Source organism: Leptinotarsa decemlineata, unplaced genomic scaffold (genome assembly GCF_025532065.1).
Source record: "Leptinotarsa decemlineata unplaced genomic scaffold, Ldec_3_MD MMD2_tig00001393_RagTag_RagTag, whole genome shotgun sequence".
Classification (NCBI taxonomy): Eukaryota; Metazoa; Arthropoda; class Insecta; order Coleoptera; family Chrysomelidae; genus Leptinotarsa; species Leptinotarsa decemlineata.
The window spans coordinates 9,660,612-9,732,700 of NW_027412562.1; positions in this window are offsets into that span (position 1 = coordinate 9,660,612).

Sequence of the window (72,089 nt, forward strand, 5' to 3'; positions counted from 1 at the left end):
TGATCCCAAAATATTTTTTTGTAAATTCCAGGTTCAGAAACTTCGACATAGAAAAGACAAATCACTGATACTGTACTGTAAAAAATATCTTTTTCCCATTTTTGTCGGTATGCGAAAGGGATTTTGGCAGTTCTATTGTGTGTTTGGTTAAACTTTATACTGAATGTTCCTACTGACACTGATCCCAAATTTTTTTTTTTGTAAATTCCAGTTTCAAAAACTTTGACAAAAAAAAGACAAATCACTGATGCTCAATATGTTTTTCCCATTTTTGTCAAGTAAAGAATAACTGGCGTTGTGATTTCTTTTCAACTCTACTGAAATATTCGAAAATTTTCATTTAAAAATAGTGGCAAAATACTACGGCATATTACAGTTATTTTTCATGCTTTACCTTATATAACATGTTCTTCTCGTCATTGTCAAGTAAGAGGATTATTGGCGTGGTTTTTTTTTTATTCCACTGGCATTTTCGAAAAATTTGATTTGTTCAAAGTGAATAATCACAACGGATATTACCATTTACTTTTGACACTGTACCATATATATGTTCTTCTCATTATTGTCAAGCGAGAGGGTAATTAGCATGGTGACTTTTTTTATTCCACTGCCAGTATCGAAAATTTGGATTTGTTGGAAGTGAAAGTAAAATCACAACTGTATATATTTTGTTGTTGACTCTGTTCCATAAATAATATATTCCTCTCATAATTGTCAACTAGGACGATATTCGCTGTGGTGTTTTATATTTCTTATCAGAAGAAAAAACGGAAATTAGTGGGGGCTTTTTTCTACACTATTTTTAACATATTTTGATTTCATTGTAGTTTAGTTTCATATAACGTTTCATATAAGTTAATGTTCAAAAAACTTTGATGCTGAGCCCACTAAGTGTCAAATTAAGCATATGACTCACCGGCATTTTCCAGTAGTAAATTTGGAATTAATTGTGATTCATATTTATACAACATGATTCATGGGTGATCTAATCTTCTGTTTTGTATCTAACAATTGAAATCGATTATTTGAACACAAAAATGTGGTGAATCCTATAATTGGTAGATCTTAATTGTTGATAACAAAGAATTCGGCTTATAAATGAACGTGGTTGAATTATTAACATACAATACATTAGCGAAAAACATATGTAAATAAAACAAAATTATCGTGACCCGAAATGGATATAAAATGATGCTTGTTTGAAGGTGGTTGACAATGTTTCGTGGTGCATTTCATTATTTAGAACTCCCATTATCTGATATGATATAATATGATTTGAAATCTAACAAATAATATCCAATATTAAAATCAATAGCTGAAAATGACAATTATATTGAGCAAATTACAAAAAAATAAAATAAACATTGAGCAAGAAACTGAAAATTGAACAATCAAAAATGAACTAAAAATTAAAAGATTTCAAGTTAATTTACTTTACGACGTTTCAGTTGTTAGTATCCACAATCGTCCTCGGGTGATGACTCAGCTATTCATTTTAATTTTCAGTTTTATTTTTTCTTTAGGGATTTCAAATGATATTAAATCATAGTAGACAATGGAAGTTCGAACTACTTAAATTCAATAAAATGATGCGTTGAACAATAAGTAAAATGTTGATAATATACAGACAAAAAATAATAAAAAAAATTGAAACCATCAAGCAATTGCACGACGCGACGTTTACATTATTAGTACCTTTTCAAAATTGACTTCATGTGATGAAAAAATAGGTCGATTCCATTTATATTTGTATCAGACTGGAAATGTCTCTACTCCAAAATGTTTCTCTGAGTTCTGTTATATGCCGAAAGAATACTATTATTTTGCTAGAAATTCGAAATTTGCGTTTTCCTTATCTGTCATATAAGGCAGTTACTAATAACGAGAGGAAATTCTGGAACCCCGAAACTTTGATGTTATGTGGTTCAAAATAATATCACAAATCACCAAATTCATATGATGCGTTTATCGACCATCTACCGATACACCACATATGGTACAATTCTCTTTACTTGCAAACACCATTGACTTTCTCAAAATCAATCATCCCAGTGCCGAAATTTCTATATTCGGCGACTTCAATGTCCACAATATCGAATGACTCAAACTTTCAAATATCAATGAAGAACAAGGTCGCAAAGCTGAGGCTTTTGCATTAAACAGCGGACTTACTTGGAATATAAATGAGCAAACCAGGATTCCTGACCGTGATGCAGAATATGTTCATCTTCTGGATCTATATCTAACCACCAATTCAGAAACTTACATATTCACAGTAAGGTCTCCATTGGGATCTTGTGACCAGAAACTCATTTCAGTGTTGAGTAAATTACCGATAAATGTTTGGGAACAATGTAAGCCGCGCAAAGTTTGGCATTATAGATCAGCTGAATGGGAGGATCTTCAAGACCATTTCCGAAATTTCCCCTGGCTAGATGTTTGTTTCAGCTCTAAAGATCCATCAACTTGTGCTTCTGAAGTCACGAAGGTTATTCTATCATCCATGGATGCATATATTCATTTTTCAATGAAACGACCTTCCAACGGCAAACCTTGATTCAACAAAAGTTGCGATCATACTGTCGCTTCCAAAAATCTCGCCTAGTCGCAGTGACGCAAAAATCCCACTACCGAAAACCGAACTAGGTTTGTTAATGCTCGCAACAGCTGCAAACTTAGGATAAATGAAAGCAAAGAACTTCACAATCAGAGAATTAGGGATAAACTGCTTGCCAATCCCAACGGGTCTAGATCCTTCTGGTCGGTAGCTGAAGCTGCTAATCAGAACTTAACAGAATCCACATTACCACCATTAATACAAGCGGATGGTTCAATTGCAATAACAGCTAGCTTGCTGAACAATTTGGGATTATCTGGGAAAGGCACCACCACCACACAAAAGTGCGCAAATGAACTCACACCAGTACTTTGCAGACTTCTTGACCTGCCTTATAAGGAAGGGATTTGTTGGCTAACAATGATATAAAAAATCATGGAGTAAGTCGTAAACTACCATATCCTCAAATATTTGGGAGGCTTCAATATCTTGAGCGATCATCAATTTGGCTTTCGGAAACAAAGATCCACAGGCGATCTTCTATCGTATGTTACCCATATTTGAATTAACATAATCGAGAAACATGGAGAATAAAGAGCTATTGCGCTTGATATTTCTAAGGCCTTTGACCATGTATGGCATAAGGGTTTGCTGGCCAAACTTCGATGCTATGCCTTGTTGGATCATTTCTGTGTATAGCTCTTCAGCTTCCTGAAAGAACGTTCCCTGCAAGTGGCCGTCGATTGACATCTCTCGAATACTTTCACCATCAACGCTGGTGTTCCCCAGGAATCCATGTCAGGTCGGACAATTTCGCTTTCTGCTTCGATAAGTTTGTTGGGGTTAAAATGGACATCAATATGCGTTGGCATAGTCCTGACGCTGGCATTGCAAAGGCTGCTTCTCAAATGCTTGGAATACTGTTCCGAACCAGAAAACTGTACCAACTTTAGTAACTTTTGATGCTTTATGAAGCTCAGATCAGACCTTCTTTGGAGTATTGTTCTCATGTATGGAGCTCTGCCTCCAAACATACCCTGAAGTTGCTGGATTCCATCCTGAAAAGAGCCATCCGCCTGATTGGAAACGCGAACATCACGTGCAACCTTGATAGCATGGAACATCGAACAGTTGGAGATTTGTTTTTCTTCTATAGATACTTTCACGGGAAGTGTTCAAGTTACTTGGCACATTTAATTCCACCAAGAGCGATACATATCAGAAATACGCCACGGATTGTGGCTGCAATGTTTAAGAACACTTTTATCTGAAGGGAAATAAACTTCCTGAGAACGTTTTTCCAAATAGATTTAATCTTCAATGATTCAAATCCAATATGAATCGCTACTTTTGCACAGGCACCGCTCTAAGAGCGCCTTAAGGATTTGTAGTGATTGTGTTCTATTCAATATTTCAATATTACTTTGTTTTATTTTTGTTGTTGGATGATGTAAATTTTTTTAATAAAGTGTATTGATGTAAGTATTAACAAAAGTTCTTTTTTAAAATATACAGGGTGATTCAAAAGTACTTTGACAAAGTTCAGGAGGTGATTCCTCATAATATTCTAATATGAATTGTCCAAATAAATAAATGTTCGGAAACGCTTCGTTTCCAAGATACAGGATGTTGAAATTTTATTTTTATTTTCGTTTTTTTCAAATAACTTTTGAAATACTGAACTTAATTAAACGAAACTTGGTAATAGGAGGTTTTTGAGGTGTCGAATTCGAACCTGATGTTCTTATTGCTCTTACTCGTAGGGGGCGCCACCTACACGTCTTTTTCTTTTTTAAAGATTCATAACTTTTTTAGGCGTACTTCTAGCACATTTTTCAGTAAAAAAATCGATTCCTCTATCATATCTACGTAAATAAGCTACCCTTGTTACTAGTCGCTGTAAGCAACCGTTTTCTAAATATTTGGACTTGAAAACTTCAAGTCGATTCTTTGATAATCGATGCATGTTGAAGTTATTACGAATATTTTGCATTTTTCACAAGAATGCTTTGGAAATAAATTTGACGTTTGTGAGTAGTTTTGGTAATTACATATTTTGTGACAGTTAGACGTTTTGTTGAAGTTTCCGTAAGTAGAAGTAGAAAACACTTATTTTGAAAAAATGGATTATTTAAACAATAATGCTCATTTAGCCGATATGCATTTCGTTTATGGCCTTGCGGATGGCAATGCGCGCGGAGCAAGACGTATTTCCCAGGAGCGATTTCCTAATCGAATACTGCCTTCAGCTCCAACATTTGCTAGTCTCCACCGTCGTTTGGCAGAAACAGCTAGCTTTAAGAGGGCAGCTGATATTATTGGAAGACCACGAGCAGTCCGAACCCCAGAATTGGAAGAAGCTGTTTTATACGCTCTCGAGGAGAATCCAGAAACAAGCACAAGAGTAATTGCTGAATCTGTCAATTCTATTCAATCCACAGTTTGGAGAATTATCCACGATCAACAGTTTTATCCATACCATATTCAAAGAGTACAAGCCCTTTTGCCACGAGACTTCCCCCAACGCATTACTATGTGTCAATGGTTTTTGAGAAAATTGGCTGGAAATCCTCAATATTTAAGATATGTACTCTTCACGGACGAGGAAAACTTGTCCCGAAATGCTATCACAAACTTTGATAACAACCATGTCTGGGCTCTCGAAAATCCGCACGCAGTTGTGAAAGTCATTATCAGTATCAATTTTCTGTAAATGTATGGGCGGCAATAATTGATAATTACTTGATAGGTCCTTTCTTTCTTCCGCTCCGACTGAATGGCGCAACTTACAAACACTTTTTAGAAAATGAATTGCCGGGACCACTTCAGAATGTACCATTAGAAATTCGTATCTGCATGTGGTTTATGCATGATGGGGCTCCGGCCCATTTTAGCGTTGTAGCCAGGGAATTCCTTAACACAGTCTATCCAAATCGATGGATCGGTAGGGGTGTAGAAGAACCTAACCAGTCGTGGGCACCAAGGTCCCCAGATCTAAACCCGATAGATTTTTTTTGGGGATATTTGAAGTCACTAGTTTATAAGCCTCCAGTAGTGAACGAGGAAGATCTAAGAAACCGAATAGTAGACGCCTGTGAAACAATAAGAAACACACCAATAATTTTTGAGCGGGTACGAGATTCAATGACTAGACGACTGACTGCCTGTATCTTCGCTGAAGGTGGACACTTCCAACAATTTATTCGAATACAATTTAGTTTCGTTTATTTTAGTTTATTCTACATATTCAAAATTTCCTGAAATAAAATGTTGACATTTCTTGCAAATTTTATTAAAACAAATACTGATTATGCACCTTTGATACAAAAATAACTATTTTGCTTAAGGATGTCATAAAGGAACGTACCCAACAGTAATGACCTCTTCAAACGAGTAAAACGTCAAATTCATTTCCAAAGCATTCTTGTGAAAAAAGCAAAATATTCGTAATAACTTCAACATGCATCGATTATTAAATAATCGACTTGAAGTTTTCAAGTCCAAATATTTAGAAAATGGTTGCTTACAGCGACTAGTAAGAAGGGTAGCTTATTTACGTAGATATGATAGAGGAATCGATTTTTTTACTGAAAAATGTGCTAGAAGTACGCCCAAAAAAGTTATGAATCTTTAAAAAAGAAAAAGACGTGTAGGTGGCGCCCCCTACGAGTAAGAGCAATAAGCACATCAGGTTCGAATTCGACACCTCAAAAACCTCCTATTACCAAGTTTCGTTTAATTAAGTTCAGTATTTCAAAAGTTATTTGAAAAAAAACGAAAATAAAAATAAAACTTCAACATCCTATATCTTGGAAACGAAGCGTTTCCGGACATTTATTTATTTGGACAATTCATATTAGAATATTGTGAAGAATCACCTCCTGAAGTTTGTCAAAGTACTTTTGAATCACCCTGTATAGATGATTCACAGGCGTTTCTTCAGATAAAAATCGAAAAAGAACGAACGTACTTTTAACAAAAATTTGTACCTATATGGAATATAATGGAATGTGAATTATAATATATCTTCAAAAACTACATTGTTTGATTTTGATGAAATGTGCATCATAGTATGATACATTGCTACCGGGTTGCGAAAAAAATAGGCCAAATTGGCAATCGTCCGGGAAGTACCCAGTTTCCGAGTACTTCCCGAACTTTGAGAAAATCAGATCGTTGTTAAAGTAGAAAATTTTGGTAGGTATAGTTTTGATCATTACCATTGCAGCGAAGTAACAACTGACAGTTATTTGATTTGATTTATTTTCACAAGTATCGCAATAAACTATGGAAAGCAGTAGCGATAGTGAGTTTGAAATTGTGGCTTACGAAATTTCCAATGCGGCAACTGCTGCATTGGAAATGCAGTAAATTATTATTGTCTGAAAAATCAAATCCAATGCAATATTCGAAGTTTTGTTGAACAAAGAATTACAATAAAGGAATGTGCCTCATTGATTTGTTGTTCTACATGTTTGCTGAAAAAATAGTATACGCAACACTTCCAAAAACAGTTTTTTGGACTCGAACCTATGGCTCGTAATTTTGGCTACTCGTCCAAATAAACAATATTTCCCGGACTTGTTGAGTAAATTCATTATTAGATTTCTGAATGAAGTAGTCATGAGGTTAACTCTTATTCACTAACAATAACATACCTTTTTTCATCAAGTAACGGATCAGTGTATACATAGCCTTTCTGTTTGTTGCATTGGACAAACCGATGGTTATGGTGGGCTGAGGGTTGATAACCATTATTTTTATACTTTCACTATCGTTAGTTTCCAAATGACATTGGCTCTACTATTTTAACATATACCTGCACCGAAGAGTGTTGCACAAGATTCAATTATTGGTAATTGCAGCTAACTATCTCGTCATCAATATACAGTGCATTTCTTTAATGCCCCCCCTTATATTTTTTGAACGGGCCAACTCAAAAAATTGAAATTTGGGAAAATAAATTAATGCACGAATATTTTATTTCGAAGTGAAATTAACGGATGAAACTTTTGAAATGGCGACTGGGCGCCATCTGGGAAAAAATTAAACGGAAAGGGACGTTTTGTGACACATCTTTTTGAAGCTCCTGACGAATACTTCACAATCCTACAATATAATGTCAATATTTTCAACTACTACAAAATGGCGGAACTTTCAATAATTGCCTGAATACATTGACATTTATAGTTATTTATGTATCAAGGGAATTAGGAGGGCCTTAATTACCGATGGCAAAGTTTGCCTGAGGTTATTAAGGCTCATTAATTCCCGTGGTACATAGATAATTTTATTTCTGACCGATTTCAATAAAATTTTGTTCATTTTTGAAACGGAAAAACGTACCAATTCATTACCTTTCCGGTATATTTGAATCAGGTACCGTTGATTATAGTAGTTTTCTTGTTGCTAGGTTGTTGCTATGTTACTTGTTTATAAACAGAACTTTGTTATCAAGCTGTGTTTGCGGTGAAAACGTGTTTTCTACCCCAAATATAATGGAGGATATTTTGAAAAAAGCTGAACAAGCAAGAGAATCATTAATTCCATCGAAAAGTGAAGCCGTATACCAAAAAGAATACAAGATATATCTGGACTGGCTGACACGGAAAATGTTATGCCAAAAGATGTCACTGAAACTGTCACTGGCATATTTTCAAGAACTGGTAAGGAATTTTCTATGTTTTTCGGTAGATTTGGTAGTAATTGTGTTTATTCGTTTCAGTCAGAAACGTATAGTGAACAGAAGCTCCAGCCATACAAAAGAAGAAATTGTTTCCAGTGGCGGAAGTAATTTTCGGGGAACATTTCAAAATTGTACATTTATTATTTGTAATGACGTGAATGAATAAAATATGGTTCAGTTTTCATTTCTATTTATTTTTACTTGTGAAAGGTAGAGGGAATTATAAAATCTATAATGTCCCAAGGGAGTTATGATAGCGTAACTATGACGATATAAGCTTATAATTTCCCGGTCAGAAATAAACTACATAATATGAGGTAATAAGCTTGAGGTCAGTTCAGAAGATGCTCGAAATGGTTGCCTTGAACTTCTTGACATATGAAGAGCCTATCCGATATTTCACGCCGAATCTTTTCGAACACAGTAATGTCAATATCTCTACAAATATTTATTATTCTCTGACGTATATCTAATATTGAAGCAGGTTCAGTTTCGTACATCTTTTGCTACAAATAGCTCCATAAAAAAGTCGAAAGGTGTCAAATTTGGCGAGCAAGCTGGCCATTTTGTAGGACCTCGACGGCCAATTCAACGACCCGTAAAAGTAGTATCCAAATAGTTTCTTACTTATCTGGAGTAATGCGGTGGTGCTCCATATCATTGAAATACAATATCCATATCGAATTCATTAGGATTCGCTTCAACGATTTCAATGATGAGAGGGTCAACATTAGTTTCCAGCATATTCAAATACAGTTCTCCTGTTAAATTTTGATCAATAAATAGAGGTCCCACAATATGGTTTACTAATATTTCTGTCCAAACGTTAATTTTTTCTGAATACTGGGAATGTGTTTCCCGGAAAATGTGAGGGTTGGTGTCACTCCAATAACGGCAATTTTGTCTGTGAACATTTCCGTTCAAAAAATGTATATTCGTTACTAAAACAAATATTGTGTTTTTCGATCAGGATCATCTTCAGTTAACTGGTGTACCATTTTAATTTTATATGGATGATACCTACTCCTCTTCAAAAGTCTCCACACAGTAGAAGGAAACACCTCACAAGCATTCGCGACGAAGTAAGTAAACTGTTCAGGATTTACTACCATCTCACCAATTATTTGCACTTGCTGTTCTTCCGGAATGGACGGATGACCTGGGGGCTTTTTGTTATGTACACTACCGGTAGTTGTGAATTTGGATACAAGTTCCCTCAAATATTTTTTACAGATAGGACAATTCGGAAAACGTTCATTGAAAATCATTTCGGTCTCGTGAAAGTTACGCGTCGCACCGTAAATAAAAATCGCTTCAATTTTTTCTTCCAACGGACGAGAATGAACTATTTTAGAGATTGTTGACGTGGTACCTTTCTACTGGTAAAACCAAAAACTAAATGAGAATATTCTAACTGAACAGTAATATGTTCATTGTCGTATTGACATTTTTTAACGGTTTTATAAACAAAAAATAACTTAACAAACCTTATCGGGGTGTTGGAATTGCCATATGGCAGATTAAAAGTAATATTTTTAGAAATATCTATATTAATGAGTTTATCTTCAGGAAAGTATTAATTGTTCCGCCATTTTGTAGTAATCTGTTTAATATGTTTTTTCGTTAATCAGCTGTCGCCCCCATACGAAGGTGGTTAAGTAGATGAAGATATTGACTTCATATTCTAGGATTGTGAAGTATTCGCCAGGAACTTCAAAATTTTGTGTCACAAGACCCCTCTTTCATCTGTCAATTTCACTTCAAAATAAAGTATTCATGCATTAATTTCATTATCCCAAATTTCAATTTTTAGAGTTACCCGTTCAAAAAATAGAAGGGGGGAGGACATTAAAGAAATGCACTGTATTACATTTATTGTTCCAAAAAATATATGCAGAAATAAGCCTTCTGATGTCGAATCGGAATGAATCATTTATTTTCCACAGACTTTCGAGGATAAGAGTAATCAAATGGCGAAACATTGTTTGGATAATTTTAATTAAACTAAAGGAATCCATTCAATCCCTTTTCGGAGTTTAAAAAAGAATCGTCAATAATAGCGCTTTTCTGAAGAGGTGATGTACTGAAATACAAAAGTTTGTGTATTAAACATCGACGAATGTTGTACAACAAGAAATACGATATCTTCTTGGAGAAATCTCAAATTACTAAATAGTTATAATTTTTCGGAGGATCATTTTTATTGATGCCCATACAGTCGGCAAGTAAAAGGATTTTAGGTAGCTATTTTGCACAAATGGTTTCCCTAACCCTATATACTTATAATCATCGCATCCTCTGGGTCCATTGTGAAAAAAAAAAACATAGTGGTTGTCAAAGAACCCGCGTTTTTATTCTGATTCAGAAAATTTAATCGGAGTAGATTATTTTCAAACATCCTCAGTGGAGCTAAAATATTTTAATGAAATGAATGAATACTTTTGTCTAATTAACTATCGTTGATTTTATTTATACGACCGGTTTCGGGTTTGACCACATTATCCATGGAAATTAACAAGTCAATTGAAAACCAGAAATATATACCCCTAAATGAGCAACTCGATTTATGTAGGTATTGAATTTATGAGTTTTACAACCCCTAGAATTCTCAGTGGTGAATTTTAAAGTTGGCATCCTGGTTCGCCCAACTACCTGTCTGTCAAATATCTGTCTTTACTCCTGATAGATCCGAGTGTTCAAACTCCACACGGCAGAACATGTCATCCTGAAAATATTAAAGGACCAAACCAACGAACTAGGAATTCTACCACAGGAACAGTTCGGTATCAGATCAGAACACTCGACAGAGTTACAAGTCCTGAGGGTAGTAGACTTTACCACGGAAGGCTTCAACCTCGGTAAAGGATACAACACCAGAGCTATTTTCTTAGACGTCTCCAAAGCGATTGAGAGAGTCTGACATGATGGACTTCTGGCCAAAATGATCAACTTTGGCTACACGAATCCAATGGTAAGATTAATCGAGTCTTTTCTAGCTAACAGGCGATGCCGCTGCAGAGTAGGATGCGACGCGATTACTGCAAGCTGGGGTCCCACAAGGTGCAGTCCTTTCGCTACACCTCTTCTCGATATACACAGCAGACGTGCCCGAGCCGGAGAATAATTTTAACAGTTCTGCTGGCGAGATCAACAAGCCAAGCGCACGTCACCAGATACTTGCAGCAACAGGCAGATAGATAAGAGGAATGGGCCAACCTGTGGAAGATCAGTATAAACCCCGACAAGAGTCAGGCAATACTTTTCACCAGGAGAGTGGTACACCCGGGAGGAAACGTCATCTTCAACGGACAAGAGATTCCTTGGACCAACGAAGCTAGAAGATTAATGTTCAGGTCTTACGTTCGGCAGAGAATAGGAATGGCAAGATCTGCCCGACAAAACCTATAACCAATAATAGGTCGAAGAAGCAACATGGAATTGAAATTCAAGCTGCTGATGATAAAGACAGTAATATTACCGATAATCCTGTATGCCTGCACTTCCTGGGGCCAGTGCGCAGCGATATACAGAAGACAGATCCACTCGTTTATGAACGCGTGCGTAAGGGCCGCTGTAAACGCTCCAAGATATGTACCGAATAGGTACATATTTTGGGATCTAGACCTGAACTACGTAGACGCATACATGAGAAAACACGCATAGGACACGTTTGACAGAATTCCAGCGCATTACAATCCAGCGCTAAGCGATCTACATAACGCACTGAACAGGGATGACCCCAGATTCCGAGAGAGGGATAAACACAGGAGGCCAACGAAGCAGAACCAAGGACAATCCCGAGAGTCGCTGTCAGACGGCTCAGATAAGTATAAAAATTTCTTAACCAGACTTCACATTGATCTCATTTTCAGATTCACTGAGAACAAACACTTGCTCACGACTGAAGACACTCGTCTCCGATTAGTTTTTGGGGACCCCATGCAAAAATTCAGTTAGGAAAGTCATGATAAAACAATACTATAGATTAAAAAGTAAAAGCAACTAGAAGCTGACTTTCGACCAAAGAAGGTCAGAAGTCAATCTTGCTGAAGTGCCCTTCAGTAAGTAGAAGACCGCTCTGGAGGAGCGGGTGTGGCTGGACGAGATGGGATGTTCTGTACACATTGACCGTGTGGAGAAGATTTCAACCCAGAGCACTCAACCCGGGAGGGGACATGAGATGGGATAAATCCGAGTGTTCAACCTTCACATCTCAGTTTCATACTTGATAATGGGATCAAACAGGAAACCGGTCAACTAGTGGTACTTTAGACAATTCATCAATCACACACATAGAAGCTAAAACATTGTTGATTCAAGAAATATATATTTGGCTGATGTTTGTGTTTGGGAATTTCGATTAATAGATTTTCAGTGACTTGGTAAGGTCACAATGAGTAATATACAACAAGGCCGTGCCTATAATTTTGTTTCGGGGGTCTCAGTAAAAAATACCTGCTAATTCAAATTTGAGTAATTACCATTACATTGGTACAGGAAAAGCCCTCCACTGAAAAAACTGTATTAACATGTTCGTTTTCAACTAAAAACTTCAAATTTCCAGTTCAGAGAATTCACAATACAGAATGAAGCCTTCTAGAGTTTTTATGGGTAAATTTTGTTATAACATCATCAGTTGAGATGATGACATCTCTGTGAATTGCCATTAGGGCCAACCTGGTTAGAGTCTCTTGCCCACGAAAATTCCGTAGGTTGGGTTTGAGGCACCTAATCGTGGAAAATTACCTTTCCGGGGGGCACGTGGTTACTGGTAAGGTCGACAAGATGTTCAACAACATCTCCAACAGCCTCAATGGCGCAAGAAGGCCAGTCCGAAGGACTTTTGCCCTGCCACAAAAATTCCCATAGTTGAAATTGTGCCTTGTCTACATTTCATGTAATTTATTGTTTATATTAAAGTAGGCTTTTTCTTCCAGTTTGTATCTGAAAGTTACTTCTTTGCATAATCTACAATCTTTATGAGTTTTTTGATTAATGGATTTCTTCCTCTCTCTAGAAGATTCCCACATTTTTTGTAAAAAGATGAAGGAATAGAAAGGCAATATTTTTCTTTCCCAAAAATTACACTTTAAAAAATATATACTTTTCATTTCAAACAAGATTCCTACGGCTGGGATTGAATCAAATGAGCCAATGTATGTCATTACGTAGTGTCATCTACGACATGAGTGGATTTCACTCATTCGTGACATGAAGTCGTAATTTTATGAATTCATTGAGTGCTTCATGTTGTAATGTTATTCATATTGTTGCTGAAGAGGCAATTAGACAAGTGTGTTATTCCGTAACATCGGATATCCGCCATTGTACTTACATTGTAAGTGACATTTTTCATCTTTCAAATACTATTGTGTAGCAATCCTGTGAATGATATCTGATTCAATTCCATAACGAATGTTTGGAGTACAAACTGAATATAATAGTTGTTATTTCGAAAGTATGTTTTCTTTCGTGCAACTCAATGTTTACATAAAAGTAGTTGTTTCGAGAGGGATTTTTCTTCCAGTTTGTGTCTGATAGTTACTTTTTCACATGATCCTTAAATTTTTTTATATAAAATGGAAGTAGAAAGCCAAAACTAATTGTGACATATATTCCAAAGTACGTTTTTTATACTATTTAGGCTGACTAAAATAAATAATTTTTATTTCAGCTGGACCTATATCTATTGACACAGTTCAGAATCTTATACTTGTGAAATAACTTCTATCAACTTTAGTGAATGAAAAATATTGGAAAACTATGGAATCGACTCCTAATTAAAATTTTTTATATGTTTTGCTCAGCTAAAATTGATAATTTCTATTTTATGTGACATTATATCTATTGATACCAATCGATAATCTTTAGGTCTTTTTACTTGTGAAATATATGTTTCTATCAACTTTAGTGAATACAAATATTAGAAAACTATAGAATCGACTTCTAATTTTAATATCATGAATATTATTGAGATATAATGAAGTAAAATAGCATTCGATACATGTCCGTTAGGGGTTAAACCCGAATCGGTTGTATAAATAAAATCAACTAGTGTTAATTAAACCAAAGTCTTTTCATTCATCTCATTGAAGTGATCATGAATTACCACAAAATAAACAAGTCATCAATCACGCATATAATAATGTTTTCCTAATTATTTACTACTACAACATATATCATTATACTACTTATACTTATAAAAAAATTCATCATCTTAACAGCTATATCAGGTGACTTCACAAAAAAAGCAAAACCACCTCGAGAATAAAGAACGAAGAATCTCACAAGAATCAGCAAGTCGAGACCTGTGACTCATCTTCGAGGAGCAGCTGCCGATTTAAAAAGTTAATAGATCGTGAAGAATTTTAAGAAATTACGGGTCGACGCATGAAAACACGGCAAATATTAGATTTGAGATTTAGCATTATCGGCGCGTTAAATATTTCTGTAGATGGTTAGGCACGTATGTTTACTGAAGATTAGATAAAATACTGAATTTGGATGGTGTTTATGTACGATTTTAGAGGATCAGCTTTTGGAGGTGAAAAGAACTACCTGACAATGTTTGTGTCAAGCATATTAACATGATTCAGTTTATGTGACATGATAATGATGGAGCAGATTCGATGAAAAGTTGTTTCCGATATTATGATAAAAATAACAATATAATAATATAATTTTATTCAACAGAATAAAGTCTATTACAATACTAATGCAAGAATACAATTATACCTTTTTTGAAAAGAAATTTTTTGGGCTTTCTCATTCTTCATCTATATACAAACATTTAGGAAACTTCCGGAAGAAGGAAGAAAGTGATTAGGTTCCAATAAAGCCTTTACTAAGATGTGTATATCATGCGTTTATCATGCAATTGAATCAGATATCATTCATAGAAACGCTACACAGTATAATATATGAAAGAGTCACGATATAAAATTAGATGGAACACTATCATCCTCAAGGGTGGACTTCGAAGTTTCGGAATAAGACTTATCACCTTTCTGGATAACATGAAGATGAAACGCTCACTTCAGAACATTACGACTTCATATCACAAAAGAGACAAGTGTTAGGAATCACACGTTAAAAGGTAAGACCTCGTTAGTCCTTAGCTCGCACAAGTTTCTCAACTTCTGAGAGTTGTCGTTCGTATGGGGACGACAGCTGATTAACGGAAAAACAGATTTTAAACAGTTTCTTTTACAGATAAATCTACCCATGTCATGATGATGTCTGTCATTCATACGCTTATAATTTTATCCCAGCCATAGCAATCAAATCATACATTGAGTGGGATATATTTTTAGGAGAGATTCGTTTTTCGGGAAAGGACGCACCTACACAGTAGATTCTGGTAAACGCCTGCCGGAAAACAACTATTTTCTCAGAAAACTCGTTTGTTTTTGTAAATATGAATAATTATATGACACATAAATAACTCCCTCAGATCTGTAATACCATTTGTTCGAAATGCAGTTGAATTGCACCACCCCAATTAAAAATAACGTTCTATAAGAATATGGAATATTATTTTTTTGTGAGTTGTATCTGTTTATGTTACTTCAAGATATGTCAGGAGAGTTCGTATCACTTCCGTACTTCCATCAAGTTCTACTCTACCTAAATGTATTTCAATTCTTTTAAGTACCCTGCTGAAAAATTTGAACCTTAATTTTTTGGTGTAAGAGGTAAGCTGGGACAAAATATATCCCGCTTTGTAATGAGCTTATACTTCGTGGTACGTCGGTTCATTTTCTTTCCCGCATCAAATAACTCACTCCTATTGGTCTTCTTCATCATCTGTTCAAGGCTGAATCACAGTAAACGAAGTTTACTGTAGTAGTTGTGAATAGCAAACAATCGAAACTGGTAAAGTACGTTGTATTTCTCCATTTGAATTTCGGTTGAAAAGCATATCCATTTATTGTAATAGCCCTATCTGTTGCATGAAATATAATTCAGACAAGATAGGTGAGCTACCTGTTTCATTATTTCAATTTATAAGTTTATTTTTCATTCATAATCTGTGAAAATAAACCCTGTGCAAAATTTGTCCCACCATACAACAACACATATTTTCTTACAGAAATGACCAAGAGATTTTTCAAGGAACCCTTGCCATTTCCGCTGATTGGGATGACAGAACAGGAACTGTACAATGAAATAAACCTGGAAGTCGATGCTACGGAGAAATATACAGATACCTTCTGATATTGGGTCTGAAAATGATAGTGATGGGGATAATGACTGCGAAATTACCAATGCAGAAGCTGAATTCAATTTTGATGTTGATAACATAATGCTGTCGGATAAAGAAGATGGAGACACCGTTACCCATGGATACATGAGACCCAGAAGATTTGCTACCCCTATCACAGTTGAAGGCAATGGGGAAGATACAATGGTGCGAAATGCTCCTCAAGATATCAAGGATTTGAGTAATCCATCACCTTACACTCTTTTCTGCCAGTTTATCTCGGATGAATTATTGAATAATATAGTTTTCCAGACTAATCTATATGTTGAGCAGAATTATCAGATAACTGGGAAACCATATAAACTAACAGACATACCTGAAATGTAAACATTTTTGGGAATAAATGTGTTGATGGGCATGAAAAAGTTACCAACGTACAGAGATCACTGGAGTCAAAATCCCGACTTTCATGACCCTATTATAAGTAAATTGATGGATGGATGTTGAGTAATATTCATCTGAATGACAACACTAGAATGCCTGAAAGAAATACCAACCAATTTGATAAACTGTATAAAATACGCCCTTTAATAAAAATCATCAGAGAGATTTACCCACATGAACATATATCAATAGATGAGTCAATGATTAAATTTAAAGGTCGATGTTCTCTGAAGCAATATCTTACAAAAAACCTATCAAAAGGGGATATGAAGTCTGGATGATTTGTGATGGAACAGAATATTGTATGGACTTTGAAATCTACACAGGCAAAGTAGCTGGAGAAGTGGAAAAGGCTTTGGGTTCTAGGGTTGTGAAAAGATCATCTTCAATGATTGAAGGTAAATCTCACAAACTATACTTTGACAAGTTTTTTTCGAGTGCTAGTCTGATGAAAGATAGTCTGATGATAGATAATCATATATATGCGTGTGCTACTGTCAATACTAATGGAAAACATTTACCAATTTTCGCACCAGATAGGACCGTGAAAAGAGGTGATTATGAATGGTTTTGCAGTAACACGGGAGTTTGTGCTTATAAGTGGCGAGACAAAAAAACAGTTCATCTCCTCTCGAATTTTCACAGTCCTCATCACGTAACTGAGGTGAGACGAAAAAGAGGTTATGGCTTGTAGATTATAATAAATACATGAATGTAGTTGATAAATTTGATCAGATGCGGGCCGTTTATGGCATTGATCGTAAAAGTAAAAAGTGGTGGCACAGAATAATGACCAATTACTTGGTCTTCCGAAGTTATCAACGAAAGACTTCCTCAGAAGTATCATAGATCATTTAGTCGCTGATAAGCACAACATCTGAATTGACGATACCAATGAAGAAAATGAAACCTTGTCAAAGTCTGGCTTTGAGGCTTACACAGAGTGCACATCAGCCTGAACGAACTAGTAGAAGGAGATGCGCTCTTTGCAGTTCAGGAGAGTTTGAGATTAGAACAAACTGGTTGTATTCAGTTTGTAAAGTTCCACTTTGTCTTGGGAAAACAAAACATGTTTCCAGACATATCACAGCAATTTCAAATGAGGGAAATTTCATGAAAAATTTCAACCAATGGAATCGTGGGTTAAATTTTGAACCTCTATTTTTCTGGAAAAATTGGGTAATTTCAAATTTTTGTTTGTTTGTTTTCCTTTCTTGAATGATTTCCATTGGGTTTGTTGATAAATTTCTCAAAAAATAGGCGAAAAAATAAAGCTGTACATCTAGGGGGTGTTAAATCTTGAATTTCCTGTACCTAAAAGAGTTAAGTAGAGTAGATTTATTATCGGTGAATGACAAAAAAATTTTGTCAAAGTTCATCGTTAATAGTCTGTGATTAAACCACCTGAAAATATTTCGTGTTTTTCAGTCCCTCATGGCAATCCATATCTAACTACTTCCTCTTGACTTAGTTTGCCATAGATTTTAACAACCTGGGCTCTTCCAGCTATTGAACAAGTTATTGAGTTGTACTCGTATCCCCATATCTCTCAAAGTCTCTAAAAAGAGGTAGTTTTCACAGGAATTGATTTATAAAATTGAACAAAAATGCCCAATTTTCGAAGTGATTAAATTATTTTATGACAGCTGAATGAAAATATGATGTAAAATCAGAGAACGTCGTTCTAAATTTTATTCGATGGATTTGATAGTTCCTCAGGGATCAGTTTTGGGTCCGCATATATATTTGTTGTTCATAAAACGTGGATCTTTGCAGATTTAGGCTACCTAATCATAATCACTTCCAAGGAAGTTTGAACCTTGAGTTGTCACCCTGTTCTTTATGATGGTGGTGAAAGAGTTTTTAACAAAAATTCAATGATATGAAGGTAACTAAAGTGAGATTCGACAGGACAGAACGTACTTGAATAATGAATGAATAACTAAAAAATGAAATCCAGTTGATTTTTGGATTTCTAATTGAATACTCAATTGAGTTTAAATTCAATGAAAGATCATTATCCAGCAAAATTATACCAATTTGAAGTTGTACCTTATATTTTATACAGCAATTTAACTATTCTGATGTCATCCTACAGTAGTTCTCGAAAATTTTTCTGAAAAATATGCATGCTGATTATTCATTTTTCAAAAGACAGTTATAATATACTTTTTCTTAGTCAATATTTTGATTTTGAAAAATTCTGAACTGAAAAAACAGTTTTTGAAATGAAAAAATATCGTCTCTTTATGACTGCTAGACATATTATTTGTTATCAATATCAACATATCAATATCAACAATAAAAAATGATAAATACTTTACACTAACGTCCCTAAGTTATGTGAAAAAATGCAATAAAATTTCAGACCCAAATGATTTTACTGTGAAATTATTTCGGTTGGATATTAAATTGTTTTTTTTGATTGCATGGTAACACTTGTCCCAATATTCTACCTGCTAGTCAAAGTGTCTTTCATTTCTCTTGAAAATAATTTGTCGAAAGTCAGAACAGATTATAAACCTTTTTTGTCAGTGACAACGCCAAACATACCTTCTTTTGCTTGAATGAAAACGCTTTTGTTCGCAAAAGCAATCTCCATTTTTGTTATCTGCCTGAATAATGGTCTTGAATAATGCATAATTAAGTAATTTTTAAAATTCCATACACCATTCAACAGTCAATCCTCATCAGCATTAACTCGACAGCTTTATAAATTATTCAGGGCAATCTGTCAGGAAAGTTCTTTCCAGCATAAGAACATTAACATAACTATCCCAAACAAATTGACACAAATAAAAAATTCAACCCTAATAATTAAAAATATTTGTGTCCGTTTTGTTACCACCTACTGATCCGACCTATTATAGCCCGACATTAAAATGTAAAATAATGCTTTTTTTACCGCTATCCGTTCATCATCGAAAATTTAGAAAAGCAATTTGAACACGTGCAAAACGGCAGGTACAGTCTGTTTCGAAGAGGGTGAGAAGAGGCCATTTTTTTTAAGTTGGTTGATAATACATCATGAAGGATCTGGTTAATTTTTGATATTTTCACGGTTTTCATTCCGATGTATAGGAAACAAAAACAATATATTGAATATTTAAGAATTACCCCAGAAATTGTTTTTCGAAATCACCCTTTTTGTAGTTGTCAGAATTACCTACTAATAATTCATCTCATTTTGAGTTAGGTAAAGTTTATTTGCATCCTTTTCTTTTCTGGAAGTGATATTCCCAACTGGATCAAACTCAAAAACTTAATTGCTAATTATATGAAACAATTGCTTGTGGTTTATTTTTTGATATAAACCAAGTATTCAATATTTTTTATTCTGGAATTTTTATTCCATTTGTTAACCAATTCAGGTGCCAAAAATTAGAAAATTGGCCCATTTTGACAAATACCTTAAAAAATCAAGAAATTCTTGTTTAATTATAGCATCTGTTTTGAATTGAAAGGGTAAATTTCTGGGAGAGATTAGTTTTAAAAAAACTATGAACCCTCACGGGACGCCTGGCAGATGTGAAAAATCAATAATAATATTTTGTTACCTCTGCGATGACTGTGGGTGCTGAAATATTCATAAAAATATATAAATAAAATTCACACCGAAAAAATTGTATATGGCTTCAATAGACTAGTAAACTCGAGAATCTTAACTAGTTATTGCAATATATTACTGATGATCCCAAATTATAAATATCAATAATAAACGTTTCGATATGAATTCCACCATCATTGGAAAATCAATCAATCAAATTAACTTTGTGATGTTCCTGTTAATAACGAATAAGACAAACATTCGTGCCCTACTCGCTATCAGCTGATTTTGAAATACAATTTTGTCAGTCTTAGTGCATTATTTTTTATAAGAATGATTTTGAAATTAATTGTCAATTAATTTAAAAAAAGTATATGTTAAGAAAATTGTGAAAATTTCAATCTACCAAGAGAGTAGATTTTACATTTACTGACCCTTGAGACAGACCAAATATACGTAGGCCTAATGATATATGCATACTTTAATTATAAAATATAGGAATATAATTAACTTATTGATGACCTGATAGTATGATTTTGTTTTCTTTGCACAGCTGTATACACTATAGATACCCGAGATAAGTGTAGCGAGAGAGACAGCGTAACTTCGAACCTGTGGGAAGAGAATCGCACAGTTGCTTGCGCATGGCGACCCATGCTTGCGCATGACGACCCATGCTGGCGCATGGCGACCCATCGCCAAGGCATGCGTCGCCACGCCAGCAATCGGTTTCACGTGCGGCTATAGATGTTTCACAACAAAAAGCTTCTGGCTTTACCTTCTCCGTCTTTATACAAATATTTGAATCAGTAATTTCTATGCATGGTTTACACCATGCCTTATTTTGAACTCAATTGCTTTCTTTCTTCCTTTGGAAGTGAGAGCCAAAAGCTTTTTTCTCAGCGTCTGTTTATTCCAGGAACTCAGAATAGAATAGAATATGAATTTGTACCTATATTTGTGTTCCATACATAATGGCTATTGATTTCATTTAAACGGGGTACAGGGTTTTTTTTGCTATGTGAGTAGTATCAATTCGTTCTTAAAACGGCTAATCTTCTAATTTTGTCTAGAACTTTCTGTGAAAAACTAAGAATTTTCAGAATTTTGATTTCTTCAACAAATAATGATACTTATGAATAATGAATACTCTGATCCTTCATTTGATGAAAATTAATTACACAATCCATTATAATAATTATAGAATTTCCATGATGAATTTTATTCAAAAGGAATTTTAATGCATAGTAGCTGAACTATCGGACCAGACTATACGTAGCGAGAACAAATATGCGGGTGACTCAGGTAGATGAGAACTTGAAACCTTTATTTAGGGGCAGTTGTTGTTGAGATTGTTATAGTATTCTTGACAGGTAGATTTTTGGATGGGTTTATGCCTCACTTGTTCTGCGGACTTATTATTAGATAATAGATGGGGAGAATGTGAACTTTTGGTCATTTCAACATAGAGGGTGAGGTCTACCATTGGAGGGCTGTAGGGGGTGGAATTTGATTTTCGTTTCTTTTATGTAACACGTACGGCCTTTGTCATGAGAAGATTATTTGGTATTCAATTGAATTGATGGATGTGACTCATAATGTCGTCGGGATATCTATAAATTAGAATGAGTATTCAGAGGTATAATGAGTTTTGGACTTGTTGAGTGAATTATTTAATTGGATGCCTTTAATGGGGTTCTAATTTGAATTGATATGTAGTTATAGTCATAATCCTTTGGTGTTATATTTATTATCAAAGTCACCCGCACCTGGATGCTGACGAATTTTACTTTTGTTACTATAGTGTTTTTGATTTACACTAGCCTGACAATGGGATCTTTGTTGAATTCCAGGCAAGGTGGATGTAGAGAAAATTGAGTATTTGGCGGGTTGAATAATAATGTATAATGAGGATATATTTTGAAATGAATTTCATCTTTATCCTTCTTTCTCTATTCCTCTTTAGAAAAGTTTAGAAATTGTTATTAAATACACAGTGTAGTGATGATAAACTCAATATATTAGGAAACGAAAATAACATTTGTCAACGTAATATAAAAGTTAGTTTCGGGTTAACAATAACTCAGAGTACATAATTATTTGAAAGATCTGAAAGAACAACTTAACACCTAATTCTCCAAGACAGAGAGAGAGAGAGAGAACTCCTAAAATTTTCCAAAAATTTGAATATGGTAATTCACAAGTTGAAATAAGTTAAGGAAGTGGAGATGAATCCTCAAATCCTAAACATTTCATTGCAAAAGATCGTTCAGTTACCATTGCGAATGTACTACTAACTTACTAATTTAAATGCTTAGTTGAAAAATTCATATAAATACTCTCATCAAGTCAAGATAATGTATTGAAGTATTGAATAGGAGTAAATATTTTATTTCATCAAATGTTGAACGTTACTCCGATGAAAATAATCTGGAGGTGTTAAATCAGGCAATCCTGTTAGCCGTCCAATCCATCTACCATTGAATCTATTTGTTATCTTACTGGAAGAAAGTAATGTGGTAGGGAATCATCTCGTTGCAAATTGTAAAGGTATATTTGCAAAATATTGTTTCAGCTGATCTAAGTTTGTTGTTTTCAGAAGGTTGATTATGTCATCGAAAAATGTGATGTAATTGGCCGATACTTGATGTAAGTCCATAACTTTTCAAGTATGAATACGCTTGAAGACGTTATTGTATAGTGAAACAAGTTTTTTAGTTTTGAAAACTGTTTGGTGAAAAGTTCACAATAAACTGTTACTTGAATGTCTCATCAAGAAGTCGTAAATAGGATTGCTTAAGAAACTCAGGTTCAATAACAGCATTTTCAAGAAAACCAGCTTGAATATTAACATATTGCGGAGTTTATTTGAGGTCTTCCAAAAAGGTAGGGGATTATTTCTTGAGTAAAGTCAAATATTTCCATCGTGATTCATTAAATTCGTCATCGTTTCGGAAACAGGTTCTATTATAATTTCAATCATGAACGCATTTGACAAATTTTTAAGTCAACAATGAAGGAATTATTATTGTTGTGTCTATAATGAAAAAATAATTGATTGTACTCATTTCCACTAAATACGTAGCTGAGTCACGAGTATTTATTTATTTATTCAATACATCCAGCAGGCCAAAAAGCCCATTTACAGGTGTATACAATTAGAAATATGATAATTTGAATTAAACGAAGAATCTCTTTTTTGAATTGTTTGAACGTTGAAAAAAATATATCTACACTAGGAACAGTTCTAGATATAGTAGTTATGGGAGAATGAAAATGATGCAGTGTATTGGAAACCGGAATATGAAATGTGCTCAGAATGTAGATGAAATACGCGGTACACTAAATAGCATTTTAGACAATAGAGGCGAGCAATCTATCTGTCAATGTATGATTTTATATGGCAAACACATATCTCAGCTTCGCCTGAATTTTTTTAGAGATATCATTTGGAACTCGTTCAACAATGAGTCATTGCTATAACCCCTCTCGGGATAAGCACCATGTTATTTCAAATTTTGAACATTTTCTAAAACAGATATATGTTTCATGTGGGACGGATTCCAAACGACACTGCAGTCCTCTAATTTACTCCTGATCAGTGTTAAGTACACTGTTTTCAAAGAATGAAAGGTCTTAAATTCCTTGCAGTTACATATCTGCAGTTGCCTATCAAGAAACCCAGATTCCTCATTGAAGTTGATATTACAATCTAAAAATGATTGGGAAACGTGAGTTTTTGATCAAAAAAAATCCCCAGTTTGGAGAATTATCCACGATCAACAGTTTTATCCATACCATATTCAAAGGGTACCAGCTCTTTTGCCACGAGACTTTCCCCAACGCATTACTATGTGTCGATGGTTTTTGAGAAAATTGGCTGGAAATCCTCAATATTTAAGATATGTACTCTTCACGGACGAGGCAAACTTCTTCCGAAATGCTATCACAAACTTTCATAACAACCATGTTTGGGCTCTCGAAAATCCGCACGCAGTTAGTGAAAGGCATTATCAGTATCAATTTTCTGTAAATGTATGGGCGGCAATAATTGATAATTACTTGATAGGCCCTTTCTTTCTTCCGCTCCGACTGAATGGCGCAACTTACAGACACCTTTTAGAAAATGAATTGCCGGGACTACTTCAGAATGTACCATAAGAAATTCGTATTCGCATGTGGTTTATGCATGATGGGGCTTCGGCCCATTTTAGCGTTGTAGCCAGGGAATTCCTCAACACAGTCTATCCAAATCGATGGATCGGTAGGGGTGTAGAAGAACCTAACCAGGCGTGGGCACCAAGGTCCCCAGATCTAAACCCGATAGATTTTTATTTTTGGGGACATTTGAAGTCACTAGTTTATGAGACTCCAGTAGTGAACGAGGAAGATCCAAGAAACCGAATAGTAGACGCCTGTGAAACAATAAGAAACACACCAATAATTTTTGAGCGGGTACGAGATTCAATGACTAGACGACTGACTGCCTGTATCTTCGCTGAAGGTGGACACTTCATACAATATATTTGAATACAATTTAGTTTCGTTTATTTTAGTTTATTCTACATATTCAAAATTTCCTGAAATAAAAAAAAAAAGTTCTTGAAAATTTTATTAAAACAAATACTGATTATGCATCCTTGATACAAAAATAACTATTGATGTCATAAAGGAACGTACCCAACAGTAATGACCTCTTCAAACGAGTAAAACGTCAAATTCATTTCCAAAGCATTCTTGTGAAAAAAGCAAAATATTCGTAATAACTTCAACATGCATCGATTATCAAATAATCGACTTGAAGTTTTCAAGTCCAAATATTTAGAAAACGGTTGCTTACAGCGACTAGTAACAAGGGTAGCTTATTTACGTAGATATGATAGAGGAATCGATTTTTTTAGTGAAAAATGTGCTAGAAGTACGCCCAAAAAAGTTATGAATCTTTAAAAAAGAAAAAGACGTGTAGGTGGCGCCCTCTACGAGTAAGAGCAATAAGAACATCAGGTTCGAATTCGACACCTCAAAAACCTCCTATTACCAAGTTTCGTTTGATTAAGTTCAGTATTTCAAAAGTTATTTGAGAAAAAGGAAAATAAAAATAAAACTTCAACATCCTGTATCTTGGAAACGAAGCGTTTTCGGACATTTATTTATTTGGACAATTCATATTAGAATATTGTGAGGAATCACCTCCTGAAGTTTGTCAAAGTACTTTTAAATCACCCTGTATTTTCATGTCATCTGCCAATAGCAATACATGGGAAGTTATATCATGGGCAATGTCATTTGTAAATAGTATGAATAATAACGGTCCAAGATTAGACCCTTGTGGGACACCCGAAGTCGCTACAAAGCAGGAGGATTTTATACCATCACATTCAACATAACTACGTCGGTAGGATAAATATGATTTCAGCAGCAACTGAATATTAGATGATATGCCAAAATTTGACAGTTTCTTTAACAGCTCTTTTTGTGACACTCGATCAAACGCCTTGCTGAAATCTGTATAGATGACGTCAACTTGACGCTTAATATCAAGTACATCAGAGACAAATTGAGTGAAAATACAGAGATTAGTTTCAGTACTACAAGCCTTGATAAAGCCGTATTGAAAAATTAATAGCGAGGAACGGACATGGTTATAAATTATGTCTGATAGTATAATTTCCAGTATTTTGGAAAAAACTGATATTAATGTAATTGACCTCTAATTTTCAACATTTGTTACTTTTCCAGATTTGAATACAGAGCAAATTTTTGACAATTTCCATATTTTAGGGATATGGCGGTTTTTTATAATGGAGTTATATATAATCTCTAGCACCGAATGCGATTTACATCACTTACAAAAAATAAAAAACAATCGCATTCGTCTTTCTTTTGGTGTGAGAAAATTCGACCATCATATATCCCCCAAGTTCGAGGAGTCAAGTTGGTTACCGATTGCTTAAACCTGGCAGCTCCACCTACTCGTCAATACACATAAATATATGAACCTATATAATATATAACCTATATATATAACCTATAATCAGTTGTTATTCTGGATTTGATAACTTTTATTACATTTTTCATGCGCCTTAAATGAAATAAGTATTTCGTTTTGTTATACGTGTTGTTATTTCAAATAGTGATTTTTTTATTTTATCTGTCTAATTAAATCTGTACTATACCAAATTGGGTACGAATTTGATATAGAGATTCTTTTGTAAAATGCTGGTAAAACAGAATGTTATAATTAATATCAGAGAACCATGTCATGAGAACTTTATACAAGACCTTGTAAAGAATTCTAATCATTGCAGAGAATTGGAAGAATTATCTTAAAAATATAAATTCATCTTTTATAAAAATCTACCGGTTCAATCAATATTGGCAATGGATTCAGGAGCACTATTTTTTGTTCTGGAACTTCCTAATATTGCAAAGAACAATTGATAAACCGGCATCACTGGTCAGAAGAAAATCTTTCTTCAATACATCCAATTCCTGAGGTAAGTTTCAACCGCGGAATGATTGGGTCAAGAATTGATGGTCCAGTTTTTTTGGCTCCTTGAATGGAGAATATATGTTGATTTAGTTTTGTCTGTCATTCTGAAAACATTCTTGGTTGAATGTGATGTCATAAGTAGGGGGAAGTCGCCAGCAGAATGAAGAACCCCCCTATAACTGCAGAGAATATAGAGGTAGTATATTTCAATGATGAATGTTAATGATAAATGGCAATTTTGGAACGAACTTTGCTGCCGCAGGCGTTTGGCATGAGCAATTGATATACCGACATCCTCAGCAACTTCTCTAATAGTGATTCGACAATTCTCCAAAATAATTTTCTCCACTATTTCAACATTTTCATCGGTAGTTGATTTGCTGGGGCGTTCAAAACGAGCGTAACGTCGACTCAAAAAAGGCGTGTCACACAAAAACCTTGTTGAAAATTGAATTGCGAATTTGAAAATAGTTTTCATCTGAGAACAAACATTTAACATTCCGGTAAAAAATACTGAAGTTATTGGACCATAGCATATAGCAACATATCACTTTTTTTTTCATGAAGATTCACAACTTTGAATATTCGCGTATAATTAAAAAACATCATATCCAATGATAAACTGAACAACATTTTTTGTTTCAAGCACAAAAAAGTTTATCAATATATTATTGTCAGGAGTGAAACAAAACTCGAGGATAAGAAATAATCAACTGACAACTCAACAAATATTAACCCATAAATTTTGACAAGCCTTCATAAACTTGCAGACACCCACCAAACATCATATCACTCTCTAGTCATCATGGTTGAAAAAAATTAAAATAACTTAACCACCTGTTAGTGCCTGTATGGGTAAGTCTCCAGACGTGAATGCATTTCTTCCCTATAGAAAGTTATAAAAAAGATCGTAATAACTAACGGGCATAGACATTGAAATAAAAATAAAAGTAGAATGCCGTATAAGGCAGCCATTTTTAAAGAGCCTAGCACCTGCTCTCCGGAGATTTAAACTTTCAGATCACACGCTTTCGTGATGCTGGATGATAAAAAACGTTGCCTTAATCAGTGAGTCATCTTTTTTGGTTTTTTTTATCAGTCTTTCTGACAAGTACTGCGTAATTATATGTATGATATTGGGCGGTTACATGAGATATTCGTCGATTTTACTTCAGTTCATTAATTACTCATGCATTATTAACAGCTTCGAATAACGGAAAATTTGTTTGAAGGTGGTTGACAATATTTCGTGGTGTATTTCATCAGTTCGGACTTCCATTGTCTAATATAATATAAATTGATTTGAAATCCCTGAAAGAAATTGAAAAGATAAACCAAAAAAATAACAATTTTATTAAACAGAAAAGTGAAATTACAAAAAAATAACATATGAGCAAAAACCAAAAAATTGAAAATTGAAAAGTTAATACAAGCTGAAAATTAAAAATTAAAAAATTATTAACAAGAAATGAAACGAGAAATTCAAAGATTCCAAATCAAGTTACGTCACGACGTATCGATTGTTACTATCCACAATCGTCTTCGGGTGGTAACAATAATCACCGGAAGACGATTGTGGAGGATGCACGAAAAACTTTCAAAATTAGTAGTAGTAAAACTTTATCATCTGCTGGGGATGATAACTTGGTAAACGAAACGTGCGTCGGGAGACAGTATTGTTGTTCTGGTGTGGGAAAATAGTTTTCAACAGATTCTTTGTGGAAATCGTTTCCTCACTCAGATTGAATATATCCTTTTAACAGTGTTTTCAACTCAACTCTGGTTTTGAGAATATGGTAGGTTTGATGTTGTCTAATGCATACACAAACAGTTTCAAAAAGTTTGCACCATATGGGAAACTTTTTTATTACCCATTTGTCAGAATGTTATTCCTAATAAAAATTGGTGCATTGTGGGATACTTGGGTTTGAGCTGTCAAAATTCAGAATTTACAAACGGTGTACAAGAGAAAACATAAAATTTTGATCATAAATAAACTACCCTTATTTTCGACATTATCAAAAAATTCATTCAGAAAAGTTGTTTGGATTTTAAAACAATATTCAGATTCGATATCACACCCACCTACGTAACAAAAAAAAATATTTTTTTATGGTTCTAGCCTCAAAAGAGTACCAGTACCTATTTCATATACACCTTAGGAGCCTTCCTCATATCACTATATTACTATTATATTACTATAATACTATCATAATACTATCATTCGTACTAGTATAGGGATGTTTGTTGGAAATGGTCTAAATTTTCACTAGCTTTTTGGTGTAAAATTGATATTTCACTATGTGTGTATGTCCATAATAACTATCAGCATGATTTAATGATAAGAAATAATTGACCTAATTAATTAATGCTAAACAATTTTGACTCCACATATCGAATTTCAATCCAAAATTCGAAATTTGAATTTTTTTTGTAATTTTCATATTCATGTCCGATTTTCAATTAATGGTTCCGAATAAGAAGCTACAGGAATGATAAAATAGTCAAAATCAATTAAATACATATATCCATAATAAATAATAGGTTATTCATTCTTATTCCTACATCATAACAAATTTATTATTTTTGTAGCTTATTATTTAGAACCATTATTCAAAAATCGGACTTGAAAATTAAATTGGAATTTTCCGTTGAAAATCGGTATAAAGGTTCAAAATCGATTTCTAAGCAACTTTTTCAGATAACTTATTTCAGCTGTCATTCGTGCTAAGTATTGCCAAAAATGCGGCCCACGTAGGTCTATGCCTGTACCAAAAATCAAATATTTGTTTTCGAATATGACTAGAATACAGGAATATCTTCAACAACTACATTTACCAAAATCGAAAATTGAACATTGTCGGAAAGTATTATCAGCAATAGGGGCCCAAGAATATTGATTATTATGAACATTATTTAATGTTTGTCCATAATGAATGTATCACAATATGGTAATTAAAGCTAAACAATTAAGTAATACAAATCTGTAAGTTTACGATCACTTTAATCATAGTGTTATTCTCAAAGGGTAGTCCTAATTCACATATGTATTAAACATAAATAAAAACCAAATTCCACATGTCTTCCTCCCATCGATAAACATTTTATTGTTCGTGCATTTTGTAAAATAGATTTCGGTACAACACTACCTAATAACATTTTCTAATCCATTGATACACGAAGAACTTTGGAAATATTTTTAAGGAACTAGGTATGAAAGTGGTTTTTAAAACAAGTCATACAATAGAGAGCCTTTTGGGAAGTTCAAAAGACAAAGTCGAGAATTCTGAAAAGTCTGGAATTTACAAAATTGAATGTAAGGACTGCGATGCAAAATATTGTGGACAGACGGAAAGATCGATCAAAATAAGATATAAGGAACACTTAGCACATTTAAATATAAAAGACCTGAAAAATCAGCAGTCGCCCGTCATATTTTGCAACAAAACCATTCCAGTTATGAATGACGATGGTGGACCAATACCTGATAGTATACTATATAGCTTGTTAAAATAATATTTTATTTATTAGATTTACCTGTCTATTACATAAGGACACATTGTAAAATTAATTTAAGACTAGTAGATAAGGCAATATGTGAAATTAATTTTATGAAGCTTAGAATATTTCAATAATTAGATTTACTTGACATTTACATAGGGACATATTGTGAAATTAATTTAAGACAAGTAGATAAGGCAAATTATAAAATTAATTTAAGACACTCAAGACGCAGGTAACTAGGTAGATACCTGTATCTGTGTATGGTGTACCATACACCACTGTGTATACCTGTATGGTATAAATAAGGATAGCTTTGTAAGTATGGTTAGTTTGAGGTTCGTCTTGAAGATGATCACTTGGTGATCGAAAGACGTGCCAAGGTGTTGGGAAACAACTCCAGTAATATTCATTACTACACCAAAGGTTCCAAACAGTGCATTACAAGTAATCCATTGATATTTTGAAATGGTCTTTCAACATACACTTTCGCCTTAAAAAAGTATTTTTTCCAAACGTATATGAATTAGGAATAATGTTATATTTCACATTGAAAATTCGTCTATGAATTACTAAAATTACATTACCTTTGACTTTTTGACATTTTAAGAAGTAAATAATTTTGCGTTTCTCAACTGTGTTAAGTGTTAGCATCGTGTAATTGATTACCTAATTAAAGATTTGTCCGTATGAATCTATTCACAATGCTGGGTGCAAATGACAAAATTGAAATAATTCTAAGTCATGGGGAAAATAGAATAAACCGCAAAAATATTTAATCTGCTTCATCCCAAAAATCCGGTATATCACACAATTGTAGGACGGATTTATCAAAAATTTTTGGCTATGAGACCTATGAAAAACAAATTTACCACAAAACATACTAAATGGGTTACTGGGAAAAATGAATTACAACAAATTGTATCATTAGCAGTAATTGAGAATCCATATCATCCATAACAGGAGTGAGTAAAATATCAGCACAGAGAATATTATTAACGTGTTAGGAATCACACGTTAAAAGGAAAGACCTCATTAGTTTTTAGCTCGCACAAGTTTCTCAACTTCTGAGAGTTGTTGTTCGTATGGGGGCGACAGCTGAATAACGGAAAAACAGATTTTAAACAGAAATGACAGACAGATAAATATAACTCCCTATGCGCCCAAATTTATACATACGTTGAAAGAAGAAGATTACGATCGAAGATTTGAATTCTGCGCCTGGGTGCAAGGAGAGATTGAAGAATATAGACAGTTTGCCAAATACCTATGTGTTGTTTTCTAATGAGGCATGTTTCGCCTCAAATGGAGTGGTAAGTTCTCAAAATTGCCGGTGGTGGGCCGACGAAAACCCAAATTTCAAAACAGAATGCAAGGACCAATATTCCTTTAAAACAAACGTCCTGTGTGACATTTTCAATAATTAATTAATTGGTCCATTTTTTTTCCGTGACGATATGAACAGTGAAATGTTCTTACATTTTTTGGTGTTTGAGATAGAGTCAATTATTAATCAATTCTCACAGCAACACAGAGACAAAAATGACAAATTCGACAGTAAATGGATTGGTAAATACTCAATAAATCCATAGCCAACAAGGTCTCCCGATCTCACTCCTTTGGATTTTTTTCTACGGGTGAACCTTGAAGAGAAGGTGTATGCTCGAAGACCATTTCAAAATATCGATGGATTGGAAAATTTTATTGGGCACTGTTGTACCAGTATACCGAAATCTTTTTTAGAAAATGTCAATAAAGAATTTTGTGCACGAACAATAAAACGTTTAGCGATGGAAGAAAGGCATGTGGAAATTAAAGGATTCAGTGATTTATTATTCAGGTTTCTGAACGTTTTTCTAATTTGGTTTTTATTTATGTTTAATACATATCAATTTCAATTCGGTTTATTGTCCCACGAAACAATGAATGCTTATAATTAGGGACTATAACTAACTACAAAGTATAATATAATAATAGAAATAACAGACTTTACAATGAACACATATTATATCTAGAAAAAAAATACCAATGAAATGCAGTCAAATAATGAAATTGGTTACAGAAACTATATGTTGAAAACTGGAATTGAATTATATATAATGATCCCATCGTGATATATCGATTTTTTTTCAAAATTTGTTTGTATCTTAATTTGTGACAAAAATTTGGTTTGTGGAATGTGAATATGTCCAATTGGAATAAAATTTAAGTTTGATTTCTATGTGTTATTTTTTACAGAATGAATGAAGCAGCTAATTTTGAGTTTATTGAGTGAATTCAAGTCCAATAAGGTTTGGCTTATATAAGTTCAATGTTGGTTCCAAATATGGTAATTTATAAATGCTTCTTATTATTTTGTTTTTTGTAGATTTACCTGCTGTTCCCCAAATAGAAATGAGATGTGAATGAATGAGACTGAAATATATTTTTTTTTTAAATTTCAAAGGTATACAGTTTCTAACTTTGTGAAAAATTCCAATAAGAGGAGATATTCCTTCCTAATTTTTTCAATATGTTCATTCCATGACAATTTCTCATCAATGTATAAACCTAAAAATTTTGTTGTTCTTGTATACTTAATAGAATTCTCATCAAACAAAATCGAATTATTTGAAGTATCAGTTAGTCTCAGGGAAATATTCATATATGAACATTTATTGAAATTAAGCCTCAACTAATGTTCAATAAGCCAAATGAGAATTTCATCCAAATCATTCTTCATATAATTTTTAATTTTTCCCTAACTGTCTGCGAAATATATAATGGTAGTATCATCAGCAAATAGTTTAATTATATCATTCAATTTCAAATTGGCTGGTGAATTAATATAAATAAGGAAAAAAACAAGGCCAAGGATGGTCCTTGTGGTACACCACAAGTTATATTTTGAAGAGAGCTTCTATCATACGAATAATTTTGAAACCATTCTAGAAGATTTCCTCTGATTCCAATATTGAATAATTTTTTCAACAATATATTATGGTCAACTGAATCAAAAGCTTTCCACAAATCGAGGGATACGAGACAACATTTCTTATTTTTATCAATTTCCATTTGGATTTGCAACACTACATCCATTACCGCTGTCTCTGTGTCGCTAGATCTGCGAAAACCGTATTGACTTTAATATAAAAGGTTATTGTTTTCCAGATAGTTCATAAGCCTCATATATATCAGTTTCTCTAAGATTTTTGCATATGTGAATTAGGAGTACCCTTATAGGTAACACTATGATTGAAGTGATCGTGAAATTTCAGATTTGTATTACTTAATTGTTTAACTTTAATTACCATATACATTCATTACGGACAAACAGTAAATAATGTTCATAATAATCAATATTCTTGGGCCCCTATTGCTGATAATATTTTCCGACAATGTTCAATTTTCGATTTTGGTAAATGTAGTTGTTGAAGATATTCCTGTATTTCAGTCATATTCGAAAGCAAATATTTGAATTTTGGTACAGGCATAGACCTACATGGGCCGCATTTTTGGCAATACTTAGCCCGAATGACAGCTGAAATATGTTATCTGAAAAAGTTGCTTAGAAATCGATTTTGGACCTCTATACCGATTTTCAACGCAAAATTCGAATTTAATTTTCAAGTCCGATTTTCGATTAATGGTTCTAAATAATAAGCTACAAAAATAATAAATTTGTTATGATATTATAGGAATAAGAATGAATAACCTATTATTCATTATGGATATATTTATTTAATTGATTTTGACTACTTTATCATTCCTGTAGCTTCTTATTCGGAACTCTTAATTGAAAATCGGACATGAATATGAAAATTACAAAAAAAATTCAAATTTCGAATTTTGGATTGAAATTCGATATGTGGAGTCAAAATCAATTTCTACGCAACTTCTTCCAACGTCAAGCAAAATATCGAGAATTGTATCTTTTATCGGGATCGAATTATGCTGGATTTAAGGCTGTCACTCGGGCTAAGTATTGCGAAAAGTGTGGTCCATGTAGGTCTTTGCTTTCAAAAAAGACCAAAATACAGGGGTGTCTTCATCTTAGTTGTGTCACATTGTAGGTACAAATTTCTGTTAAAATCAAAGTTCGTAGGAGGAAAGTAGTTAAATTTCACTGGTTCGGACTTTCATTGTCTACTCTATAAAATGATTTGAAATCCCTGAAACAACTAAAGAAGAATAATTAAATGAATAGCTGGAAATAACAATTATATCAAGCAAAATAAACCTGAAATGAAATAATGGTGAAATAAACTACAAGTAAAAATATAACAATTGAATAAATAAAAATAAAGGAATGAAAAAAGAAAATAATAAAAAAAAGTGTAGAGATTCCAAGTCACGTTAGTTCACGACGTTTCGATTGTTAGTATCTAGAATCGTCTTTGGGTGATAATCTCTACCCCTTTTTTATTATTATTATTATTTTATTATTTTCTTTTTTTATTCCTTTATTTTTATTTATTCAATTGTTATATTTTTACTTGTTTTATTTCTCCATTATTTCATTTCAGGTTTATTTTGCTTAATATAATTGTTATTTTCAGCTATTCATTTAATTATTCTTTTTTAGTTGTTTCAGCGATTTCGAATCATTTTATATAGTAGACAATGGAAGTCCGAACCAGTGAAATTCATCAGGAAAGTAGTTGTTTTAGACGGTTGATTCTTTTTCGGTTTTTATCTAAAGAAACACCTGTGAGTCATCTATATATTTTAAAAAAGAACTGTTGTTAATACTTGTGTCAATACGCTTTATATGACGAAAAATAATACTGAGTGATATTGAAAAAACTATTCTTTTATCATTCAATAGAATTCAGATGAAACATTTCGAAGTAGTGACAATTCCAGTTTGATACAAATGTAAATGGATCTAACCTATTTTTTTATCACATTTATTACTCTTTATCATAGTTTTTACATGAAGTCGATTGTGAATAAGCAATATTAATATGAATATATGTTATGAAATCGGCGGATATTCGATGATAATGATTTTAATAATTTTATTCAATTAAAGTAGTCCACTCTTCTCATATAACTTCCTCGGAGCCTATCGATTTGTTACATTGTTCCACTTCTGCTTACCACTCTGAATTTCTTAGGGTTCATTCAAGAGACACGAAAGGTGCAATCTGTTTCCAGATAATAACAAACACAAATAACCTCCAATATGTATTCAGCCATCCTCAAGAATCCATTTACTTATCACTCGGTCCAATCGAGTGTTTGCACAATATTTCTGCAATTATCCCTCGAGATATCCTCATCCGCACACAATCTGAATAAAATCTTTATTTTCCTCCACTTTTGAAAAAATATTTGGACTAACTATATAACAAAATATAATCCGTTTCTACCTGACTGAAGGAATATTTCGGATATGTTCAGAAAAGATCAAGAACGCTCGAGTGGTCCTTATCTTAAAATTTTTTGACAATTTCAAAATAAAGATGACACATGTTTATCTTGAATATACAAAGATCGCAGTAACATAATATTTTGTGTAATATTATGGCAGACAGGGGTGGTATTCAGAGGACGCACAAACCCTAAGAGATTACCCGATATGTTTGTAGTGGCATTATTTTTTAAAATGTTCATCTATGCGCAAGGAATTGGATCTGATATTTCGTCCTCCGTTATAATAGAAATATTTTCGAGTTTTTATTGTTGTCTGTATTTTCGGGAGCTCCAGATATTTTAGGGGTATACAAATGCAGATCATAATATTGTATTACAAAGCAGCTCGGAAAACGACAAATGCAAAAACAAATTCAAAAAGATCGAGATGGAAAAATATTTTGTTTCTGTGTTAGTATTTTTGACACTATTATCTGAAACATTGTATTGTTAGGTTTGGTACTGCAACACTACTTAATATCAACGAAACCAGAGTTCAGTTACCAAAACGGTCTATTCTTAATCATGTGAATGATACTGTGGATAGATGGATCGGTTTTCTGAATCTAATAAAAACAAATGAACTCATTTGTTTGATTCGTTTGAATCATGAGTGTTTTCCATTTGGAGAAAATTGATAAAATACTGGTTAGCAAGTAACACTTTCCAGGTGACAAGTTTAAAAATGAAGAGTATTGGTTGAGCAACTAACACAAAAATGGAACGAAGAATGGGACGCCGTTTTTGAGCACCTGAACTTGAAGTTCATTCCTTCTATTAATTCCTTATAACGTTTAATACAGTTATGCAACAATTTTTGGATGATATAAGGGTTTCAAAATGTTTACTCAAAAACAGTATGTTTCACAAAAAAATGGGGGATTCAAAGATTTCAAAAATGGTTTAACGCACCGTCAGAAAATATCGAAGTGAATTTTGTTTCATGTAGATTCACAACTTTGAATATTCGTATAAAATCAAGGAATACCATATCCAATAATGAACTAAGAAACATTTTTTGTTTCAAGCACAACAGAGGTCATCAAAATATTATTGTCACGAAAGAAACAAAACTTGAGGATACCAAATTAACAATTGACAACATGACAAATTTTAACCCATAAATTTTATGCAATAATAAAATTGCAGACACCCAGGAAGCATTATATAACTCTCTAGTCATCATGGTTAAAAAAAAAAATAAAAAACAAGTCAACCACCTGTTAGTGCCTGTGTGTGTGTGAGTACCCAGTTTGTTTACTTTCCGTGATAGCTATTAAATGACTAGAAATAGTGCAAATTACCTTATATTTTTCACTTTTTTTGTATCAGTATTCTGTTTTTATGGCACAAAATCTATTACTAAGAGTAAAAATGACCTGACAACACTTGGCGTTTTAGTATGGCCCGACTGCGTGCTTCACAACTCCAATGCGACCTATTTCCAGACATTTGTAGCACCTCAAAAGTTCGTGTAAATAACTGAATTTTATTGTTTTGGTAGTATCTTCTTTAGTTCCACGTTTAGGTTTGAAATTTTCTATTTCATAATTCACCTGTGTTTTGCGCGTAAATGTTTTAAATTCGTCTTTTTCTTTATGTCCATTCTCAATTTAGATTTGCCTTTCAGGAAGGAATCAAATGCTGAGAATAACAGGAATTTCAGAAAAAAAGGGAAATTTTGGGTGGTGTTCCACAAGGATAAGTTTTAGGACACATCTCATTCTTACTATATGTCAATGACATTGCAAATGTCATTGACATATAGTAAGAATGAGATGTAAGACATATAGTAAGTATAGTAAGAATGACATTGCAAATGTCATTGACATATAGTAAGTATGAGATATCGTATAGTATATATATATATATATATATATATATATATATATATATATATATATATATATATATATATATATATATATATATATATATATATCGTATAGTATATATCGCTGATGACATAACGATATTGTTGAACAACAAAACCCTCAAATGATTTACACAATGCAATATCTACTGATATGAAAAAAATCAAGGAGTGGTGTGATCCTAATTTGCTATCCTTCAATATCACTAAAACAAACATTTTATCATTCAGATGTGCTCTTGATGACCTGTCATTTGGTGATAACTTATTGATCAAGAACGTGACCCAATCTAAATTTCTAGGTATTCACATTGACAATAAGCTCAAATTTATTGAACATATCAAACAACTTAAAGGTAAAATTTGTTCTGGATGTTATGCAGTGAGAGTAACTTCAATACATTTGGGAATCAAAACTGCCAGAACGGTGTAATACGCCCTCGTTGAGTCCCACCTATGTTATGGAATACCGTTTTGGGGAATATGCAATTCATCAGCACTTCTGTCTGTATTAGTAGGTACTGCAGAAACGGGCTATCAGGTATATGTATAAGATTAAACCTCGTGTTTCATGACACAAATTCGTTAAGCAAAAGTTTTTAACAGTGATTGCTTTGTTCATTTTGTAATCAGTTTGCTTCATTTACAAAAATATGTCCTTATTTGAGGCTTCATGCCATTCTTATAGCACCCGTTCCACCGCGTTGAAATTGCCAATTCCTTTAACAAATTTGGTCAGAAATTCTATTTATTACAATGTGGTCAAGATGTTCAATCACTTACCCTCAGATATAAGACAGACGAATTTGACCAACAAAATGTTTGAATAAGAGTAAAAACATTTTTGGCTGATAGACCTCATTATAATTTGCAAGAGATCTATAATGATAAATTTACGTGACAAAATGTTCATATTTGAATTTAGGTTATATAAAATTTTTGTTTACATTCTTGCTTGGATATAAATGTTTGATTGTCTGGTGCAATAGGTGTGTTTATGTAATATTATAAATGAGTATATATGTTTATATGTGTATTATATAAGTGTTGATAATGTTTTTAAACAAATCTCTACACAAATTTCGACGTTGAACTATAATAGTGTATGTTCTAACTTTATTTTTTGGAGGTGTTTTTTTATTCACATTTTATATTTCCATACTTACATTTGTAATTATTCTCCAAAGGCTTTGTCTACAAGATTTATCCTTGATGACAATAAAGTACATTATTAATATTATTATTATTTATATGTATAGATACGTTCGTAATCAAATTGTCAATGACCAATTTTTTCGTCTGTGGCTTACTCTCCCTATATTTCCTCAATGGAAAATGAATATAAAAATGGTGGATAAATGTTTAAGAAAAACAATCATTAGTATCATCTATAGTGGATGATATCAAGATTAATTTTTATGTGCTTCACAGAAGTTCAACGGATTGCTTGCTGATATTTCTTCTAAGTTAGAATGTAATCGAAGTAGCGTATTTATCAGCTCCAGTAGGATCATTCTATGATCAGAAATATCGGTATCAACTACACAAACTACAGTATTACTATAGTTAAAATATTGTCCCGTTGTCCATTCAACTTCAGGCCGTAAATTGAAACTCGAGTTTGATGAAATTATTGAAATCCTGTAAATGTGTTGTGGATATCACCTGTCAAAATAATGTTCACATTGGGTTTTTGTATGTTTTCAAATATATTTTCAAAGTAACACTTCATTGTGAGGTTTTCGCTGTTCAGTGAAATCTCATAATGAAATTTTACTTGAATTAGATAAAATACAATTTTTTTTCAAATATATGTACAGTGTTTAAACGCCAAATGGAATAAATTAATTATTTCGGTTACGGTACATATTTTAACGAAATCCTGAAACTCGTCAAATGTAAATTATAATTTGACATACTTCAATAGAAAAATGCTACGCCTACTTTCAACCCCTGTCGAATGACAGGGGTTGAAAATGGGAAGTATAGGCTTGTGATATATCGTTTGAAAGATCTCTTCATTCTCCATTCAAAAATGTTATCGCTTTCGAAATTCGACAAAATAGACTCAAAACTTATTGCAATATACTCAAAACTTATTTCATGCTGAGGTATTGATAATAAGAAAGTAAGCAAAAACCACAGCAATGTTCGTTTTAGATGGTATCTGTAAATAATTTTCGTGGCAACGTTAGTTTAAAACGCCTTGTCAACTTGTTTTGTATGTTACAACATTAGTTGTGAGTATTTTAAAATAAGTTTGAAGTTCGTTAACTTCAAGTCTGACAAATGGTCAGATTAACAGAATTGCATAAAATTACAGTCTTATAAATGATTGGTTAAGGAGATAAAATCCGACAACAACAGGAATAAGCTCGCCTATTTCATGAGAAATTTCCTAATTTACCGCCCATATCTCAAAAAAAATCTGTTTAAATCAGTTTTTCCGTTAATCCAGAGACAATAAACAAAAAGAGAAGCAGTTTCGCGAGCTTGGTCATGTGGGGCACATAAAAAAAGCAGCTGCCAATGCAATGAGTGATGAACCCAAATTAGATATGATGTTTGAGTTTGAGGAAAACCCACATACATCGAATAGACAGGCATCCACTTCATTCAATGTTAGCCATATATCGATAGTAAACATATTAAAGGAAAATAAAATGCATTCCTATAAAATGATGCCTACTCAGCTCATGGAAGACGATTTTGATAGAAGAACTTATTTTTGTGAGCAAATGATGAACATGTTGGATAACAATATCATCCAATTAGAAAACGATATATTTTTTGATGAGTGTACTTTGTCTCTTAAAACGGTCATGCTATTCGGCATAATTGCCGCTACTGTTTAACGGAAAATCCTCACTGGATGAGAGAAGAACACACGCAATACCCTCAAAAGTTTAATGTTTGGGCAGGGATTGTGGGAAACCATATCGTTGGTCTCGTTTTTATTCGTTAACACCCATAGTGCTTTTTTGTAGTCTACATTTCATTACGTTTTCCATTACATTTTAGTTTTTGAGTGTATTTTATTGAATTTCGGTAACCATATGATTTTAATTTATTTTATCCTAATTGTTGCAATAAACTTGAAAGCGGTAACATTTTTGAATAGAGAATGAAGAGACCTTGCAAACGATATGTCACTAACCTTTACTTCCCTTTTGAAAAATTGGGGGTCGTGCCTGTCATTCGAAGGGGGTTGAAGGTAGGGGTGACATTCCAACGTTGAAGAATGTCAAATTATGGTTTATATTTGACCTGTTTTTGTTTTTTTTTTAAATATGTACAGTAACCTAAATGATGAATTTATCCCATTTGGCTTTTACACACTGTATATCTGTACAGAGTTAACATGGGTCCCTATTTCAGAACATTTTGCTACGTTCTGTTTCTATCTAGATCCAATTCTGTTTGACACCGATTTCAATGTTTTTAAAATACAAGCTGAAAATTGGGAGATGGACATAAGTTCATCATAACATAAACTTCGTTGGAATCAAGCAGGTATATTGTTTGAAGCAAAAAACAATAATGAATTAAACTGAAATCGAAAGATCAAAAATTCATTCCGTAGCAAATTGATTCTGAGTTGATTCCTCCCCAACAAAATTCCCAGAAATTCTCTGTCGATAAGTTCAAAAAATAATTTCGAAACGAATCACATTCTCATATCCCATCTATTTCTTTTAGTAGGTGCGTGAAATTATTTACAAATAATCCCTACAGAACAATGAGATATGTTTTTTTTCCACTGAAAGTTTTTCATTACCAAATGTAATTCGATTCCTCCACGGACAGGACCGGATTACCACCTATTTACGTCCCAGGCCAAACTTTGAAAAGACTGCTTTATGAAAGCGAAACTGAAGAATGTTTACCTTCATCTTCAATACATTTCGTCAGACAAAAGTATACAAATTGTTAATAAATAATAGTAATAATAATACTTTTATTGCAAAACGATCGTCACAGGACACAGCAAACGTCAAGTACAGGTTTGAAGAAGCAAGTTAAAATGTATTTACAATATCAATAAATCGGGGGGGATGAAAATATTTAAATATTGAGGTACAGTACAAATCTTAAAATGTTAAAACAGTATTCTAATACAAAGGCAATAATTTAAATATACAGCAGAATTTAAAAATCTGAGAAGCACAGTTGAAAGAGTATCTAAAACTAATACACGTTATTACATCCAACAATTAAAAGAATAGATAATAGTGTTTCTGCTTCAAGTAACTTATGACAAACGATGTTGAACTATCACAAACATTTTGATAAAAAATGTATTTATTTTCCAACATAATCTGCTTGCTGCGGCTCTATACACTTTTCCCAGTGACGTTCAATAAGTTCGTTATCGTTTTTATATAATAAGAACTGTCTTGCTCTTCAAAAAGCCTTCAACTGCCGACATCACTTCTTCATCGTTGGAAAATATTTGACCACTGAGCCATTTTTTCAAGTTTGTGAATAGAGAATTATTCGAGGGGACTAAATCTGGCGAAAGGGGTGCATGAGGTAGCAATTCAAACTTTAGTTTGTTAATTTTGGTCATTGCAATAATAGATTTGTGAGCTGGTGCATTGTCTTGATGGAACAACACTATTTTGTCAGCCAAATGTGCATGGCCGTTTTTGCTTGATTTCTTCACCCAAACGTTGCATAATACTCGCCGTTTTACGTTTTTCAAGATAGTCAATGAGAATTAACTCACCCAAAAAACCGATGTAATGACCTTGCATGCAGATGAAAGGGTTTTCACCTTCTTCAGAGCCGGTTTTCCCTGTTAAGTTCACTGTTTTGGACACATGTTTTATCCATGGTTATGAAACTACGCAAGAATATACCTTTGTTGCTGTGAAACTTCGCTGAACACTCAATTGAAACATCTTCACGATACTGTTTTCGCTCGAGTATGAGCAAACGCGGCACCTATCTTGCATACAACTTTTTAATGTCTAAATTTTCAGATAATATACGATGTACCGCACTTTTTGAAATACCAACTAAGTCTGCTAGCTCGCGCACTTTCAGTCGACGATCATTCAAAACCGCTTTGTGGATTCTCTTCACCGTTTCTGGAGTCGTCACCTGATTTGGTCGACCACTGCGATGCTTGTCTTGGCAGCTCGTACGGCCTTGTTTGAACTCTGCTACCCAATATTTTACTATTGATGGCTGCCACTCAAATACTGAAAAACGCAGCGTTTTCAAACTTGAAACATATGCTTTTCAGATTGTGTACTTTCTAATACAGTGATATTTTTCAAACAACTATCACCATCTATAGGTCAGACCGGGTACATTTGTGCCTGACCTATAGATGGTGATAGAATTTCAGTTACCCGCTCGGTCAGTATGCAATCTTCCAATGGGAAAGGAACATCAATGCAAGGCCACAAGAAAATGAGCGGATCAATATTTTCACAGACAGCCACAGACTTCCCGTGGGGGACCAAAATCTTAGGTGTGGAACTGAATTGAGAAATGGGAAAACAAATCCAGGAATACAAATGGACAAGCCTCAATAAAGGGTTCGTCCGAATAGAGAAACGATGAACTGCTTCAAAAAAGCAGAGATCGTTTCAGAACAATTAAAGATCCACTCACTGGATCATTAAGAGGACACCTGAACAAAATAGGGCTGTACAGTGAACACCTCAGCTGCAGGCACATAGACGTAGACAGTTCTTCATATTTCATGTGAATGTGGGTCACTTGATCATAGGAGATAAACAATTTATGGACAATCCAATTTATGTCCAGAAGAATATGACATATGCTCAGCAAGAGACTTGTAGAGACTAGTACAGGTAACAATATTGTTGGAATGGGTGTCATGAAAAGATGGAGGAGAGTCAGGAAAAGTCAGATTGCTCCCAGGAAGCAAAAAAATCATATATACTTGTAATGTAGGTTCGACTTTAATCAATAATGAAATAGTTTGTTGGGCAATAATTGAAGTAAGCCTTTACCGGATTTAAATTGGCTATAATTTAAGAAAACTGCAATCTGATTATGTGTTTCAGAACCTCTTTTTGGTCTCAGCCGAGGCAAATGACTCAGTCGTACTATTGAAGTTTAACATTTGATAAAGGGCAAGAAATTCGATCTTCGTTTTTTTGCTGAGTTTGCTCTCTGGTTGAATATATTACAAATAAAGAACAAGTTTGCTCTCTGGTATCGTTTGATTATATCCAATCAGGAAAATAACCCCAAATGAAAAAGAGGTGGAATTATACGAGGTACGTTCAGAAAATAACAGAAATTTTCGAATTTCACTGAAGAATGGTGAAATTTCCAGCTGTATTATTTACTAGGTTAGACGTGTACCAAGAGCTTAGCGATTTGCGTTTGTTAAATGAAATGAGAGTCGAAGAGTTAGTTTCAAATTTTGGGTAAAAAACTAAGAAAAGTATAACAACGCGTTTGAAATGTGAACAAAGGCCTATGGTCAGTCTCCTACGAGTAAATCAAGAGTTCACAAGTGGTATAAGCATTTCCATGATGGACATAAAGACGTTGAATATGACGAACGCTCCGGACGCCCCAGTATAATAACAACCGATGAAAACGTGGAAAAAGTTTAGAAAATGGTTATGAACGATAGTCGAATCACGACTAGAGAATTCGCTGATGATGTTGGCATGTAGAATTTCTTATGCCATGATATTTTTTCGAAAATTTTGGGTGGCGTGGCAACAAAATTCGTTCCAAACTTTTTGAATGGAAGTTGCTCAGATGTCACTGAATAATGTCAACGACGATGCAGAATTACGAGATATAGAGGTGACGAAACATGTGTTAACGTCGAAACTAAGACCCAATCTTTCCAGTGGGGGCATTCTGGCTCGCTAAAATAAAAAAATTCTCAAGTGTGGTCAATCCTGAAGGTTATCTCACTGTGTTCTTCGATTTTAATGGCATAGTGCATACTTAATCCCTGTCACGAGGTCAAACACTTAATATGGAGTAGTACCTACAAGTTCAACGTCGTTTGCGTGAAGCGATCCGAAATAAACGCCCAAATGTGGGGAAAAACAATTCATGATTTCTGTACCACAATAATACAACTCACACTCATTGTTGTTCGTAATTTTTTGGCAAAATACAATACTGTAACGATACCCCAGCGCCATAATCACCAGACATGGCAACGTGTGACTTTTTCCTGACTCCACCCAAAGAGAAACTTGAATTATCATCATTTTACAAGACTAGATGCCATTGAAGATGTGTCGATGATTGTAAGAAGCGTTGGCACGAATGCCAAATATTTCATGGGGACTATTTTCAAGGCGACAACATTAATGCAGACAAATATTTTTTTTCGTCAAAAACAAAAATTTCTATTATTTTATGAACATCACCCTTATACAGCTTTTTATACTATGAGTAAACAATTATCTACTCGATACTTGAGTTCTGAATTTGAAATTGATTGATTTTACGAAACTATGTATTTTGAGCTTTGTTCCGATTGAAATATTAAGAAACTTTCCAATTTTTCTTTGGAAACTTTCCAATTTTCTTCCCCAAACCCCTGGATCATGGCCTAAGTTGTCCTTATCGGCAATCCGGGCCTGTCCACAGATGAAATTCTATAATATTCGACATTCATATTCGTCCCGATCCAGCAAGAAAAAATCAAATATCACGCTCCCGTAACTTCAACAATGAAAAGGCGAACTGGAAATCGAAAACAAACAGGCATGAAACAATATTACACGCTTTTTAATCCTTGAAAACTCGGGTGCGCCCACTGCATTACCGACTGAGGTTAACCGTGAACGGAAGAAAGGAAAAAATTAAGCCGAAGATTGTATCTGAACCGTTGGTGTTACAAAAACGTCTTTTGTACGTGAATAGGAAAAAGAATCTAGTATAATAGCAGAATAGGCAAATCACTTTACGCTATACTAAACACATAAAGATTCCAGTTCGTCAAAAGGACTTAGTATCCTTGTTAGACTACTTAGGATCATGTCTTACACTTGGATTTGGCTGGATGGAGGGTATTATTAGGGGTGGGGTAGGTTTCTGGCGTTTTTGTTTGTGTGTTCTTTGAAAAGTATGGTGACTGTCTATTCGACCGGTGTGACACTAAAATCAATCTCAATTTCAGCTCAGCGATGTGGGAGATTATTCCCTTCTCTTTCATGTGAAGAATTTCGAACTGGTTTCAATATTTTCGTAGTCAACACTAATTCAACTTGATTGAGTGCTTCAACCTAATGAAAACTTGGACAGACTATGAAAATGGTCTTACCGAAAACTTCATATCATTATACACTCAGATAAAGGTCCTAAAAATATGAGCGATAGCTCATTCGATTCGGAATCACTTCTAGAAAAATGTTTTTGAAGGTGCAGGTGCAGGTAAAAAATTGCAATTGTTATTAACGAAACAAAATTTAAAAAAATGGTATTTAGTTTTTTGTTAATAACTCCAAAAAATATTAATATTTGAGCAATTTTGAAAAAAGCTCGTTAAAGAGGAGGAAATTTCCGTTGAAAAGTCCCGACCGCCGAAACTCTATCTCCATTATTTATAATTTTAATTTGACTTTGAAAATAGGGTTCCGCGCGGCTGTTACGGCATGCGTAACAGGCATGCTGCAGGCAACAAGCGATGCAATTGAACCCAGGTTTGTGTTTAATAAACCCTACAAAATACAAATTAAGCAGAACATAGAGTCAGATGATACAAATGCAATACGGATTTATACAGGAGGCTCTAAAACCAAAGAAGGTTCAGGATGTGGAGTGTACTCCAGATCACTAAGCCTAAGAATTAAGTGGAGAATGGAAAGAAATACTAGCGTGGTCCAAACAGAACTGGCTGGTATCTCATTCGCCACAAAAGAATCAACCAAGAAAGGAATTTCTGGCAAAAACATAACAATCTGCACTGACAGCAGACAGCTCTATTAGCCTTGAACAGACAACGTATAACCTCAGGGCAGGTACTAGACTGTCACCAAGATTCAGCCAGAGCCTCGGTAGATAATAACATAAATATACATAATAACATAAAGGGCACGACAGGGGTAAAGGTAATCGCATTGTCGACTCTTTAGCCAAGGAAACGGCTGGACTAAGAATTTTACGACCCAGTGGCACTTACGGCCTAATGACTTCGACAAATGCGGAACTAGTCAAATGTTACACCCATGCTCAATCCTTAACCCTTGAGTAAACGGGTGAAAAAATATACCAAGAAAGGACGGGTTGGGTCTGAGATACACACATTTGTTATTATCATTATCTTTTTTAAATAAATTGAATTGATACTGTTCATGCAAAATTATGTTTATTGTTACTCTCACTATTAACCAAAAACAAGTATTCCGATATATTTCATGTTTTACATATAAAATGTAACACGAAAGAAAATTCATGAAAATATACAAAGTGAAGAAAAATTATGTGGTACATGGATTCGGAACGTTAATTTTGAGCGCAGTCTGGGATGTATGCTTGGAATGTTCCATACAAATCATTTTTTTTACAGATGTGACAGAAAAATCTTGTTATGCGATTTCGGCAAAAGACACATTTTCGATATGTTCCTTGTAGTGGATCTGCTTGCTCAACCAAACTCTGTCCACTAAACTTTGCAGCTTTCAGCCTTACATCTCTTGATATATTATGTTTGTCAATAGCTCTTCTCTTTAGCTGTTCCGTAACTAAACTCATTCCTAGTTGTTTCAGGTATTTTCTCTTTCCTGTTTTTGTAATAACCATATCCTTATTGTTGGTCCTATATATGATGAACGAATTTATTGCACTGACGTTGAGCAAGGAATACAATATTATCATTGGCCATCTCCTGGTATTTCTTGATACATCGTATGATGCCACCATTTGATCCACACAATCTACCCCCGCTTTTGTCGCATTATACAGGGTGATCATTTCTGGCTTATTTTCATCTCCAGTACTTTCGTCGATTTTATCGTCATGATGCATAGTAGACAGTAATACAACTGATTTATTTTTTTTCGGTTTATAAGATACTAAAGTCATGTCTTTAGTGAAAGCAAACATACTAGTTTTAGCAGGTCTTCGCACTGTTAGAAATTCAGGTGGAATTTCCACTTTATTCTTTCGTAAAGTTCCCAGAAGAGTCAATTTATGATCAGTCAATAGTGATTGTACTAAGGGGATAGAGGTAAACCAATTATTCATCGTGATGTTTCCTTTGCTATCATGGATGGGCTCTGTCATTCTGACAACAACATCAAGAGATTTATTGCTTACTTGGTATGGTCCAGCTGGTTGGGTTCCTGTATACACTTCCATGTTGAACGTATAATACATCCTAGCATCTACAAGCGAATATATTTTTATTCCATATCTTGCAGGTTTATTAGGTATGTACATTCAGAAGGCACATCGGCCACGGAAGGCTAATAGCATTTCATCAATCGTGACGTATTCTCCTGGCGAGTAATGATTTCTGAATTTTCCATTTACTTCCTCAAACAATTCCCTAATAGGTGCAAGATTGTCAGTTTTTTTCCTCTCTTCACGTGTATCGACATCATCAAAGTGTAACCATCTTATCAAAAAGCGGAATCTTCTTTTAGCCATAACTGCTGGGAATATCTCCAGACTACTACCATCTGTTGCCCATAATTCGTAAATAGTGGTTCGATCTACTTTATGGACACCAGCTAAATATAACTGGCCGATTAGTGCTTTGATTTCCGTTATATCTGTGTAACGTACGTTGTATTTATCTTTATATGAATGAGCTACTATTTCAATGAACTGATTGGTATATTCAACTATTTTCTGTACTATGTTATCTGAAAAAAAATAGCTTCCAAGTTTCCATTGCAGTTTTTGAGTTTTTTGCAACGCCAATAACACCTGGCAGCTTTTTTATCAGATTATGTTGCCTAGTTCGAACATTCTTTGGAAAGCAGTACTTATTCCATTGAAAACCAGTTTTTCCATAATAAGACAGGTGACGATGTATACCACGACGTTGATCCATATCTACAATAATTTCTTCCTCTTCATCATCCATACTCAGCTCCTATTCTGAATCTGTTTCATGAGTACTTATAATGTTTGTTCTATCCTCCAACATCTCCATATCATCCGTCTCAGAATCATCATCAGATTTGACTTCTTCGTCAGTCAACACTTCATCAAACATAGATTGCAACTCTCGTATCTCTCTTTCGTAGGGATCATTCATCATGAAAGCTGTGAAATAAGCGTTTCAATACATTTCATCGAAATGAGTTTGAAAAAAATCTTACCACGAAGGCACGGGTTGGGTCTGATATACACCGATGGTCTGAATTAGCGGGAACTAAAAGTGCAAGCGAAACATACTTCTCAGGATATAAAGGTCTACTGAAGATAGGAAGGTAGTGTAGAAGACGGCAATCTTATGAGCCGCGTTCAAGAAGGGAACGCTCAAACGTAATAGGCTGTGTATGTCAGACCCAACCCGTGCACTCAAGGGTTAAAGAGATGGGACGAAACCAAAGGATGTAATCTTGCCAGGATCACCTTGGGTGACCCTGGGAAGTTGGCGCCGAAGAAATATTTGGCAATGACCAGGAAAAATCTACGCCTAACACTAGGATTTCTGACTGGCCACTGTCAACTAAGGAAACACCTCCATAATATGGGGCTGGTGGACACATCTCTATGCAGAATGTGTGAACAGGAAGATGAGACTGTCAGGCATGTCCTGTGCGGGTGCCCGGAGTTATCGTCAATGAGAGAGTGTGTGTTCGGCGAGTCTTGGCCTACACCTGCCGATATAAAGGAGATGTCTCACAGTGACCTGTCCATCTTCTTGGAAAGGACAGGATGGACGATGACCTAGGAGGACAACTCCTCGGGAGGATGTACAATGGGTCACATGTGGCTTAAGTACTGTGGGCTTACACCCATCCTCCCTACTCTACAGATACAGAACTGGTGACGAATCATGGGTAAATGGTTATGACATCGAAACCAAAGTCTCAATCGTCACAGTGGAAGGGCTCAGGGAAGCCAAGACAAAAAAAGCACGCCAAGTTTCTTCAAATGTTGAGGTTTTGCCCACTATTTTTTTCGATTATCGTGGCGTAGTGCATCGGAAGTTCTTGTCACAGAGTCGTACGATCAATAAGGATTATTATCTAGAAGTTATGCGACGTTTGCTAGAAGCAATACAAAGTAAACGTCCAGTGTTGTGAAAAAACTATTCATGGCTTTTGCATGACGATACTGCACCTGCTCATCGTTTATTTTTTTAATACCTTTATTCATAAAATATATGTATATACAAAAATATACCTACAATATATCTTATACACTATTTATATACATATGTATTTATAATTCAGGCATGTATAATAAAAACTAAAAATAAAATATTTTATTTGAAAAATTATCTATTTTCCCTGAATTAATTTTATTCCACCTATCCGCTCTGAGCATATCAATAAAATCTCCAATGTGTTTATGAACATCTAAATTGTAATGAACAATTCCACAGATGGGTTCGGTGTATAAAGCTGTCAATCCATATATCCTAAAAAGTTTGTTTCTACTCCACTCCCATATATATCCCTTGCTGGACCAAACGTTGTTAACCTATGTGCAATATTATCGGTCACATTACATTTACTGTAATCCGCACTAATGCTCCATGCATGTTAATACAGTTTTTCTGTTCATTTATGGCTTTATAAGCACTGGAACGTCACCGTGTTGCTGTATATGTGTTCATTAGGATATTTGACCAAATGCGACTCCAATTATATTGGGGATGTTTGAGTTATATTGTTGGAGTTTTAATTTCCTTTTCCATTATTTGTCTATATACAGTGTGTCCAAGATAAGGATCCTAAGCATGGGAATCTCAGTACCTGTTGGAGGTACAGCTTAGGTTATATTAGGAAAAAGTTGTGTTCTTTAAAGCTTATTTACATGCCGTTTAGAAACTTGAAGAATTTTCATGGCCTGCTGAGATATTTGGGAAAAACGAGAATTTGACAATATCAATTTTATTTTTTTCTGACTTTATTTGAAAAGATAACAAAAAACGAATAATATTTTTTCTTTGGCACTTTCAAGGTACTACACGATGGTATTTTTAGTTTTTATATCCGACGTTTCGTTTTCAAAAAAACATCATCAACTTTATTTTTTTAAATAGCCCGAAAAAAAAGTTCACCCTGTATCTGATTCCATTTTTTATTACGAATTCAACGATGTAACACATGCCTTTGTTTTCTTTTTAGTTTAAGGGAAAATTGCATTTTTTCTATTTTTAAAATGTATTTTTAAGTAGGTTAATAATGATTTTTTTAAAGTAATGAAAACAACAAAGAAATTAACGCATTTTTTATTTAATTCAAAGGAGGTGTTCAAACAGGTTTCCGTTATTTTCCAAACATAAGTATGATCTTCTAACTGTAGAACTTAAAACATCACGTAACATCTCTGGTGTAATACTGTTAAATGCGACAGTTACACATTCCCGTAACTGCTGTTCAGTTTCAAAAGAATGTTAGTAAACCCGGTTTTTAACAAAACCCCATATGAAGAAGTCCAGAGGAGTTAAGTCAGGGGATCGCGCTTGCCAAGACACTTCACTAAAGGTTCCAATCCACTTTTCAGGAAATCGCTGCGAAAGATACTCTCGAACTTGTCTAGAATTATGTGCAGGAGCACCGTCTTGTTGAAACCAACAGTTATTACCTGTGCCAGAGGTAAATTATCTAAACAGTCTTCTACATAGTTTTGCAATAAATGATGGTATCGTTCGGCGGTAGTAGTTTAGTTCCTAAAATTGCACACCACATATTAAACCCAAAACGTTCTTGATGTCTTGATATTTTCTTAACACGCGGATTTTGCTGAGTCCAGTAATGCGTATTGCGGCGGTTGAAGATACCATTATTAGTGACCATACTTTCGTCGGACCATATTATTTTTGAAGGGAAATTATAATCTTCTTCACACGCGCGTGTGTACCATTCGCAAAAATTTCGGCGCCGTTCGAAATCCCCTGGTTTAAGTCCTTGGCAAATCCTAAATTTATAGGGGTGATATCTATTTTTACGCAAAATGAATTGAGCTGTGGATTTGGCTACTCCTACATTATTTTCGATTTGCCTAGTTGATATTTCAGGGTTCTCAACAACTGCTTGTAAAACATTATTTTGGGCTTCTTCTGAAGATTCCTTTTTTCGAGATAAAACAAGCTTTTTAAATGAACCATATTCTTTTAAATTTCGAGCCAGCTCTAAGAAAATGGACTTACATGGCTGCTTTCTTTCTGGATATGTATTAAGATACATTGCTGCTGTATTTACAGTATTTTTGTGGCACAAAATGTAGCACGTTAGCATGTCAAACTTTTCTTCATGGCTATAATGCTCACCCGGCATATTCGACGATAATAACACAATATTATCTATTCAACAATAAACAATAATAACGACAACAGTAACAATAACTCTAAAAACAACAACTCGACAAACAGGCTAACAACAACGACAATTACTATTTTATCGTGTAATTAAATAATATTTGACAGGCTCGGTGACAGGTATTTACGTCAAAGCATTTGTTTGCAACGCCTACTTAAAGATTTTTTTAAAAATAGAAAAAAATGTAATTTTCCTTTAAACTAAAAAGAAAACAATGGCATGTGATACATCGTTGAATTCGTAATAAAAAATGAAATCAGATACAGGGTGTACTTTTGTTTCGGGTCATATAAAAAAATAAAGTTGATGATGGTTTCTTGAAAACAAAACGTCGGATAAAAAATCTAAAAATACCATCGTGTAGTACCTTAAAAGTGCCAATGAAAAAGTGTTATTCGTTTTTTGATATCTTTTCAAATAAAGTCAGAAAAAAATAAAATTTATATTGTCAAAATCTCGTTTTTCCCAAATATCTCAGCAGGCCATGAAAATTCTTCAAGTTTCTAAACGGTATGTAAATAAGCTTTAAAGAACACAACTTTTTCCTAATTTAACCTAAGCTGTATCTCCAACAGGTACTGAGATTCCCATGCTTAGGATCCTTATCTTGGATCTAAGGCAAAAATCTAACCAGACAAATGCAGAAGGCTGTCATTATTGGCTCACTACGCTTGCTCAGGGCACATGACTCTCGAACCTAATAGTCACTTACCTCACAGTGTGGGGAGTGGTCGTTGGTTGATAATGCTGTCGCACCCTCCTGAATGTGTCGGGGCTTAGTTTGCAAAAATATTAATAAGAACAATGATAATACTCTGTATAACCTTGGAAGTTGCCAACTCGTTCTTGTTGACACAATCCCTAAATCTCTAATATTTTTACTAATATTTTTTATGTAAGGGTGCATACTATCATGATTATTTTCGAATATGTGATTTATCACTGATTTGTAAAAAAAAATATGTTCAACAGTTGTCCATGATTTTGCTTGTGTTTTAAGAAATGAAGCTAGTGCCTTCCTATCGAAATTGATCAAGTTCAATCCTCCTTTTTCATACGGCAGGTACAACTGATCTCTAGCCACCCTATATAAACTCTCTTGCCATATGTAATTTTCCGTGAGAAGTGTTATTTTTTGGCTATATTTTTTCGGAAGAGGGATCACCTGTGCCAAATACCATACTTTAGACAAAACATATGTATTCACAAACCACACTTTCCTAATTAAATCCAAATCACATAGTTCAAGAGTAAAATCAACCTTATATTTTTAATGACCGTGTCCCAATTTTCATTTAGCATATCTCGAAATCTGTCTGAAATAATTACTCCCAAGATTTTAGTTTTTATACTGGAAAATTCGTTCTGGCAGTTTGTTGTAACTCTGTCATTCGTCCAAGAGGTATAATTTCGGATTCATGGACATTTATTGTAGCATTTTCACCTTTTTCATATATCCTGATTATTCTGTTTATAGTATCTACATCTCTTTCGTCTTTGATATATACGGTAATATCATCCGCATACGCCGATATTTTCCTCAGACTATCCCCAATTTTGATACCCTGCAGACCCCCAAAAACAACAACTCATGTCTCAGCCCCCGTATCAACCAGATTTGGCTTCCTGCGACTTTTTTCTACTGCCAAGATTGTATAGACCCATAACAGAACGGAGTTACCAAATCGCTGAGAGTGATCAAGAATTTACTAAAGAGCGCATATCAGAACTGCTTCGAGGATTGAAGGAAACGGCAACTGCGGCAGTCATCTTCAGTGGCGTGTCAAAGTACTCTTATTGACGTATCAACTGAAAGTTTCAGTTGATATGTTTCACTTACCTATTAGATAATTACTAGACAATGAATATTTCGAAATAAAAGCTCGAAACATAAATTTTTCTCAACTACCTACACCGTAGGAAAACAACTACTTTCCTGGCTGATACCATGCTTGATATTGAATTGTATCCGAGAGGCATTTATGCAAGATACCTCACAGAGGTTAGTCTCGTTCATCTAGCAGCAGGACGATGCTGAAATTATTCGAGTAGATTTCTGTTAGAGTATTGGTTGTTTCTTTCCTGCTTGTTGCCCAGATGGGGCTGTTCCTAGTTAACAATATTTTTCTCAGACGAATGATTTCAGCGTATGGTCCTGCTGCTGGATGAACGAGAAACCTCTGCGAGCAGGGCCGTAACGAAAAGAAAGACCGAGGAGGGAGGAAATCCAAATTTTCCCAACTCCACCAGCAAAATTTCCCAACTTTCGAAAAAATGAAAGCCTAGGGATTAGTTACTACTATAATATATTGATTGTTTTACCTAGCTATCCAAAGATTGGCTGAATGCTTATGTCCGTTAGGGTATGTACAAACAAAAATAAATTTTGGTAATTATAAAAATTATGATGGGAATCATTCTACTTTGGACCAAGGTCCTTGGTCTTCCACCATATCCACCATGTATAGGAATATTCAATACAAATGAAAGGAAACAACACTTGAATAATACTGTGCTTATTGTTTTCTACTATTATTTTTTCTTTTTTCACGGCCCGAAATTTCACAACTTTTCCAATTCGAAAAAACAGCGAAAAGTTGTGAATTTTGAAAAATTGTCACTTCAAAATTTGTGGACTGTTCAGGATTGTTCTCTTACTTGGGAGAAATTAAATTTTTTGAAGTTTTCAAAGTATGGGATCTCCAAGTTATGCATGTTGGGAAATCCCAACTTTCTCCCGGTTCTTTCCCTTTTCTTATTACCTCTCCCTTTCTTTTCTCTCATTTTTATTTTTTTAATTTCCATTCATTTTTTTACTATTATTTTTTTTCTATCTACACGGCCCAAAATTTCTCAACTTTTTCCCAAGTCGAAAAAGCAGGGGGAGAGGCTCCCCCCATCCTCCCATGGCGACGGCCCTGGCTGCGAGACCAACTTCTGTCAGGTATCTTGCATACATGTCTGTAGGATATAATTCAATTTTCAATGTGGTATTAGTCAGGGAAGTAGTTGTTTGCCAGAAGCCATTTACCAGGAGCTACGGTGTATGAAGTCGGGAGAGATAAATATTTCGAGATTTTATTCAAGTACGTATGTATCTCTCCTCCATTCAGCTTCCAGACATATATATATATATATATATATATATATATATATAATTAAGAACACCGAAATCTCTCTACTACGTTTGTGTATTTTTTTATTTCCAAAATTATTTTCAATTTTTCAATATTCCATGTGATATCTGTATTTGAATATCTAGTTTTGCCTTTTTATCTGCTTCTTTGTCTTGTAATGTTATCTAATAAAAGTCTGATCAGGTAATGAGATGGGTGCCAGAGTACAAACTAAATAGAAAAAAGTGATTTTTGTATAATTCAATGTACAAAGGGAAATAGATATTTAAAAAGTACTCTTTCTTTGATCTAATTATATGTTCAAGTGAAAGAAGTTGTTTCGAAAAGGCTTTTTCTTCCAGATTGTATAGTTTATTTTGAACTTCACTAACTTTTTTCCTTTTGGAAGTTTCCCACATTGTTTGCAAGAAGATGGCGAAAAGGAAAGTCAAAAAGTTTTTTCCTAATTTGCATGAAAGAAAAGGGATTGTTATGTAAGACTATTTCGATGTATTAAGAATAGTCTACGAAGAAAAACTACTTTTCTCCAATAACATCTCTGAACCTCTGAACAATTTTAATTGCACAAACTCTATTGAATCATCCATCTTCCCAAGTCAAGGGATACCAAAGCTAATTATTTCAAAATATAGGTTCACGGTGCATTTCCAAGTTTTTTACCTTTGTCTTCAGTGAGTTTGTAGTCAAAATTTAATTTTCAATAGCGGAAATCCTATATCTTTTGTCGATTCTTCAATTTTAGTAGTGAAACTATTATTTTTGTAATTCCTGTCGAATAATTCGCCCTTGTATCGTTATTTATTGCCAATATTCAATGCACCTCTCCATTATTTTTGATGAATGAATCCCATATTACTGCATTTCTTTCTCTTTCATCTCTGTAGAAACAGGGACCTCAAAAAAAATTATGACTTCCTCCGAAATCGTGGCCATCAATTTAAAAAATGACCTTTTCACACATGTTACCCCTCGACAAAAAGAAAAATATTTAACGAAACACTCAGCGCTGCCTTATTATTATCATAATTGGCCGACCACTTACCCAAAACCATAAACTAGGGAGGTAAAGATTTCTAGAATTTCAACATTCCGGAACACATTAATTTCTAACAACTCGAAATTCCTTTTAATGTGTATCCGCTTTACGTGACCGAAAACTCAAAAATCCTACAGCCTCATCAAGATAAAAACACTGGACCGTTTGTTGTATTTCATTTATCTTTCTCAACTTTGACACGTGTTTATATAACAACATGTGTTTGTGAGTTTCGGTTTTTGAAATATTATACTTTTCCTTGGCCAAATCTCTTTTCCAGTGTACCAGTTGGAATACTGCCGAGAATGTCTGATTTCTCGTGGAAGATTCATCTGTCTCCTCACAAATCTGGAAGGGAAGAGAAATTCGATACACACATCAATAAGAAACACACTTTTGAAGAAAAAACTGGAGAATATAATTGCCTCGTACCACGATGAGTTCACTGTAGAGAACTTCTGTGAAAGCTTCACGATCCTCTTAAGATCCAGTGTAAATATTTGTTGATGCTACCCATGTGGTAAATATTAGTAAATACATATGGCTTTTATATTGGTTAAGTAGATTTGAGTAGGACGGATAAGGGAGGCGATGGGATGAAACTGCCCTATTTGTTAATTATTATGTGGATCTAATCTCCGTAAAGCCTTGAAAGATCAATTTGTTGACATAATTTCCTATATATCTTCATGATCTGTTTCTCATCTCTCCTTTAGCTTGTCGCTTCGAATTCGCAAATCCTCCAAGTTAGGTATTGTTGCAAGAAATGTTTCATTATCCGTTGTTTCTGTAAAATAATGAACAAATAATCATCAAAATCATCGAAAATAGATTCATCACTCAATGTGCACGAAATGTAACGGTTACTCATGAGGATGAAGTTTGTGAATGCAAGCAAGTATAAACATGCGAGCAAGTAGAATATATACTTTTTCAATGACTCATACCAAATTCTACTCAATTTCCTCAATTTCTAATATTCACAAACCAAGTGGTTAATAAACTGCAGTCGGATTAATTTTTTTAACTCACAATCTTTCATTTACAAGCCCAGAATTCAATCACTGCTGTCAAGATTCTTATGAATTAGTGTATTTGTGTCGTTATTAAGTGACGAAAAATATCAATTTATTCACCACATTACAAATTTTTGACGGGGTATACTTTATTTTTCTCTTAGAATTAATATTTTTATTTTTATTTTTCGTAAAAACTATATTTTGAAAAAGCTGTCAATTCAATGATTAAGTATAAAAGTTTGTGAAGATCAAATCGTTGGTGTAGTTTGTAAGTATAACTTTTAAAAACAATTTTAAAATAGATCCGTCACGCTGGAACCCGTTTTGAAAAAAAACTACCTTTTTTCTAGCCTACTTTACCTACAAACGATACTAATAAATATAGTAATGTTAATTTTTTTGTAGTCTTATCGGTTACTGAGAAGCACTTTTGATATTATTCGAACTACGAAATACAACTAATAATGCGCTAAAAAGTTTCGAAATAGGTTCTAAATTGATAGTAGTTTATTGTAGTTACAACACAAGATCAATTTATTTTACATTCTTTTGAAGTTTAGCAAAAAAACTACGATAACCAGACTTCAAATCATAAAATAACAATTGTCCTTAGACTACAAACGATGGAGTTGATGTAGCTGAAATAAGATGTTTGTAGTTACCATTAAACACATCAAAAATGAATGAAATGAAATCGTGTATTTTTCAACTAAACTAAGTGAAAACTAACGTATTTTAGAATGCTGTATTTGGAAATAAGCATCTTTCCTCAACATCTAACCTGACTTTCGAATTCAAAAACGAACTCATGTTAGTATGTTGGAAATAATTCTTAATGCTGGACATCTAACATGAGTTCGTTTTTGAATTCGGAAGTCAGGTTAGATGTTGAGGGTAGATGCTTTTTTCCAAAAACAGCATTCTAAAATACGTTGAAATAAGTTGAAAAATACTCGATATCATTTCATTCATTTTTGATGTGTTTAATGGTAACTACAAACATTTAATTTCAGCTACAATCAACCCCATCGTTTGTAGTTTGACGACAATTGTTATTTTATGATTTGAATTCTTGTTATCGTAGCTTTTTTGCTATACTTCAAAAGAATATGAAATACATTAATATCGTTTGTAGGTAAAGTAGGCTAAAAAAAAGGTAGATTTTTTTCAAAGCGGGTTCCAGCGTGATGGAGTTGTCGAAGCTGTTGTGTAATGGAGAATGAAACAACAAGAAACAATCATATAAGTGATGAAATTTACATTAGGCATAGAAAAATAAATTTTTATTCAAAGTATTGACACATTTTAAATTGAACCGTGCCAATTAGTTTAAATTCAATGATTTCGAAATGAAAATATTTATAATAGATGCATAACTAATACTGTTTAATAATAATTTTGAAGGAGGCAAGATAATTTTTTGTTCGATTTTGTTGGCTATTATTATCTTTCACAAAAAATATACCTAATTTAATACTTGTAGCGATTTTCATCTTACGTGTAATTGTTTTCAAATTGTATTTTTTTTCCAAATGAAATGAGAATGAAATAAGTATAATTTTGATTTCATTATTTGAATACTTGGAAAAAATCCTTACGGCTTCCTATTTTATATATTGATGGAGAAAAGAAACTTCCAGAGAGAGGAAGAAAACAATCGTAGCTTCAAAAACGATATGGTATTTTGAACTGGGGGATAGAATATTCATTTTGTGAAAAATACAATAAGAATCATTTTCGACATCGAGTGTAGAGATGTAGCGATGCATTCAAAAAGCTTGAGGTATTAACTGTTGCTGGTCTCTATATTAATTAAAAAACTAATCAATACAGTGTACTGTATGATTTTCACCATAGAGGGTTTTACGAAAACCGTGACACGTGTTTCGCTATACAATATCTTCCTCAAAAACTGAGGCTCACAGTTTATGCTCAATGGGGATGACTGGACTTTAGTTGTGATGTCATATACCATATACCTGTATAAAAAATTATACCTTTCCAGCAGCATCATTATCCAACTCGTTCTAGAGCCAAAGTCATAGTCATAGTCATAGAACAACTCTTTATCGAAAAAGCGGTCTTCATCTCGAACCTTAAATGTTTAATAAGTTAGATCAGGGGTTTCCAATTTCATTTGGCCGTGGAATCCTAATTGAGCTTATGCTTTTTTATGGAACCCTAGCTGGTTATTTCGATAACTGAAGTATTCACGTAGTATGAATATTTTCATGTTATGACTCGAAGAAAGAAAAAATATAAATGAAAAATAATCATTGTAGTGGAACAACTGTTTAATGGGAAGATTGAAAATTTTCAACAGTTTTTTTTTATAATTGGGCTTTATGTCCGCCAGTGGTTGCGAAGATCCAAAACTGCATTCAGACTGTTTCTGTATTTATTTTTTGTGTAAGCTTTTAACCGGAAAATTCAGTCTCGCATCGGTAAGTCGTTACGAATGGAAGCAGAATCAAGATCGATTTTTCAACAATTGCGTATTTAGGTCTTCGACACAGTGTGCGGAACTCCTGTGACCTATCTATGGAACAACAGGGTTTCGTGGAGCACCATTGGAAAATCTAGGAGCTAGATTGAAGAATTGAAAAATCACCAAGTTTCAACGTCTTCAAATCAACATTGAAAAAAGTCATTATTGGAAAAAATGCTATGCACTTGATGCATTTTAAATAATGCAATAATGCATTTTTAATAATATTATGGCAAGCAGTTGTTAGAAGGTAAAGACATACCACTTTCATTCGGAATGGGAAGAACAATACTTTTTTACAGAAGTTAAAAGATAAAAATGTGTGTTTGTTATGTAATACTTCGGTCTCCGTTGTTAAAAAAGGAAATATTGAGAGACATCATAAAACTGTACATTCTAATTTTGAAAAATCATTCCCACTACATTCTGCCGCCAGAAAGGAGAAACTGTAACAGTTAAAAAAGCAGTTAATTGGACAACAATCAATATTTTTAAGAAAAGTCGACAAAAATAAGGCTGCAACTGAAGCATTGTACCGTGTGTCCCAGATAATTGCACAAAAGAAGAAACCTTATGAAGACGGGGAAATGATAAAACAGGCGTTTTTAGAAGCTGCTGATTCGTTATTTGCCAACTTTAGAAATAAAGACGAGATAGTTTCAGCTATAAAATCTATGCAACTTTCTGCTAATACAGTGATGAGACGTGTAGAAGTAATGAGCAATGATATTTTTTTATAGTTGAGAACTGACTTAGATAACTGTGTTTATTTTTCACTTAAACTGGATGAAACAACAGATGTCGTTGACACTGCCCAGATGGCCGTGTTCGTCAGGATGGTTTTTAGTGATTTTACGATTAAAGAAGATCTTTTCAAGTTCATTCTACTGAAAGGACACACTACTGGACATGAGTTGTTTTCTCATTTAAAAAATATTATTTCTTCCGAGAAAATTACAATATCGAAAATGGTAGGCTTGACAACCGATGGCGCTCCAGCTATGGTAGGTTGTGATAAGGGTCTGGTGGCGTTATGTCGTAAAGATGAAACTTTTCCGCAATTTCTCTGTTACCACTGCATTATCAGCAAATTTCAGTATCAAATTTCCTGAAACTAAACAACGTTATGAAACTGGTGGTAAAAATTGTGAACAAGATTAGAGCTCAAGCGTTACAAAGGAGATTATTCTGAACCTTGGCCGATGAATACGAGGACCTACTCCTCCACTCTGAAGTTCGATGGTTAAGTAGAGGACGGGTGCTGAAACGTTTCAATGATGTCCTCTCTGGCATAGTTCAATTTTTCAAACAACGCGATGAACCGACTCCGGAACTAGAAAATTCAATCTGGCTTAGAGATTTTGTTTTTCTCGTGGACATTACAGAGAAATTAAACGAACCTAATTTGCATCTTCAGGGAAGAGACAAAGAACTAGCGGAAATGATTTCTGATATAAAAGCATTTATCAAAAAGCTGGAGTTTTGGGAACAAAACCTAATTAACAGCGATGCCAAGCATTTTCCTATTCTTTCAGAAAAAATATCTCAAAAACCATTAGAACCCTATGACAACAAATATCATGTAGAAATAATTTCTACCCTGAAGAATAACTTCAAAAATCGTTTTGAGGATTTCAATTAAATGGCTTTAGTAGCGCAGTTTGTTGTTTCACCCTTTATGGAAATTGATATCCAACAGTTTGCAACTTGTGTTATGCAGAACTTTGGCGAAGACACCGCTGCAACAGAAATGGAAGTCATTGAGTTTCTGATAAGAATGTGAAGATGGGAGAGTATGATTCAGTAAATTGAAAATATATCACAGTAAGTAAATGAAAAGATAGAGGCAAAAAGTGTGTTGTGATCACAAGTATCATGCACAAAATTGACAGCAAGTCCATAGTTATGAGAATGACTAAACAAGGAACAAAAGTTGGTGTCGAATGTCCAGAGAGGAGTATAGATGGGTATAACCAACATATGGGAGGTGTTGATATGTTTGATCAACTCCATTCCTGCTATAATCTGTCCTTGAAACCCCGAAGATGGTGGATCAAATTATTTCATTATCTTTTGGATGCCAGTATTGTAAATGCCTATATCCTGTACAAAACTACTTGTTCCCTGAAAGATACAAGGATCAAACCAAAATCTCACTTGATTTTCAGAAGTATATTAGCAAATCAGCTCATTGCTAATTACAACGGGCGATCATCAGTGGGCCCTTGGAAAATAATTGGAAGAAATAAAATGAAAAAGATAGATGGAAAAGCTGTTAGCATCCAGAATAGTGTGAGGCTGTTTGTGATCATATCCCGAAACACACATCTGTCGTAGATGCGCGAGATATAGTACACAGGAAAAACCAAAACGTTCAAGTGTTGAGTTTGTGGCATGTGGTCTCGCTTTGTGTATTCCCTGTTTCGCCCCATTCCACATTAAATGATTTTGTTTTTTACGATTTCCTTCCCTTTCTACGATATTTACACTCTTCAAATATGAAATGGTCGAAATATCAACAATCATGAAAAAACAAAAAGGATTGTTTTCTTCTTCAAATATTTTTTATCCATCCACCTAATGACATAACTAATCTATAACCTACATGAAAACAAAAATAAAACACAGATATATATATGCTTGCCCTATAAAGGGTTAATATAGTGATTTGCGACAAACGACATCAAAAGAGGCGGCTGACGGTTGTTCTCATAATGCGTTAAAGTTAGCATTGTTAGACATCGGACTGAGGATATTGATTGTTTAGAGAAGGAGACTTTATATTTGAATTAGTTTTCTATTCAGGGCTGTTATCTTCTACAGATCTTTATAATAATCAGAATATTAAATTTTTAAATAAATACAAATGTTGAAAGAGAAAAAATTGCTGCATTCGGATAATTTGATTTTTGAAAAAAAAATTATAGTATCAAATTGAACGTAGGTTTGATAATAAAGATGGCTAAAGTCTTCGAAACGTCATCAGATAAGTATACATATAATAATAATGTTTATTTCAGTACAAACAGGTAAAATATAAAATATGTTTACATTCTAAGGTATGCTTTTTTATTAAAACAACGATAAAAATGAAATGAAAACAACAATAAAAATTAATTGGCGCTCCGGGGCGACTTTATTGATTCCAGTGGCGCATTTGCTTTTTGAGCTGCAGGAAAACCCGGAAAAACCTGCAGCACCACATCATCTGAAGATCTTGATCTAACAATGTCCAATCTCTAATAAAACAAAATGTAGGGTGTCTCCAGAGGCTCCAATAAATTCAATGCATCGCCAGAACACTTCGTGACACGACTATCGTCAAACTTGAACCAGCCCGTTTCTTCTTTGACCAAGGCGTAATAATGACCAAATTCAACGCCAGAACCACAGTGAACAATGACTGCATGATTATTATAATAGTGGTCTGCTAGGTTGAAATTTTCATCTATTTCGAACCTTCCAAAGAGTTTCTTGCTTCCGTTAGAGGTTGAGTCTTGTTTGAAAATCTTCAGTGTTATTATTAGATTGACTGGAGCCTCAGCTATACTTGTTTCCTTATAACAGTCAGTTAGTTTGGCGCATGTTTGACAATACAGTCGATCATCACCTGTTGAAAATTCCATTTTCAGATGATTTAACAATAAGCTTTGCACGGACTGGTTATTAGTCGTATTGGGAAAAGCTAGATGAAGTTCCAGAAATTCACATAAGTTTTCAGTACTTCTTGAACATTTACCACAAAGTAAACCAGTGAGGATTTTTCCAGCAAAAGATTTACAAACACAAGACGAGATGGGTTGTACGGAATCATTCAGTCCAGAGCGGTCAGGAGTATTGATTTTGCTATTGTTTTGCTCACGAAGAGTATTCAACAAAAACCCCAAGAATTCAGAACAATCCTCTTGTTGTCCTAACGAGTATCTAGTACATAAAGTGAAATTGATTTTCATCCAGAACAATTCACGAATTACATTTAAAAAAGAAGGTTCTGAACTCAACATACACATACATATCAAATTTGAGATTACGGTAAATTAATTAGACTTCAAAGGATATATCAGGCAATAAATATCATTTCGAGGTATATCAAATAAAAATTTTTCAGTGGCAGTTTTAAAAGAGTATAATGATTTTTGGTATTTCATTTCGTCTGGGAGGTAATTAAAAAGTATTGGCGAGACGTAGTTAAAGCTTCTCTGTCCCACTGTTTTCGTTTGAAAAGGAAACCTCACACATTTTTTTGTTTTTAGTCTTGTGTCATATCTATGGTCAATCAATAATAAAGAATTTTTCTGTTGAAATGTTCGTGTAACTGTTCTTAGAAAATAGAGTTGGCGTACATCCAGAATTTTACATTCCGAAAACAGTGAATCCGACGAATAGCGTTGAGGCTACTACATATGATCTTCAGAATTTTTTTCTGAATTACTTCAAGTTGCTTCATATGGTACGGGGAAGCAGAACCCCATCCAACTATTCCATAAGATAATCGTGATTCAACAAGCAATTCAACAAGCAACAAGCAATTATTTTTGAGTGAAATTTACCTAGGAGTGTTTTTAAGTTTTTGAATTTTCATAACATGGCTCTCAGAGATTGTACAGTTCGTTGGATGTGTATATCCCATCTCATGTGCCTGTCAATATATACTCCCAGATATTTTACTTTTTCCGCTTGTTTTATTTCTATATATTTTCCGTGGTTATGAATTGATAAAGATTCGAATGTTTGAGTAGCATGTAAAGGGGAGAAACCATGTTTTTGAGACATTGATGGTGAGTATTTTGTGGTTGAATGCGTCTACGATTGCGATTACGAATTCAAATCCTGTTATACTTTTTCCTTCAAGCCTTTTCACGTTTCTGATTCATATATGATAACGGTATGATCAGCAAAGCTGCATATGGTACCAGAACTGTTTAAGGTAAATATTTCATTTATATATACCATCAAGAAATGCATTGACCTCTTAATTTATCCTATTGAAAGAATCGTAAATTTGGTCTCGGAAACTGGTGTATTTCCAGAAATATTGAAAATCGCTGTAGTGAAACCTCTCTATAAGTCAGGAACTAAAAGTTCCATTACAAATTATAGACCTATTTCAGTTTTTTCGAATATTAGTAAAATAATAGAAAAAATTATAAAAAAACGAATTTTCAGTTTTGTACAAAAGTACAATTTAATTTCTGATTAAAATTATTGGAGGGTAAATCGACACAAGATGCAATGGCCGATTTAATCAAAAAGATGTACGCAGCGGTAGACACTAAGGAACCGGCCATCTGTGTCTTCATTGATTTGGCAAAAGCCTTCAGGGGAAAATCATGAGAATTAATAAATAGCTATTTGAATGATCGGCAACAATGTGTACAAATAGATAACACCCTGAGTAACAATAAAGCTATTCGTTATGGAGTTCCACAGGGCACTGTTTTAGGACCTATTCTTTTCATACTTTATATCAATGAGATGTTTAACCTACCCATTCCTGGAGATATAACTGGCTTTGCTGATGACACGGTTTTTTTTTCAAAGATCGAGACTGGAACACTCTGAAAGAGAAAATCCAAAATGCACTACCAGCTTTATTCAAGTTCTTCAACAGTAAACTTCTGACAGTAAATGTTGGAAAAACAGTTTACTTACCACTGATCAGTTATGAACCAAATTTACCCGATTTCGACCGAATTGAAGTTAGAATTGAAAACCAATCTATGCTTCTAATGCTTCTAATGCTTTAACAGAACTGTTAAATATCTCGGTATCACAATAGATAGTCATTTGAGATGGGATGCTCACATCTGTAACATAATAAAAAAACTCCGATTCTTTTTAAGTAAATTCAAATATTTAAAAAAAAATTTGATATACATCACCTTCGCATCATGTATTATGCACTTGTTCAAACACACATCAATTATGGAACTATTGCTTGGGGTGGAGTAACTAACAACTACCTGAAAAATCTCGAAACACTACAGAAATGTCTCATAAAAATTATACTCGGTAAAAAACGTGACTATTCTAGTAATGATCTTTATAGGGAATCAGGGTTTCTTGATATACGCCAAACTTTTTTACTCACACTCTTAGTATACTAAAGAAAATATATTTCATCAAGCAAACACGTACATCATATATACAACACTCGATATAAGAAAGAAGCCTTGAAAGTACCTAAGATGACTAAAACTATTGGACAGAGATGTTTTTCTTGCTCCCAAACTATTCAATAAAATTCCAACTGAAAATAAGAATCTCAATGCACTGTCCCTATTTAAGCGGGAAGCCAAGAAATGGATCAATATGAAAGCAAGAAATGAGATATACTGTTTGATAGACCTCAAAAATGCAAATTGAAATGTATCCATGTTCTAAAATCGTATCTACTTGTGTATCATTTGTAAAATTATAAATTCCATTCAGCATATCAATTATATATATATATATATATATATATATATATATATATATATATATATATATATATATATATATATATATATATGTGACTGTGCTTCAATTAGTATTATCGATTTTCTTAATTTTTTCCTCATTAGTATTTTAATATTATGTGATTGTGTTTGTTTACTAGCGTGAAATTATTTCATATATTTTATTCATTTATTTAATTGTTTTCCAATATTTTATCCAATATTTTATAAATTTACTATATATTTACAAATAACTAGTTACTTATTTTAGAATTCATTGTATAATAACCTTAGTGATCCACGCGCAGGTTAGCCTTTGTGGATTTTCTCTGTGTTTGTTTACTCGCATTCTTCAATAATGAATTGAAAGTGTATGTATTAATTCTTTGGTAAATAAATATTATTATTATATAAATAATGAAGAGTATGGGTCCTAAAACTGTGCCTTGTGGTACTCCATACTCCATAGTTTCTTTGTTGCTTAGATTTTCGTTTACTTCCAGGTATTGTTCTCTGTCCATCAAATAAATCTTCATCAGCTTATGTGCGGTACCTCTGAAACCCGAATCAAAAAGTGTGTGCAGCAATTGAGAATGATCAACGGTATCAAACGTTTTAGCGAGATCCAGAAACACAGCCAATGAAGGTTTACCATTTACTAAATTTTTATAGATATTAGAAGTGACCAGCAGAATAGCATCCGTAGTTGACAGCCCCGTTCTAAAGCCGAACTGATTGATAGATAATAGAATAGGTTTTCGCGGTTAGAAATTTTAATATCTGATTTTCGGGTTGAACCGCGCTCAAAGTTTTGCGTTGTTCGACGTTTCGGCTTCGACTTTGAAGCCATGTTCAAGAAGCAGAATAGTGTGGCTGTGAGACACACTTTAGGGTTTCGATGTTCTGGTCTTGCGAAACCTTCAAGGCGGTATGACCTACCTATGTTTCATCCAAATGAAAACTTGATTTATCCAGTGTTCTGGCTTTCTGAATTTCTCTTAAATAGTTTATTCTCCATTCTACAATCCCTTGATTTTCTATTAACATGCTCGTTCTATCTTGTTTTCCAAAAGTGAAGTTCAGTTTTTGTACAATAAACATTTATCAACAGTGGACTGTTCATCCAAGATCATTGAAGTAGCTGGTTTCATTGAAACTTTTGATTTGTCGAATGCATGCTTCAAAAAATCTGTATGTGTGAAGTTTCATAGTTTTCAGTCATAACCTTCTTCCGAATTCGAAATATACTAGCAAAGCAAATGCCAAACTTCACAGCCTCTAGATTTTTCAATGAACCAACCCTAGACACAACCCGAGAATTATAAAACATCTTGACAGTAAATGGAACTATTACTTTGCTAAATTCGTTTCCTTCTATTCATCAGAAAATACGTTAGTTGAAGAATTGTATTTGTCCACAATTCTCACCTCAGACGATATTTGCTATATCTTGACTGCTGTTCAGTACTAACTTGAAATCCATTCATAAAGTGAATAGAATGTGACATTTTTAATTCAAGAATAGAGCATGGCCGAGCACACGTGTTGACAAAACCGATGGCTTTGAAAGAGCATAATTTATATCTATTATAAGTCAAATTGAAAAGATTTCTTTACATATTTAACGCTAAAGGACCGAACGCGTCAAAGAAAACGATTCGAAAAGATTTCGAAAACCACACCGACCATAACGTGATTGTAAGGGAGTTTCTTTAAAATTCAGCCCAGTTTAGCCCTGGTCCTGCCTTTGTCAAACCTTTTCTCGTAAAGATTCGAGAAGCTATTTATTACAGCGAAACTACTTTTGATTGAATTGAATAGAACCTATTTCGGAGTCGAAAGCTTAAGTATACCTTGATGGATTCTGTAATCGAGAAATGGATGAATGAAAGAGTGAATAGAAACAGTTTTTTAACGAATTCGAATTGATCAGGGGCCAGGTGGTAGGCTGACAGTTTTCATCACGAGATGATGATTACAAACAGATATTTATGATATTAGTGTTATAAGTAGGGTTTCATTTTGTGAAAAAGTTTGCAAAACGAGCGTAGCGAGTTGAGCAATTTCACAAACAAAATATCACAATATATCATATAAAGTTTATTGTACAACTGTCCTGTTTTCATATTAAAATAGATAAAGTCAATATTTCTGTAAAAAAAACATTTTGACATCTCTTGTCAGTTAACTATTTCCAACTATTTCAACCATTTCAAAAACATTTCCGTTTTTCATGAAACTGGTGGTGTCAAAGATCGACCATAGTGTGGAAGACCAGTAAGCGTTACAAATGAAAAAAAATATTATGTTAGATGTAGTGGAAAATCCAATTCGACACAACAGAGGGCTTTGAATTGTAACATGAGTCGATATTCCATTCAAAAAATTTGCGAACTGCAAAAATTCCATCAATATAAAATTCATTCGGTACAAGAATTGAGTGAAGTTATTATGGATAAATTAAAAAAAAATGTCAACTTTGTCAACCACAAATTTTATCTGACGAATCTATATTTTGTTTAAATGGGCACGTAAATCGACACAATTATAGGTATTGGTCAGACCAAAATCCACATTGGATGGAGGAAGTTCACACTCAACGGGCACAAAAAGTAAATGTCTGGTGTGGCAGTATTGGTGGTCATAGAACCCTATTTTATGAACGGAAATTTGACCTCTGAACGATATTTAACACTTTCACAACAGCATATTATTTCAGAGCTTAGACGGTTATTCCTGAATAATAATAATCCCAATTTGCCGGCAGAACAAATATGGTTTCAACAAGACGGAGCTCCTTCACATTTTGGACGTGTAGTACGGGCATATTTATATGAAACTTTTCCTGAAAAATAGATTGGACACAGGGGAGCAATTGAATGGCCAGCTAGGTCTCCTAATATGACCCCACTTGACTTTATTCTATGGGGTCACATAAAAAATGTAGTTTACAAAAGTGTGACGCCAAATATCGAAGAGTTGCTAAAAAGAATAAAGCATGAAATTTCTACCATTCCTCCTCACATGATTTTAAATTCACTACAAAATTTTGTTCATCGAGTTCATTACTGCCAGTAGGTGAATGGTAAAACACTTTGAACACCTTATTAAATAGAATCTCAAAGAAAATATGGGTTGTTTATTAAAACTTGTTCTCTCTCTTTTCCTCCTACCATAACTATTGTTTTTATGAAATTGTAAATATCCGTTTCATGCATTTTTATCAATCCTGAGCAATTATGATTTTTTATTTTCTGCAAAGAAATTATTATTAAATGATGTTCTACATCAATTTTGTTCAGAATTTCAAGCATAATTGAAATATGGAATAGGGTATTCTATTGAAGAAAACGACTTCATTTCTTCAAGACTTTTTGACCCATCCGGTATACTCAATATTTTTTTATTTTTTTTTCATAATATAATATAATACATATTTTATTTTATCCTTAAAAGATCATTCACATAATGTCCCTTATAAACAAAAGTATTGAATAGAATTAGCAACATGTTAAACATTTGCAGAAAATGTAACCAAACGAATCTAAGGTTGCGCATAGGTTTCCTAGTCATTTGGTTACACAAAGTATAGTAGTAAACATTTCGGCTCTATAACTACAGCTTTTATAAAAATATAAATAAATATGAATAACATTGTGAATATAAAAATATATATATAAATATAAATAGAAATGTAAATATAAATAAAATAATAAGTGACAAACATATACAACAGACAGAATAATAAAAATACGCAGATGAAATAAATCAAGTAGACCTAATATTATTGATATATAACATGGAATACGAGTAAATAATGGAGTGAGTAAATGAAGACAACTAACAAACATATAAAATAAGATAAGATGAGAACATACAATATCAAAATTATACGAGTAACATGAAATATATTAAATAACATGAATTGAATGATATAAATAAAATAATTCATATAGTGAGATAGATTTTGAAAAACCCTAAAACTTTTGTATTTTTTGCTAGATATCTTACTTTAATAGTTAATCGACCGTTTCCATACATCAGCGACCCTGCACTTAGTGTCGGAAAACTCTATTACCATCATTATTATTGATAATATTTTTAAGCCTATTAAATATGAATATGTATTTTCACAAAATGATGTAAAAAGACCAAACTGGTATTCATGACAGGAGAACAAGGATTTTGATTAGGAAACTACCTGCTTGTTAAAAATTTATACAGTTTTAGTAGGTTTTGTCTGTTTTGCAGTGAAAACTACAAAGAGATGGTGTTTTTTCATTTGGATATCGGTTCCAAACGTTTACTTTATAACTTATTTTTTCTTATTAGTCAGTGGGCTATGCTTGAATACAGAAATGAACTTTAAATGTTCGGATATACCTACACAGTAGGTTGAATGAACTAACGCCTATCAGAAAACAACTAATACTACACTGGCTAATACTACGAACGGCGTTGGATTATATCGGACAGGTGTCAGTGCTGGAATATCCACAGAAAATTTCCTGCATAAGCAATTGGCAATACAGCTGAAACAGTCGACCTTCAATTTTGGAACGGGCACACTTGCAGACCGGTTTCGGGCTCCTTAGCCACTCGTCAGTGCAAGATAGTGGCCACCTAAAGTCAATGATATCCTCTGAAATACTCTGAAAGAATTTCGATTTTCAATTATGGAATATCATTGACTTTAGGTCTATGATGGCCACTATCTGCAAGTGTGCCCGTTCCAAAATTGAAGGTCGACTGTTTCAGTTATATTGCCAATTGCATATGCAGAAAATTTTCTGTGAAGATTCCTGCACTGACCCCTGTCGGATATAATCCGACGCTGTTCGTGGTATTTGCCAGTGATGTAGTTGTTTTCTGGTAGGCGTTAGTTCATTCAACCTACTGTGTAGGTATATCCGAGACGGGCTTGAACATTCAAAGTCATTTCTTTAGAATTTTTTTAATTCATATTGAATAAAATAGAATTGTGTTGAATTGAGTTTTTTTTATGTTCGAAATAATTTCAAAAATTATCATCAAATTACTATTTCAGTAAATTCAATTATGTATTTACCAGAATATCTTTTCTTGAACTTCATTTAGAGCGAAATGACATATGTTCATCGAAACGTTTCTTGCTTTGTTAAGAATGTCACACTTCTATGAAAGGTGTTGTGACTGATTCGAGATCTATGAAAGAATAAATAAAATGAAAAGGAATGGAACGTTGAAATTATTGAAAATACAACAAACAACCGGATTAAAATATTTGGATTAGTCAGATAAGGTATGACTAGATAAACGTGTAAGAACGTCAACTTGCAAAAGAAACAAATTATTGTAAGATGAAATGAAAATGAATCAACGAATGGGTTACACAATAAGGGAATTTCAATTATATGCAAATGATCAAAATGGAATAAAAAATCGAAAAAAAAAAACTGAGGTTACGTCACGACGTGTCGATTGTTTGAATACACAATCGTCTTCTGGTGGTAACTACTGGTGATATCTCTTATGTAGGTTTTACCCTTCTACAATTTAGAATGAATAAATCTAAATCAAACAAGAATCTGCTTCATTTCAATACAAATTGAAAAATTCACCCTGAAAGGTTACATCGTAAGAAAACATGTCGTAGGTATTCATACATTTTTCTTATCAGATAGATAAACATTATTGTATAGAAGAATTCACGTACGTAAGTTATTGGAAGTAATACTTTATATACTTAACTTTTCTCGATAAACCGTCAACATTTGGGAAAGCTCTTAACGATCTTGAAATCAATATTTTTTTCCAAAAA